Source organism: Cetorhinus maximus, unplaced genomic scaffold (assembly GCF_964194155.1).
Source record: "Cetorhinus maximus unplaced genomic scaffold, sCetMax3.hap1.1 HAP1_SCAFFOLD_385, whole genome shotgun sequence".
NCBI lineage: Eukaryota > Metazoa > Chordata > Chondrichthyes > Lamniformes > Cetorhinidae > Cetorhinus > Cetorhinus maximus.
Window position 1 is genome coordinate 4,522 of NW_027596331.1, and position 72,089 is coordinate 76,610.

The following is a 72,089-nucleotide window of genomic DNA, read 5'->3' on the forward strand; positions in this document are numbered from 1 at the left end:
CAGAAATGATTTCATGGTTAACCATGGAAACGTAATGAACAACAGATAACGAATAGATGAATTAATATATAGACGGACGGACGGACGGACGGACGGACTGGTGCTTTCAGACCTTCCCGATTTTCTGGATCATTCCAATTCCTTGGCTGTTGACAGCTGACGAACTGAATGTCACCAAGTGCAACCTGGAGATATCCCTGCGGCACTGATGATCCTTTTCTGGTGGTGCTGAATCTTCATCTCAAAGTTAGAAAGCGGTTTCATGACTGTGATGAGAATCGGGGATTATAACATGTGCAACATGCGGCCTTTTCATGTACAACACTCAGCATATCCTCAAACAAATTACTTCAATCGCAGCAGAAACATAGCAGATGGTTGAATACATACATTGTTTCACATTTCCCTGGTAATTTCTTGCTGCTCTGTGATTCTGGTGCAGTCACAACATTCTGAACACCACGTGAAAAACGTGCATGAACTATGACTTTCTTTACGGCAAAATATTGATTGAAAACCGACTGTCACAATGAAATATATCCGATGGTTATTACAGATTGTTGTCGCAAATTCAAAAGCCCTTAACCCCTTTAACCACACTCCCTAGAAGCTTTCCATTCAGTACATTCGTGCAGAGAATCAATTCTTCACGAGTTGGATGGGTGAGGTCATTACTCCGTTGAGATGTGCTCAGGATCGCCGCGATGGAGATTCTGGTTAGATCGGACATGGTGCATGAACTGGACAGAACTGAGTTGGTGAAGTGGCTGAAGTGATTTCAATCACAGTTTTGAACATGAATACAGGGTCAGTGCTCTCTGGGACAATATGAATCCAAGCTCATGTTTTTCATACGGTTGCAGTTGTATTGTGAGACGTTTTAGGATCGGAGGGAAATGGTGTTGTGATATGAAACCTCCAACGAGGAATCAATGTGGGAAAGTTCAGTAATTACCTTTCCACACAAATTTCTGCTCTGAATTTATACCTTGAAACCCTGTGCGAATGTTCAAAACTGCGGCAAAATTAATTATTAATATTGTTATTAATAGTCATTAATATTGTATTGGGAAATGTTTTTGGGTAAACAGCACAGAGTTCCTTAATACACAATTGATCCTCCCGCATTGCAGAAGATGATCTCTACCTTTAACGAGGATAACTACCTGCTCTGTGCACATTGTCATTCATGTTCAATGTCCCACTATCAGGAGTAACTGTCGTTGTGCCAACTAACAGAAACAGTGACACTCGAATGGAGAGATAGTTCCAGATCCATGTGTTATGGCGTAGCAGATGATATGTGGCCAGGCCAACCAAATCCACAAAGGAAACGTGGTCACGCCATCACAAAGGTTTTCAATTTGTAATTATTATGAGAAGATGAGTGAACTGGCTTCAGAGGTGAAGAGTCCACTAAGGCTTTTAGAGATTTTAAAAATTAAATTAAAATACATATATAATACTGCTATTACACAATACTGTAGCAAATCCTAAAATTCTGAATTTACCTGACTCTCAGTTACACACCCCCTTTAAGGCAGCAGTCCAAAATCATAGAATCACAGAATCACACAGTGCAGAAGAGGCCCTTCGGCCCATCGAGTCTGCACCCACAAGTGAGAAACACCTGACCTACCTACCTAATCCCATTTACCAGCACTTGGCCCATAGCCTTGAATGTTATGACGTGCCAAGTGCTCATCCAGGTACTTTTTAAAGGATGTGAGGTAACCCGCCTCCACCACCCTCCCAGGCAGAGTGATTTTAGATTTCAAAGAAAACCAGCAAGTTAACCCAGTACTCACTTGGCAGTGGAATTGCAAATGGTTTGCTCCAACTTCAGTTACTGGACCGAGCCGGCTTATGCACAAAAAGTTGGAGGCTTCTCGAAGGCTGTTTCACACACTCCTGTTAGATCTTACATGGTCCTCGCCTCACATAGCCTTTCATTCTCCTTTATGTAATTTTATCTGTCTTTATTACGTAAATTCTATTGTTCCATATGACTTTGGAGTGGTACCTTTCCCATAATAAAGAAAAATTCATGTTCCAATATTATCAGTAACCTTTGGGAAAAATAAACACACTCCTTAGCCTTGCTTAGCTGGCTACTTGTGAACTTAAAATCCATACAACCCTTTCATTTATCTAAAAAGGCAAACTCCCTTCCCTCCTTGCATGCTAAGCCAGCGCCCATATTTATTCATTCGCATTTCAAACATATTTCTACACCTAGCTTCTTTTGATAATTCCAAGCTTGCAGTCGATCTGACTCCAAATGCATTTAAATTACACAGGCAGAACCAACTATACTCACTCCCATAAACCTACTTTACGATAAACCAGAAAAATATTATTAAATTATTCTACTTTCGTAACAATAGGTGTTCCCAGGCTGTCATATTGCAAACCAATTTATATTTCTTGGTATTTTTGCCATTGATCGTGTTTAATAAACATCAGCTGTGCCTCAATCTATGAATGGTTTGATCTATTGATAGTTCCAAACCTTCAACTTTCCCATGCAATCGATGGCTTGCAACTGAATGATGTTTCTCACTGTATCAATAATCCTCAACCCTTTCGCCACTCCTTATCGATTGGTGTTTCACAATCTATTAATGGTCTCCAATTCTGTAACGATTCAATACCCAATGAATGTTCTTTTGTTTAAGGAAATCAGCTAGTTGGCCACAAATCATTTGAATTACTGTGAAGTTCTGGTTAACCTACAAACTGGTTGGATCTTAGAGTACAACTCACACAGTGAAGGAGCTATTATGTTGTCAGGTTCAAGATCACACCTACAGTCAGTGCCTGTACTACCAGCGGAACTCTACGATAGGGTTTGTGGTACCGTTGGGGCCAGCTTCAGTCTGATTTAATTATGTACCTATGTATAAAGTTGAGCCATTGGATGCCTGGATTTATATTTATTTATGTCATATTCATTCACAAGGGACTTTGGTTGTCAGCTGTGGCTCAGTTGGCAGCACTTTCCCCTCTGACATTAAACTGGGGGTTATCTGCCCTCTCAGGTCGATGTGAAAGAGCCCATGGTACTATTCCATCTGGAAGTGCAAGGGAGTTTTCCCCGGTGCCTTAGCATTTATCAGTCAATAAACATTTTAAAATACGCAAAGGCGCAGATAACCTGGTCATTATCATATTGCGGTTTGTGGGAGCTTGCTGTGCTCAAACAGGCTGCGGTGTTTCCTACATTACAACCGTGAATACATTTTTGGTTGTAAAACACTCGGAGACTTCCGGTGATCGTGAAAAGCGCTGTAATATATATATATATTCTTTTTTTTTCCTTTTCCTTTTTATGAAGTATAGGGGCAAATTGAAAAGTGTTGGATTGACCCAATTATTCATAGACTTCTAGAATGAACCCGTGCTCCCGGCTGGGAAGGAGGTCTTTCAGTTCCTCAGGATTGTACCAGCATTTTTTAAAAAAACCATCAAATTTACCTCATGCACTCTCACCAGCCCCACCACACATCCTGCAGCCCCGCCACCTCCCCACCCCCCACCCACACCACCACCCATGCTGTTTCCCCATAGTCCAGCAATTTATGCCCATTGGAGATTATGTCTTCGTTGATAATGGATCAGACTCTGTCCAGTTGTCCCACTTATATTGCTCTGGAGCATGGGGCCTTTTATATTATGTAAAGCTGCTTTTTTAACTATTATTTCACTACATCATACCCGAGGATTTGGAAGACATTGAGGCGGAAATGATGAATGTAACGTGACAAGAGAAACAGTGTAAAACTTGCTGTAGAGCAGCAAATGTTTCAGTCCTTTCCAAGCAAGGGAAATAATAAATCGGGATTTTAAAACTGAGTAAATTTAGGTCAGATATAGGTAGTATCACTCGCACAACTTATCACACTCTCAACGTTTATGTCAGGAGCTTCTATTTAATGCTGAGCGAAGCACTTAAAACTGAACCGCAGAGACTGGTGGGTATATGCTCACCATCCTTGGAATAATTTAGTCCTTTTGCCAACAGAATTCTAGGAACAGAGGTATTCCTTGGTGAGGGAATGCTCAATGTCTTCTCAATCAATGTTAACGACATTAAACGAACAGCAAATACATTTTCAATAAAATAAAACCTGGAACATAATAGGTAACAATGGTTATTTATCTTTGTGGACTTCACTTGTAAGTAAATCTGATGCGTTCGCTCACACACACACATTTCAGCTTAAGATCCCATCTTTCCGACCTCGGAGGCTCTGTAGCACCTGAAGAATCGGAGTAAATCACCGCCACCACATTTCAGGTGGTTCCATGAAGAAAAAATCCCTGAGATAAAAACAAAAAACTGCGGATGCTGGAAATCCAAAACAAAAACAGAATTACCTGGAAAAACTCAGCAGGTCTGGCAGCATCGGCAGAGAAGAAAAGAGTTGACGTTTCGAGTCCTCATGACCCTTCAACAGAACTGAGTAATTTTAGGAGAGGGGTGAAATATAAGCTGGTTTAAGGTGGGGGGTGTGGGGGGAGAGAAGTTGGGGGGGGTGGGGTGGTTGTAGGGACAAGCAAGCAGAGGAGGATAGTTTAGAACTTCAAAAAGACGTCGAGAGGTTGGTCGAAAGGGCGGACAAGTGACAGATGAAATTTTGGTAGGAAGAACGCAGAGAGACAATATAAAAGAAAGGATATGATTCCAAAGGGGCTGCTGGAGCCGAGTGACCTGGGTGTTAATGTATATAAATTATTGAAGTTGGCAGGACAAGTTGAAAGAGCGCGATTAATAAAGCATGCAACATCCTGAGCTTTATTAACAGAGGAAAAGCGTATAAAAGCAAAGAGGTTATGTTAAACGTGTGTGGCACACTGGTTAGGCCTCAACTGGAGAATTGCATCCAATTGCGGGCACTACATTTTTGAAAGAATTTGAAGGCATGAGAGAGGGCACATGAAAGATTCATGGAAATTGTTCCAGGGATGACGAACTCCAGTTATGTAAAAGAATGGAGCAGTTGGCTTTAATCTCGTTTGAGGAGGGAAAGTTTAGATGAGATTTGATAGAGGTATTAAAAATCATGAAGGGCCTGTGCAGAGTAGATAGGGAGAAATTGTTCCCATTGGTGAAAGGATTGAGAACCAGACGGCTCAGGTTTAAAATAATCTGGAGAAGAAGCAATAGAGACAAGAGGAAAAACATTTCACGCAGTGAGTGGTTAGGATCTGGAATGCACTGTCTGACAGTGTGGTGGATTGAGGGACAATTGATGCTTTCAAAATGAAACCGGATCCTTATCTGAAAAGAAAATAAAGATGCTGGACTACGGGGAAAGCTGTGGCGCAAGGTCAATTACTCCTTCAGAGGGTTAGCACGGACAGTAGTGGCCGAATGGCATCCTCCTGCGCTGTAAGAATTCTATCATTCTATCATTAATGTCGGAAGCAGCAACGAAAATCGACATTTTCACAACATCTGCAATAGTAGAGTCCGTCCAGTAGATGGCAGTGAAACAGTGAATACTGACATAAAATGAAACAAGCACTGTCTCAATCATTTCTGCACTGAACCCTTTCCAAGTTCATATTAAACTTGACCTTTGACTATATATATTACATTCAGTGACGTCTCTGATCATATTACAACAGGTTGTGTCTCAGTTGTTTCTATAATAGGTCAATCTCAGTCAATATACAGGACAAAGACCATGTTACACTATACATTCTCTCAGTTATCACTGCACTAAACCATGTCTTGGCTAATATGACAATAGTCCATGTCTCAGTTGTTACTGCACTGGTACTTGTCTCTACTTATACGAAACCAGAACATGTTCCTGTTTACATGACAGGAGGCTCTGTCTCAGTTATTGCACTACTGGACTCTGCCATATTTATACTAAACTAAGGGTTGTGTTGGCGAACGCTGCACCAGTCTATGTTTCTGTTTATATCACACGATGCCATGTCACTGTTATTATTGTATAATACCGTGCCTCTCTCTTATTGCTGCACTTGCCCACATCTCTGTTTATATTAATCCAGGTCCTGTGTTGGTAGTTATTGCACTAGGCTCTGTCTCAGTTTATATTCGACAAGGTCCTATATCAGCTGAAACTGCAGCAGACCCCGTGTCAGTTTCCTTTCACTAGATCCTGCCTCAGTTATTACTGAACTAGACCATGTCGGTGTTCATATTACACAAGACACTGTCTCAATTATTACTGCACTCGGCACAGCCTCACTGTTTACTCCACTACATCATGCCTCTGTTTATATTACCCTAGATCACCTTTTTGCTTATATTCTGTTAGATCCTATCTCAGTTTACATAACACTCGACCTGTCTCAGTTTATATTACATTAGACTCCGTCTCAGATAATATTACACTGGAGCCCGTCTCGGTTTATATTACACTAGAGCACGTCTGTGTTTACATTACAATAGACCCTGTCTCAGTTTATATTACACTAGACCCTGTCTCAGTTTATATTACACTAGATCCTGTCTCAGTTTATATTACACTAGACCCTGTCTCAGTTTATATTACACTAGGCATTGCCTCTGTTTATATTAAAATAGGTCCTGTCATTGTTATTTCTGTGTAGGCCATGTCTCTATTTATACTACACAAGGCCAAGTCTGCTATTACTGCACTAAATCCTGGCTCAATAATTGCTGATACTAGGCCCAGCCTTCGTTTGTATTACTGTGTATGCTGTATCAATAATTGGTGCACTCGGCCCTGCCTCAGCATTACTGCACCAGACCCTGACTTTGTTTCTACTGAAATAGATTATGTCTATGATAATATTACACCAGTTCCTGCCTCAGTTATTTCAGTGCTCGGCCTCGCCTCAGCTGCTCCTGAATTCGGCCGTGGCTTTGTTTGTATTACATGCGGTAAGTCTCAGTTATTACTGCTCTGGGCCCAGCGCCTGTATATACAACGCTAAACCCTGTCTTAGTTGCTGCTGCACTAATCCAGACATCTCCTTTTATTACACTCGCCCTGTCCCTGTTTTTATTCCACTAGATCATGTTTTTGTTTATCTTACACTTTAGGCAATCTGAGATATTATTGCACAAGACCCTTTCTACGGCGTTATTAATCCATGTGCCGAATCAATCATTATTGTTCGAGCCCCGAGAGAGGATTAATATCAATTGACCCAATACTTAGTGCGCTAACCCTGCCTAGTTATTTCTACGCTGGGCCATGTCTCTGTGATTACTGCAACTGTGAGTTGGAGAGATAATATTATACACAAAGATGTTGAGGTGGGATTTGTTCCCTGGCGTTGCCCTAAAACGGGCGGTATTGGAGGACCCGTTCTTTGAAGCACCTGATAGTTATTTTCATTTAGTTTTAGTCAAAGAAGTTATAGATCAGATCTGGTCAGTTATGTGTGCCGTATAGAAAAAAAAAACATGCTTCTTGCTTATACCGCCGTTTCTCAAAGATAAATGATGATCTTTACCTGAGCGTTTCAATATTTAATTTTCTTTTACTCAAACTGTCACTGCGGATTATTTAGTGCTGTAAACATTTATTGATAGCATGTTTCGTTGTGTACTTTTGCTTAGAAAGTGATGTCATACTGACACTTCCGTCACTAAGACCAGCATGTTTATCACCAAACTCATTGAATGTCCCTTCTTTCTCTATCTGAGGCAGCGTCTTACTCACTGAACCTCTTCTCTCTCTCTCTCTCAATCTTTCTTTCTCTCTCTCTCACGCTCTCTCTCCACCCACCATCTAACTCCCGCCCCCACACCCCCGCTCTCTCTCTCTCTCTGAGACAGTCCCTTATTCATTTTGAATCTCTTGTTGTCTAATAACACTCTTTGGAGATTTTTTTCCGCAAGTTCTCTTCATTCCTCCCAGTGACAACTTTCAGTCCATTCCAGCCTTCAGTGATTGTGTTCAAATCCAAAACTATGCATTTATTTAAATTGTAGATTGTTTAATACTGTAAGTATTTATTGATAACCAGTCTGTTGTGAGCATTTGTTTATAAAGTGATGTCAGACTGACGATTTCGTTTCTAAGGTGCTTTATCTGTCTCCGGTGATCAGTTGGAAAGCGGAGTAAATCACATCCAGAATAACCTGCAGTTTATTAACAAATGATCACCTCAATATCTCACAGAAGCTCCTGATAATCTCGAATGTGTGATGATTTGTGCAAGTGATGGCAAATATCAAACTTTTTCTACACCTGACATGAGACTAATACACCTGTAATTCTCCGATTTATTATTCCTGTTGATGGGAAGGATTGAAACTCCTGCTGCTCTCCAGAGACTTTCACTATTTCTATTTCCACTTTTTTAACTGTTATCTTCACAAATTCCACCACAACCGCTCGAATCATGTTTGGAGGGATTGGTGTAACTGCAGGTTGTATATTCAATGTAATCTTAACGAAAATAAACTAGGGCCTAGTCGAGTATAAACGGAGACCGAACTTGGTGTAACATAAGCAGAGATATGGGTTACTGCATTAATAACAGAGACAGTATCTGGTTTAATATAAAAGGAGATATCAGCTAATGAAGTAATAACAGAGACAAGGCCTGGTGTTATATAACCAGGGATATGGGCCCGTGCAGTAATATCAGAGACAGGACTTGGTGTAATATAAACATATGTATCGGCTAGTGCAAGTAATAACAGGCACAATACCTAGTGTAGTACAGACAGAGGCATGTGCTAGTGCGGTGATAACACAAATTGGCCCAAGGAGTCAAATAAACAGAGAAATTGGCGAGTTCAGGAATAAGAGAGAGGGAGGACTTGGTATAACATTGAATGAACCGATATTTGTATGATCATAATAACAAAAACACTTTGTATAAAATAACAACTGAAAGAGGTCATGGCGAAACACTAGAAGAAACAGGGTCAACGTTAACAATATCAGAATCAGGTTACTATTGAAAACTGATCGGCACAAGGTTTTCAGAAATAAAGAGAGAGGTTTGCATTAGAATTTGAATGATATGTAGGCTCTTCGTGCAACCATTACAGAGACAGCGTTTTTTACAATGAGATTGAATATAGGGAACAGATTAAAAACGGTAAAGCTCTGTGTAATTAGTGCAATGTTTGATGATCACAGAGGATAGCAGGTTGCAGTGCATCACTGAATACATCACTGGGTCCAATGTGATAACGACACGGTCAGCACCTGATCCACCCAAATCGAAGTTGGGTCTGATATAATAGTGTGTGTGAGGCAGCGCCAATTGATACAGTAGCAAGTCTTTTGCATAATGCCCAATAACAGAGTCAAGCACCACTGAAATATATGAATGGGATGGAGTTGGTGCAATAACAATGACACAGTCTAGTGTAATGGCTAATAAAACATAACATTCTGGAATGACTCTGCAGGTCAGGCAGAATCTGTGGCGATAAACAGAGTGAACGTTTCATGGTGATGACCCTTCAGCAGAACCGGGGTAATCGATTAGAAACTTTAACTCTGCTTCTCTCCACAGCCACTGCACTCCCGAGTGGTACAGTTGGTGGTCCTCCTGCTTTTGAGCTGTAAGATCCGTGTTCAAATTCCTCTCCCGGCTCCGTTCACCACGGGAAGAGTGTTCGTATGACAGAACGCCGGTTTTTAATTAGCCTCCAAAATCCTCCCGCCTCTCCACACTTTCCCCAAGGCTGCAAAAAATATGACGATCCGGAAAACATAAAGGCTCGACACCTGCTGTCTGACCTGTTGAGGATTTCCAGCACATTCGGTATTTATTTCAGATTTCTAGCATCTGTCATATGTTGCCGTTGTACTAATGCAATGGGAACTGGGGATACATCATGTCAGCATTGACGAATTAGCGTCACTTTTACCCCTGGGTCAAACGGTTGTGGGTTGAAGCCTCAATCCAGAGAGTTGACCATTTAATAACGCCCAGTGCTCACGGTGAGAGTTTATATGTCAGCCTTTCTGTTCTCTTATCCATTATTTTCTTACACTCAGGAGGAGGAATTAAAGACAGAGAAACTCTGGACAGTTTCTCCATCCAGCAAAGGACGTGTTCCTGGGACATTGTTGCTGCTTTCACCTTCCCGCCCTCTCCAAAAATACAAACAACATCTCCCTCCTTGGATTTGCAAAGGGAATTCTGACTGCCGGGCCCGGGCCAGACTGGGGCCTGGTCCAATAATATTCACAGAGGCCGGCTCCGGTGTGTCAATAACAGAGGCTGCTGGTAATCTTACATAAAGAGAGGCAGGGGTTCTAATAAACATCTGACTGTTATAGGATGTGAAAGTGCGAGGAAGCAATGATGTTTAGGGCCTTAGCGCAGGCTTCTGTGTTATAGTGAGTGACCCAGGGATTTGTGTGGTAAAAACGGAGCGGAAACATCATGACAGAGGCCCGTGTGACTGACTCCACCTGACTGAGAGCTGTTATACCCAAGGGGAAGACAATCATGGCGGACTCCAGAGATTACTGATATCTGCAGGGTCAATGCTGCATCTCTCAGAGGAACAGAAAATAATCTGCTCCCTCTCATTCTTACCGACAGTTCTCCATTTACACAGACACGCAAGGGCCGGACCCGGCAGCTTGTCGAAACCAATGTTTAAATCTTCAGCTTGAGGCACATGATGACTGAAAGGATTGAACACAAAAACCTCACCAGAGGAACAATTCAGAGCCGTAAATGTTAAAGATAATCGTGCTTTCTCCTAAACGAGCTCTATTCAGTGTTATTATTTTGTTCAAAGTAGTCGTTTGTAAACAGTAGTGAACTTCTGAATGATTCCTGACAATTATCGACACACACACACTCAAGTACTGTCAAAAGACAGGATTAGCAGAAGACGAAAGCTGTGTAATTATTGCATTTTATTTGGGCTCAATGAGGGACAGAGGTGGTTATAGGAAAGGTGCTGGGACAATGAGATGACAACATAGATGAGCCGTTCTATCTATCTATCTATCTATCTATCTATCTATCTATCTATCTATCTATCTATCTATCTATCTATCTATCTATCTATCTATCTATCTATCTATCTATCTATCTATCTATCTATCTATCTATCTATCTATCTATCTATCTATCTATCTATCTATCTATCTATCTATCTATCTATCTATCTATCTATCTATCTATCTATCTATCTATCTATCTATCTATCTATCTATCTATCTATCTATCTATCTATCTATCTATCTATCTATCTATCTATCTATCTATCTATCTATCTATCTATCTATCTATCTATCTATCTATCTATCTATCTATCTATCATCGAAAATCTCCGTGCACTGTATCACTGTGTATCTGGTATCCCCACTTTGTTCAGGTTTTTGTACAGCTCTCTCCGCGCTCTGTATCACTATGTGTCTGTAATCCCTCCATGTTCAGGTTTTTGTACAGCTCTCTCCGCGCTCTGTACCACTATGTGTCTGTAATCCCACCATGTTCAGTTTTTTGTACAGCTCTCTCCGCGCTCTGTATCACTGTGTGTCTGTAATCCCACCATGTTCAAGTTTCTGTACAGCTCTCTCCGTGATCTAACCCTGAACATTCACAGCTTCAAGTAGTGGTGTCACCGACAGCAGAGGTGTGTAGAGGTGGGCACCAAGACACCAGGGAACTGGAATCTGGAGAATAGAAAAATGAACATTATTTGTTTGCTTAGCCATTGTTTACCTGGGAGAATTTGTCAATGACATGAAAAGTTCGTTTTTCTTAACTTGAAGCCTGTTACAACCGTATTCACAGTCATTCAAATGTGATTAAGTGCAGAGATGATAATTTTCTTTTGAATCGAGAATTTTTCCAATCTGCACTGCACAATCAAAATGGTTGGTGCGAACAGACTCAGTGGGAACTTTCAAACGGATGATGTATCTCTACTGCAACAGGAAAAATGTACAGCCTCATGAGGAAATACATGCGTTTTGGTAAAAATTCGATTGCGCTTTGAAAGGGATAGCACCTCTACGATGGGCCGAATATCATCCTACTTCTCGGCATGGTTCTATGATGTATGTTACATTTGTGCTTCTATTTTCCTTGGTGAGCGACACCCCGAGTGAACATTTATTTTCAGTGAGGTAATCAGTTTCCAAAATTGACTGTCCGGGACAATAAGTATCAGCATCACTGCGCCCAGCATGATCGAAATGAAAGCGATTGTGATTAATCAGCATTGACTGAAACTTCTCTCTTCACAGTTCTAATGGCCGACCCCTTATGTTGAAACTGTGGCTCCCAGTTATAGACTTTCCAACCTGAGGAAGCTCCCACCTAGAATCTTCCCTCTCAAGCCCCTTAAGGATATCATGAGATCGCCCCTCATTCCTGTAAACTCCAGGGAACACAGGCCCAGCCTACTCAATCCCTTCTCATAAGGCAATCCCTTTACCTCAGGAATCAGCCTGATGAACATTTGTTGCAAAGCATGTCGAACCTTCCCTAAGTAAGAGGCCAGACTTTACACAGCATTCCAAACTGGAGTCCTTCTCTCCATAAACACCACCCACCACCCTGGGCTCGGATTGTACTTTGAACGGCCCAGAGATAATCCAATCGTTCTTTCCCATTCGATGAATTATTTCTTGCTGGTTCTAAATGAACATTCTCTCAGTTTAGAATTGTTTCCTTATGTCCCTGTTCTCTTTTATAAGATTAATGCATCATCCTCACTCTCTCACTGCACTTTGAGTTTTTAATTCACAGTAATCAGAGATACAGATAAATTACAGCAATCCCATCTCTCAAACATCGACATTCAATGTAGAGAAGTGTCTGCAGATCCAAACTTTCACATTTCGATCTGAGGATGGAGAAGGAGGAAAGTGATTGGGTATATGAAGACAATTGAAGCAAATGGCGGGTAAAATGACCCGACTGTCGAATAATTTCCTGTTCCCAAATCGAAGCCTGCAAAGGAAAAGATCCCTTAAAAATCGTTTTTTTTTAGCTTCGATGTGATTGACACGATGTTGATCACAATAATAATCTGACGGTGAACATTATCTGGCACAGTCTGCAACACGCGGGCTTTAGAGTCACTTTCCGGCTGTGACAGTCACCACCATCCCGGAACCATCTACAAAATTAGCAGACCACTCTCACAGGTACAAGAACCATTGACAACTCAACCTGCCGGGAAATCATGATCAGGCAGTAGACACCTCACAATTATACAGCGGGTTTAAATGAATCATAAATATTCAATGTTTCAAAGTCTCTATCGGTTCAAACTGTTCTTTGTGAGGCCCTGAGCTCTGAGTAAACGGTCCCGGGAATGCGATATTCGCTCCATATAAACTGAGAAAAATATCAAATAAAGAAAACTGAATGGTGGAAATTACAATGAAATATAACCAGATTACAAGGATATTAACATCAACCCGACAATTCATTATCCGGGCCCGGAGAATTAATGTTTAAAAAGATATTTGCCCTGCTCTCTCCCACTGTGACTGCCTATGTTACAAGTTAGTATAAAATACCCGCGGGTACTTGGTGAGATGTGGGGACATTAGTTAAACAGCGGGGACTGCGGTTCCCGGTTCCAGCTGTTAGAACAGGATCCCATCTGGTGTTAGGGGTTTGTAACTGGGATCAGTCATTACCAATCCCCATTCAGAAATTGGAAAATAAATTACTGAGTTAGAGACGTTTGCAATAAGGGTACAACTGTAATCATGGGTGACTTCAGTCTACGTTTTGATTGGACAACCAAACTAGCAATAATACTGTGGAGGAGGATTTCCTGGAGTCTGGACGCGATGGTTTTTTAGGCCAATACACTGAGGAGCCAACTGGAGAGCAGGTTATCCGAGACTGGGTATTGTGCAATGAGAAAGGATTAATTAACAATCTTGTTGTGCAGCGTCCCTGGTGGAAGAGCTACAATAACTTGATAGAATTGTTCATTAAGATGGAGAGTGAAGGAGGTGAATCCGAAACTAGTGTCCTGAATCTAAATAAAGGGAACTGCAAGGTTATGAGGGGAGAGTTGGCAATGATGGATTGGAGAACCTTACGAAAAGGGCTGACAGTGGATCGGCAATGGTTAATATTTAAGGAACGTATGCATGAATTACAACAATTATTCATTCCTGTCTGGAGCAAAAATAATATAGGAAAGATGGTTCAACCATGGGTTGCAAAAGAAATTAGGGATAGCATTAGATCCAACGAGTAGACATAAAAAATTTCCAGAAAAAGCTGCAATCTTGAGGGTTGGAAGCAATTTAGAATTCAGCAAAACTGGAAATAAGATTGATCAAGAAGTGGAAAATGGAGTATGAGAGTAAACTTGCATGGGACATAAAAACTGATTGTAAAAGCTTCCATAAATATGCGAAGAGAAAAAGTTTAGTAAACAAACAGTCAGAAACGGGGGAAACTATAACTGGGAACAAAGAAATGGCATAAGAATTAAAGACATATTCTGGTTCTGCCTTCACAAAAGGAGACACAAATAATTTCCCAGAAATGTTAGGGAACCAAGGGCCCAGTGAGAGCGAGCAATTGAAGGAAATCAGTATTAGTGAAAAAAATTGTGCTGGAGAAATTAATGGGGTTAAAGTCTGAAAAATTCGCAGGGTCTGATAATCCACATCCCAGAGTTCTAAAGGAAGTGGCTCTGGAAATATTGGATGCACTGGTGGTCACCTTCCGAAATTCTATAGACTCTGGAACAGTTCCTACATATTTGAGGGTGGCAAATTTAACCCCATTATTTTAAAAAAGGAGGGAGAGAAAAAACAGATAATTACAGACCAGTTAGCCTCATATCAGTAGTGGGGAAAATGCTAGAGTCTGTTATAAAAGACGTGGTAACTGAACACTTGGAAAGCCTCAACGGGATTAGGCAAAGTCAGCATGGGTTTATGAAAGGGAAATCATGCTGAACTAACCTACTCGAGTTTTTTGAGGATGTAACTAGTAGAATAGATAAGGGAGAACCAGTGGATGTGGTGTATTTGGATTTCTAGAAGGCTTTGATAAGGTCCCACATAAGAGGCTAGTGGGCAAAAGGGATACTGGCTTGGATTGAGAATTGGTTGACAGACCAGAAACAGGCAGTGGGAATAATGAGTCTTTTTCCAGGTGGCAGGCCGTGACTAGTGGTTTACCGCAGGGATCAGTGCTTGAGCCCCAGCTATTCATATATAGATAATTTGGATGAGGAAACCAAATGCAATATTTCCAAGTTTGCTGAAGACACAAAAGTGGGCGGGGTTGTGAGATGTGAGGAGCATGCAAGGGGGATTCAGGGCAATTTAGACGAGTTGTGTGTGTGTGTGGGCAAACAAATGGCAAATGTAGTATAACATGGATAAACATAAAATTATACGCTTCGGTGTGTAAAACAGAAAGGCAGAGTATTATTTAAATGGTGATAAATTGGGAAATATAGATGTACGAAGGAGTTTGGGTGTCGTTGTACAACATCCATTGAAACTAACCAGGCAGGTGCAGCAATTAGGAAGGCAAATGGTATATTGGCCTTCATTTCAAGGGGATTTGAGTTCAGAAGTAGGAATGTTTTACTGCAGTTGCACAGGGCCTTGGTGAGAACACACCTGGAGCATTGCATGCAGTTTTGGTCTCTCTACCCAAGAAAGCAGATATTTGCCGTAGAGGGAGTGCAGCGAATGTTCAGTAGGCTGATACTGGGGATGGCAGGACTGTCGTATGAGGAGAGATTGGTTCGACAGGGCCTGTATTCACTAGAGTTTAGAAGAATGAGAGGGGATCTGATTGAAACACATATAATTCTAACAGCGCTAGACAGACTAGATGCAGGGTGGATGTTTCCCCTGGTTGGGGAGACTAGAACCTGGGGCCACAGTTTCAGGATACGAGGAAGGCCATTTAGGACCGAAATGAGGAAAATTCCTTCACTCAGAGGGTGGTCAACCTGTGGAATTCTCGACCAAAGAAGGCCGTGGAGGCCGGGTCACTGAGTATATTCAAGAAAAAATCAACACATTTTTGGATATTAGTGGCATCAAGTGGTATGGACAGAAAGCGGGAATATGGTGTTTAGATCGAGGATCAACCATGATAATATTGAATGGCGGAGCAAGATCGAAGGGCCGAACGACCTACTCCTGCTCCAATTTCTACGTTTCTATGTTCCTCTGTTTCACCGACACCAACCCCTGGGAAGCCTTCACCATCCGCACACACTTGGTAGTTTTAAAACTCAAGATGTTCATGGCTATAACCCAATCTCATTCAAAACCAGACTGTGGGGTACACGGTGAGAGGCGGAACTGTGGGGGTTTAACGGCAGATTAATTCCGCTTTTTCACTTGTTTCTGTGATAATCTGCAGTGAGAGTTTTTTGTATCGCGGGAAGCCGAGGCCTGTTGCTGTGTAAAGTAGTACTGAGATTTACATTAATAAGTGGCAGTGTCTTCAACTCTCACATCCCGCATTTCCAACGAAAATGTATTTTCTGTTTTATTCATTGACACAAACAATATCCCACCGTCGGAGACCCGCTCCCACTCTGCCCGGGTCTGGGTTTGTCTGATGAAAAACCCCGTTTGGAAAATATCCCAATAACCAGCATGGAAAACACAGGTGATGGTGAGAGACTGGCACTCCTTCCTGGTCACCGCTGCCGGGGTTTGTGTCACTGACTGACTGAAAACTCCTGGAAATTAAACAGAGAGAGTTTAATGGACCATCAGAGCCGAATCAGAGAACCGGGTTAAACCCCCAGACAGTGTCTGTAATTTGGATGGACTCGGGCAGCTTAATATGAAATCCACACAATGTCGGTTTGTGTGATCGGTACTCACGGGGTAAACAGACACACAGTGTGAAAACAAGTAGGATTCTCATCGTTCTGCTGCCAGGAGCTGAGGGTTTATACGACGGGGAGTTGGAGACTGCAGCCCTGGGCTGCACTGGGAGGCCGGACCTCAGAGCTGGACTGAAAGATTTCAGGCACGAAAATCGGTAAATTAGGTCACGCCTGCCGTTTAAATAAACCGAGGGTTCAAAGGGGGCGGAGCTGTTGCACTCAGTCTGTTGCTGCTTCGGAACTCACGACACCCGAATCCGGCCTCGTAACCCCACTGGATGTCGCGCGACACACAGTTTAGGATGCCCTGCTTAATGTGGGCTAGTGTTCACTTGCAGAGGGCAGTGTCCGCGAGATCAATGGTGGGCCGCACGGATCCACGGTCTCTGGTTGTGTGTTGTGTGAATAACCCTCAGGCAGAATGAAGGAAGCTGACAGCTATCTCTCGCTTCATTGGAGCTGGATGTTAAATCCCCTTCCACATTTCTCTGTTGAACAGGGCTGTGTGAGATGGGCGTGGTTCTGTCAGTAGCTGCTGCTGCCCTTCTTCTCCCTGTAGTAAGGAGCTCGGAGGTGGTTCCATGTGTATTTACTGGGTGGTCTCATTACAATACTGCTGGGAATTCGTTAACACTCTGAAGGGGTTGACGGGATCTGGGTTAAATGCCTGATCTGAAGGAGAGAGCCTGAGGGACTGTTTCTCTCAGTCCAGCAGCTGAGGATCAGCGTGCAATATGATACAGCCCATTGACAATATCCAGGCAGATATATACAACATACGCGAAAAACTAACCTCTCTCCCTCATTTTGCATTTAAAATGATGTTTCAATTCAGTGAGGACTGATTTCCAGTTCTGTAATATTCAGAATTATCATTAACAGTGACAGACTCTGCGAGTAAAGACTCCAGGACATGACAGAGTTGATGGGAAAGGGACTGTGCAATATTGCAGGCAGACCTCGAAATGTCAATAACGGAAAAAACGGGGAATTCCCGATAGCGTCTGGCCGCACAAAAGTGGATGACTGTGCGGCATACAAGCAAGGCCGACGGGAAGTTACACAGAACTAGTCGACTGCATTTCACAGAAACATATTCGATATTCTTATTGACATTCCAGCACAACAGGGTATCCGCAATGTCATAATATTCACCTAAATACATGACTCTCATCATAGTGCCCGTTGTTTATCATTTTGTGCTAATATCCACCAGGCTCGTTATAAATTGGCTATTGTTTTATCTCTGGGCAAAAGAACTGCCTATCTCACATTTTAAATAACCGTTTTCCTGCCGACCGATTTACAGATCAGCATGGAACTTACAAGAGAAGTCACAGCTTTCGGCGCCATTTGCGCAGAAACTAAATCGTGAGATTAAATTTGCAATGAAATTTGAGCCTCTGTTCGTGTTTTACCAGGTCCGGATTATAATTTGACTAATCCCGCCCTTGATTGGGGCACTAGGCTCTGCCCCTGTTAGTGTTTTGCCAGGTCCTGATTATTATTTTACTGCCTTTTGTCGTTGATAGATAGACTTCCGTGTGACTCTGATAGTATTTGGCCAGACCTGTTTATTATTTCATTAGTCCCTGTCTCCTTGATTAGCACATTACCTTCTGCGTGTGGTTATGTTTCTACAGACCCTCACTATTATTTCATTAGTCTCTGGATCCTTGATTATTACAGTAGGCTCTGTCCCATTTATTGTTTCACCAGGCCCTGATTATGACTGTTCTAGTCCATGACTTCTTGATTAATAAAACGGCCATCTATCCAAGTAATCATTGCACAAGATTCTAACTCTGGCTGTATAACAATTGACCCTGTCTCAATTATTATCGCGCTCGATCTTGTCTCTGTTTATATGACAGGAGACCCTTTCTATGTCTATGTCTATGCATTTGTTTCCATTACACTAGGCCCTTTTTAAGTTAGTACTACTCTAGACAATGTCATTGTTCATCGTTGTTACAGCTTATATTACAACATATCATATCCCTGTTTACACTACACTCAATCCTGCGTCTGCCAACATTAAGCTAGACCATGTCCTTATTTAGATTGCACCAGTTATTACCAGTTATTAAGTTATTACTGCATTGAGCGACGCATATACATCACATTGACCCTGTTTCATTTACTGTTGCATTCTTCTGAGCCATGTCCAGTAATGACTTGACGAGACCACGCCATTCATTCTATTATGCAAGACCCCCTCTTGGTTCTCATTGCAGGAGGTCTTGTCTAGATTCCTATAAGACATCAAGTGTAATGTTCCAAAAACAAAAAGAGCTGGAAAAACTCAGCAGGTCTGACAGCATCTGCGGAGAGGAACACAGTTAACGTTTCGAGTCCGTATGATTCTTCATCAGAACTAAAGAAACATAGAAATGTGGTGAAATATAAGCTGGTTGAAGGGTTGGGTCAGGTACAGCTGGATAGAGGGCCAGTGATAGTTGGAGGCAAAGAAGAGATTGCCAAAGATGTCATAGACAAAAGGACAAAGGGGTGTTTACGGTGGTGATATTATCTAAGGGATGTGCTAATGGGGATATTAAGGGTAAAAAGCAGGACAAGTTAGTGGCAGATGGCCCTAGTGGGGGTGGGATGGAGGGAAGGGATCGAAATGGGCTATAATGTGGAGATAAAACTATAGATCGAAATAAATTTAAAAATAGGTGGGAAAAGAAAAATGTTTTTTAAAAATTATAAATTATTGGAAAAAGTGGGATCGGAAAGGGAGTTGGGTTGGAGGAGAGAGTTCATGATCTGAAGTTGTTGAGCTAAATATTATGTCCGGAATGCAGTAGATTGCCTAGTTGGAAAATGAGGTGCTCTTCCTCCAGTTTGCGTTGAGCTTCACTGGAACATTGTAGCAGGCCAAGGACGGACATATGGGCTTGAGAGCAGGGTGGAGTGTAGAAAGTATAATGTTCCATTCGGGCATGCGTGAGTTTACATTGCACTAGGCTCTTTCTTAATTGTTACCGAAAGGAAATCATGTCTCTTTTTTATATTACATTACACCTGTCACTGTTCACCTTCCAATCGGCTCTATCTCAGTTATTATCACACTGGAACATGCATCTTTCTACTTTACATTAACCGTGTCTGCATTGCCTGCGCACTTGATTCTATATTTCGAATCTATTTTTCAGTTATTAATTCACCTGACAATGCCTCTGTTTATATTGCACCAAACCATTTGTCAATTGCATCTGTATCAGAAACTCTGTAGTTTGAGCCTCTTATATTTGTGGTTTATCAGGAAAAACGAACAGTTCTGCAGTTTCCATATGGCCCAGAAGTTCCGTGTGATGGTCTCCACTTTAGATGTCATCCCTTGATAGCTAACAGTGGTTTCAAATAGCTCAGCTGTAAAACTATTAAAACAGTTAGGTAACATTAAAGCATTAAACACTAAACCATTTATCAATAAAGAAAAACATGGACTAATCTGACACCTAAAAACACGAAATAATTGGGCACGTGATAGAGATGGGAAGAGGAGATTTTCTGTTGGGGATAGGACCTCAGCTCAGTGTCTACCATCAGGGGCTCTGCTTTGTGGCGGCATAAAGGCACCGTTTTTGGAGAGGGGGAAACCACAGAATTTGCAGCCAACAGTTCGCCTGTAAGTGTAATGGGATCATCCACCTTCCCAATGCTACAAATGCAAGAAACAGGGCGTTAATCTGTTTGTTCACAGAACCGTATCAAAGGTGTATGTTGGAACTTAATTATCCCTCTGGAGACTCTCACTTGGAATAAAGGAGGAACGCTTTGAAAGTGATGCAGTGCTAAATTCTACAGCTCCCTGGATTTTTTTTAGTCTGCGAAAGAGGATGCACGGACCAGCGAATGGCCTCTTCTTTGCCACTTGCTATCCCATTCTCGCTATTATTGGTGCCCCAGGTAAGTAATTGATCAAAATTAAGTTATTTATTTTCTTGTATGTATCCATATATTTTACACCTTCCCTTTCAGGATCGGGCTGACTTTTTGACTGAGTGTAAGAGAATCAAACCAGGTGGCCATATATATATATATAGGTGCATTATATGATATTATACAGTGTTATGGTAAATTAATGTCAATTACTTGCACTTCCATGCTGAATCATTACAAGATTTTATTCAAAATAGTTTGCCGCACATTTATAGAGATAGTTTATTAGATTACCAAAATATGTATTGAAAGTTATGACATTGCCTGAACAATATTTTGTTATATTATTGAACATTAGGTTTTATTCTAATATAGTGAAATGCAACCTAGTGTTTTACTGTTATGTGGAATAATAGCGTATCATGGTGTGGGTCAAATGCATTTTCGTGTCCTGCTCTTATTGTCAGAAAACAAATAATATAATGCAATCATGATGTTATCTGAATCGTAATGTAAAAATACATTTAGTTTTTACATGAATGTGCAGTGCGACTTCTGGAGGGGTGTCATAGTCACAACATAGCGAGTTCCTGCTGGGCAATCCCCATTGTTAATGTAGGTATGGAATTGATTATGGGAAAGTTTAAGAGAAATAAGTGGAGATTGAAGATATTTATTCTATTATATGTTTGGCTTGTGCTGGTAGGTTTCCTACACTTTGGATAATTATATTTCTTAAACATTAGCTTGATATTGGTGCGCCTGGCAAGGCCAAAATGCATTGTCCATCTCTAGTTTGCACTTAGGAAGGTGGAGTTGCCCTTGTTTCTTCAGCCATTGCAGTACTTATGGTGGGGATGCTTCACAAGAACTTGAACAAATTTGATACCGAATGACGTAAGTAGATTTTTGACCCAAAGTTTGAACAAAGAGTTAGGTTATGAGGAACATCCTAAAGAAGGAAGGAGAGACAGAAAAGTTGAGAGCGGGAATTTCAGAGATGAGGGCTTCAGTGGCTAAAGGCATTTTCGAGGCTAAAGGAATGATAATTTCAGGGATACACACAAGAGGGCGGAATTGGAGGTACGCTGAGGCCTCAGATAGTTGTAGAATGTTACAGCGCAGGCCGTGGCGATACTATGGAGGGGGGGGGGGTGGGGGGGTTGGAAATTCGAAGGGCGAGGTTATTGAAACCCAGACGTTGCCGAATGGGGCCCGATGTAGATCAGCGAGCGTAGGGTTGATGGACCGACGGGATTTGGTATGAATGTGGGTATCGGCAGCTGTCTCAGATGAACTTAAATTGGATAAATAGCCCCGGGGTCTGACTCAGTGACCAGAGAGCTGAGATTGTGGTGGGAACAGATTGCCATGCCTTCTGGATTGACACACGTCTAATCCAGCATTGGATGTTTTACAATTACCAATGGCTTTGGAAGATTTGTGGTCTAGAGATGGCAAAGGGACGGATTAGGAGGGGATCAGTAACTGATTGGATAAGGCAGTAGATGGTGTTTGCAGTTCACTCGGTAATATCTCACTCTTTTTATCCCTCACGTTCATCTATCAGCTAACGTGGTGGTGATCATAATCCTATCCCGAGGACAGTGTGGACTCTCCCGGTGCATCACCTGCTACCTGGTGGCGATAGCGGTGAGCGATTTCCTGGTCATTATCACCGCCGCAATCCTCAACCGGATCGGCCGGATCTACTTTCGAGACAGTGTCCTGTCCACCACCCCAGCAAGCGCAGTGAGCATCATGCTGGTCTTTGCCACCCGGGATGGCTCAGTTTGGCTAACGGTCGCCTTCACCATCGACCGTTTTGTGGCCATCTGCTGCCAGGGCCTGAAGACCAGGTATTGCACCGGGAAAACTGCGGTGCTTGTTATAGGACTGGTCAGTACCCTGAGCTGCGTCAAGAACGCCCCTTTGTACTTCGTCTGCCAGCCCTTGTACATCCTGGACGGGGTACCCTGGTTTTGCGACCGCAAATCCACCTATTTCACTTTGCCCGCCTGGCAGGCCTATGACTGGCTGGACCGCATCTTAACCCCATTTCTCCCTTTCTTCCTCATTCTGCTGCTCAATGCCCTGACCGTAAGGCACATCTTAGCGGCCATCAGAGCCCGCAGGAGGCTCCGGGGCACCAAGAGTCACAGAGACCCCGAGATGGTCAATCGCAAGCGATCCATTATCCTGCTCTTTTCCATTGCACTCAGCTTCCTCCTCCTGTGGGCCACCTATGACGGACATTTCCTCTACGTGCGGATTACAGGTAAGGGCTACTTCAAGAGCCTAAATTTCAATGACCCGCAGTACATCCTCCAGGAGACAGCCAACATGCTCCAGTTAGTCAGTTCCTGCAACAACGTCTTCATCTACGCGGTGGCCCAGAAGAAGTTCCGAGAGGAACTGAGAAAGGTTTTGATGTGGCCCGTCACCACGTTCACTGGCTGGTTTAAACGGTAAACAAACGCTAAAACGTCCTCGCGTTGCTTCACTTCCATCAGAGTAGTTCAATGTGTAGCACACTCTCTCTCCAGAATCAGAAAGTGCTGCGTTCTAGCTCCTGGATCTGTGAGATTTCAGGCCCATACTCCAGTGCCGATAGTCCCCCTGTGTCCCTGAAGAAATACCGAACTAACACAATTGCTGCATTTCTAGATGAGATGTTAAACCACTGTGAGTATCTGCTCTCTCAGATCGAATGTAGCAACCCACGGTCGGAATTTCAGAAATGAGCAGGAAGAGCTTTCCCCAGCTTCTTACAATAACTGTCCCTCATTTAAACCAGTTAAAAGCAGCTAACTGAGTATTTTTCAATTACATTTGTGGAATATTGCTCTCTGCACATTTGCGGAAGTATTTCCTTCATTAGAATGGGAAAATACTTAGTTGGCAGTAAAGCACTTTGGGAAAATCCTGTAGTCGTTCAAGGCTCTCTATAAACGGATGTTCTTTCTTTCATTTTTCCATTTTTTTCTTTCTTTCTTTCTTTCTTCCTTCCTTCCTTTCTTTCTTTCCTTCATTCCTTTCTTTTTTCTTTTCTTTCTTTCTTTATCTCGTTCTTTCGTTCGCCTGCTTCACTGCGACCCTCTCCCCATCAACGTTAATCTTTCTACTTAAACGAAAGTATTTGATGAAATGGGATTTTTTCCCACATTATATTCCATTTGCCAGATCTTTGCCCACTCACTTAACCTATCTATATCTGTTTGATGCCTCCATATGTCCTCTTTGCAACTTACTTTCTTACTGACATCTGAGTCATCAGCAAATTTGGCAACCATCCCTTCAATCGCTTCATCCAAGTCATTTATATAAATTATAAACAGTTGAGGTCCCAGCAATGATCCCCGTGGCACACCAATCGTTACATCCTGCTAACCTGAAAACAATCCATTTATGCTTATTCTTTGATTGCTGTTAGCCAGCCAACCTTCTATCCATGCCAAAATGTTACCCGAGATACCGTGAGCTTTCGTTTTCTGCAATAACCTTTGATGCGGCACTTTATCAAATACCTTTTGCAAATCTAAGTACAGCACATCCACCGGTTCCTCTTGATCCACACTACACGTTACTTCCTCAAATAACTCCAATAAATTGGTTAAGCACGATTTCACTTTCACAAAACCATGTTGAATCTGCCTGATAAACTTTAGCTTATCCAAGAGCTCTGCTATAACTTCTTTAATAAAAGCTTCTAACATTTTCCCTACGACAAATGTTAAGTTAATTTCCCTGTGGTTCCCCGCTTTCTGTCTCCCTCCCTTTTTGAATAATGGAGTTACATTTGCTATCTTGCAATCGAATGGACCTTCTCTGAATTTAGCGAGTTTGGAAAACTTCAACCAATGCATGAATTATCTCGCTAGGCGCTTCTTTTAAGACGCCAGAATGAAGTCCATCAGGACCCGGGCTCCTCTCAGACCGCAGCTCCAACAATTTACTCGGTGCCACTTCTCTTGTGACTGTAATGTTCTTGACTTCCTTCGCCACTTCCATTTCCTGGTTTATAGCTGCTTCTGTGATGTTACTTTTATCCTCTGTAGTGAACACTGATGCAAAACACCTGTTTAATTCATCTGCCTTCTCCGTGATTTCCATTATCAATTCCCCAGATTCACTTTCTATGCGACCAAAGCTCAATTTGTTAACTCTTCTCTCTTTTAAGTATTTATAAAACAAGTTTTATACACTTTTTATAACAATTTTAAACGCTGTTTTTATATTTCTGGCTAGCTTTCCCTCATACTCTAATTTTCTAGTAATATTTTAGTCATTCCTTGCTGTTCATTGCATTTTGTCCAATCTTCTGGTCTCCCACCTATCTTGGCACAATTCTATGTTTTTTCTTTGAGTTTGATGCTATATTTAACCTTTCTAGTTAACCATGGATGGTGTGTCCGTCTCCTGGGATTTTTCCTACTCGTTTGAATGTATCTATTCTGTGCATTCTGAAATGACCACTTAAATATTAGCCATTGCATCTCTATTGACCTATCGCATAACCTAATTTGCCAATTCACTTTATCTAGCTCAGTTTTCATGACTACATAATTGACCTTATTTAAGTTTAAAAACTTCGTCTCAGGTCCTCTCCTCTCTCCCTCAAACCGCATGTACAATTCAATTATATTATGGTGGCTGCTACAGGGACTTGTATTACGTAAACACGTTCAAACTCAAATACAATAATAATTGAAAACGGATTTGGTGTGACGTCAACAAAATCATTGCCTTGTTCAGTATGAAATAAGTAAAGATCTAGTGTGGTATTGCGAGGAACATGCATTTACAAATATTCAGAATGATGTGTTATGTGCTTTGCATGCACATGTGCTCCACAAACGAAATACGCAAACATGCATAATACAACGTAGTACATAGTTTACTTACATATACACACGCTCACGGAATTGGTAGGGCATAACTCCACCATGAATTAGTAAACTTTCACACAACACTTTTTGCCCCTAAATGTGCAACGTACGGTGCTGACAATTAGTACCGTCCTTCAATCCCGCTTCCCCCTCGGAGTTACAAGGTTCATCCCAACTTTTCAACGAAATATTACGTCCTCGGGGTCTCAGAAAGCGTTAAGTCTGAACTTGTTTTCAAGCATAGTCGATATTGTAATGCAGGAATATTATTTGCACAGAGGGAGGCGGCAATGTGAAATTACTTGCCAGAAAGATTTGTCAATCTGTGTTTAATGGGAATAAAGGAATGGCGGGATTCAGGCACTTTCAGCAAAATTTCAATTTGTGGCCAATAATAACAATGTCATTAAGTCATAAAATTATCAGCATATCCCGGTATCTCGTTATGAAACATTGAGGAACCAATTTGGATGAAATAAAAATGCCCTTCCTTTTCTTCGGGCTACCCGGTGGCATTGGACCATGAAATACAATGATTCCCAGAGCTCACTGTTTAATGTTCCTTTGCCACAACACCTACAATTTATGTACAAGCCCTTGCGCTCAACGTACCATTGCATGGAGTGACGTGTCACGGAACATAGATATTTCCTGTAATCCCCATCTGTGAGCTGTGTCACCGGTAAACTTATTCTGCAAGTTTTGGCCAAAGCTGAAGTGCTGGAGCGCCATCCAGTGGAACTTTGTATAAACGCAAAGCCTCTTAATTTCTACCCGAATATTGCTGCATGATTTTGCTGAATTGTTATTACGTCAGATTATTATGAATGTTGTTAATTTGATTTTATTTTTACTTTAACTGCTCTCTTTAGTGTTTTCCATTTGCTACAGTTGCTTTTTTGCATCAACTGTGAGATTATTTCCATTCTCGAGTGTGCTCAATACATTAATGCATGTTCATCGGCATTCACATTAATAATTCCACCATTGTTGAGGTTGGATGGAAATTTCATAAAAATGGAACCTTCCCACTCCCCTAATCATTAAAGGCGGCACAGATCCAAATTGGATAGGTCCATGAGTCAAGGGTGATGTTTATTTCGCTATTTGTTTGTGTGTGTGCGTGTGTACGTTAGCGTGTGTGTATCTGAGTGTGTGTCTGTTTGTTTGTGTGTGTGTTTGTGTGCGGGTGTGTGTGTGTATGAATACTGCTCGCCAGCCAAGCGTATCAATCAGGGGCATCACTGGTTACTAAGCGAGAAATGCTTCCTCTACACTACCCAATCAAACACAGTCAGGACAGGTACGGCACATTTATGACACAAAAGAAATCTCCTTCTACACTTGTACTCCTATTCAGAGTCAATGCAGCACGGGTTGCATACAGAATGAAAGCTCCAAACAATTCCAGGCAGATAGAACAGGGATGAACTGCAGGGTGAATCTCCATCTACATTGTATAATTAAAGGCTCCTCGTACAGCTGCAGCAGAATGAATGCAGAGAAATTCTGGTTCGCTGAGCGCCGACTTTGCTAGAAATTGTGAAAGGAATGAACTTGTAACTTTTAAGTAAACATAAATAATATTTTATTCTATCAGATTACACTGATGGTGTAATTTACACATCTAAATTAGATTTCTAAAGATTTAAACTTGTGTGTCTCTCATTTATGAACCCAGTGACTTATTGCCTCCTCAGTCCCCATGCCTAGTAAGTTCTCACATAGACTCCTGATCTCTTTGTTTCACGGTGTCGCACTGCATTGTAACAGACCGCAGCCTGACGGCTGAAGTGTGTTAACAGTGAGAGTGGTGGAGCCTTTCTCGTGGTCCATAGGTACTTTGAACCTTCCCTCAACTCTTCCATCTATGCATGCGAAGTCAAGATACTCGAGAACTTGATTGGAGAACTGCCAATTCCAGAATACGAGTTCTGGTCCGAAAGTACTCCGATATATCGATATCTGAAATGTCTCCGAGTGACAAGGAGCAGCTGCCATAACAAGAATAAAATTATCTTAATGATATATGGGAGCAGAATTAAATAAAGTGCTTGCAAATGTCAGCAATATAAACTGATCTCTCTATCTATTCATCTATCAGTCTATCCGCCTGCCTTTCTGTGTGTCTGACTTCTTCTTTATCTGTTTATTCTCTCCTCTCTATCTATCCAGATATCTGAGAGCCAGATTTAGTTTTCCATCCATCTCTGTTTTGTATGTTGAACAACCAAACATACAGAATTTTACTGAACATGTTTCTATACTCTGTATCTGTAATACCAGCTATAGGATGTTGTAACTTTCTCCAGATGGAAGTTTAAACATGGGAAAGTAACATTTCTGAATATCACCCAGCATTTCCAAGGGTCCTGAGTTGGGGAAAGGCTAACGGTGCAGCGGACACACGGCAGTGAACAAGACACTGTACGGCCGAATCCGCCGTTGGCTCAATGCGTCCCTATCGCACAGTGCTTAACTCTGACGCCCTGGGCCGCGGTCCCATCTGTAGACTATTGGAATTCTTCACTCTGTCAAAGGACAGTGTGCAGAGTCCTTTAGTCACATTCCCCTGGTAAATGGAGGCGGTAAATGTCGAAGCCCCTGTCAATGTTTATACCAGGCTACGGAATAGCCAAAATCAACCGAACGCCAACAGCCCGCTTCAACCTGTTCTCCTTCACAAGACACGACCTGCTCAAGGTGGGAACTCTGACCCTCACACTGAAAGGATGTGAACCAAAGAAAAATCACTCACAAACCACATGGTATTATAACATTAGGAGAAAAAAAGCGTCTGATTAGATAAATAAACTGACACGATATCAATACCAACAGGGCTCCAATTGGAAACAGGTCTTTGCGGGGGTTTGTGTTCATGACGATGAAGATGGACATAAAGCAAATCAATCAGGGTCTGATTTCCAGGCTGAGACTTGCTGCCGACCTCAGGACTTTCAACGGTGGGAAGGGAGAGCGGAGAGGTTTACATTCTCCTCGTGCAGTTGGAGACTGATGGGCGACATTCTCAGCGATTGGACTGTTATAGGATGTCGTTACCTGACGTAACTCACGGTGCCACTGAGCGATTAGCGGTTTCCCAAACCAGAAACCACTTGAACTGTCATTGCTCACGAATTTCTTTGCTTCTGGTGTATCAACGGGTTAAATTGTTTCATCAGGTTTGTTCTCTGTTGACTTTAAAACTATAAAGAACCATTCGCCATCTTAGTATCGGAGTGTTTTACAGCCCAAAGAGAGGCAATTAGGCCCAATATGTGCTGACTCTCTTAAAGAGTTATCCATTTATTCTTAATTACCTGTCTGGGGTCTGCATATTTGTCTTTTTAAATTTCCTTTTACTGTTCAAATATTTATCCGCTTGTCTTTCAAAATTACTGATAGATTCTGTCTCCATCAAGGTTTTTCATGGGCCATCATATCCTCTAACAGTGCCCTGCTCAAAATACATAAATATTCTACCCTTTCTCTCTCCTTTACAATAACGATATTGACGCCATCCAGTTGCCCACTGAGCGTCCAGTCGGTTTCACTCTGTTTCTTTTTAACCTTTGAAAACCTTCCTTGATTGGGCACTGTCTGTTAGACTGCTTCTTAATATTCCCTCCCCTGATAAAAAGTTGCTCATGTATTTGGATTAACGTCTCTCACACCGCTACCCCCCACCAGCACCCAACCCACCAACCCCCACCCCCACCCACCACCCCCCGCCAAACCCCCGCCCCCGCTTCACCTTTCTCAGACTGTCCTACACTCTGACTAGGAGGTTAACAGAAAATGAAAGAAGAGCCCTAAAACTGGTCCCAAGTGTTTCAAACAAAGACAAAAATTGCTGGAAACTCTCTGGTCAGATAGAATCTGTGGAGAGGACGATAAGTGTTTGAACTGTGTTCTCAACAATGACGTGTACTTTTACCCTTGTCTCTAAGTGCTATACAATCCACATGTCTGTTTATAATTTTGGATTATTTAGTTATTTAAGGCAATCAGCAGCTTGTTCCCCACTTTCAGTACCTGAGTCCTGAATTCTTTCTCACCTTATCTCGTTTAAATTAATATTTACTTCTTTGTTCCTTCCCCCTACTTAACATTTCTTTTTCTATGAAACAAACAGACACGGAATTTTTTAGTGGTACTTCGGACCATTTGCTCTTTTATTTTATTCATTGGATGTGGAGGTCGCTGGTTGGGCCAGCAGTTATTGCCCATCCCTAATTGCCCCTTGTTCAGGGGGCATTTAAGAGTCAACCACATTGCTGTGAGCCTGGAATCACATTAAGGATAGCGTGCCCTAAACGAACCAGATGGGTTTTTAATTTCTGATTTTTATTGAATTCAAATTGCACCAACTGCCACGGCGGGATAGGAACCCGGGTCCCAAAGCGTTATCCTGGCTTCCTGGATTACTAGTACAGCGACAACAACACCACCCCTCCCCATCAAGTCCAATTTGAGCAGGGAATGCAGTAGAGAAGTGAACATCACCTATGGAATGGTTAGCATTAAGCTAATAAGGACACAAGTCAGAGGAAGTCCTGAATGAAACGTAGAAAGCTGTAAACACTTTTCAGTCAACCAAATAACCTAATAAAATTGGGGATAGTTTTTTTAAAAAGCAGCCCCTTAAAGGGAAGCTGCAAAAAGAAAGACAAAATTTAAAGGAAACTTGCAAACATTAAGCCTAAATGTGATTAAGAGGTTCAATTCAACACCCCAGTCACTACGGTGCCCACCGAGCATGGAAGGCGTCGGCAGTGCCGGCAGGAACCACGTGCTCCCTCTCCAGGGACACCCAGCGCAAATACAGCGAAGGAAAACAGGCAAACAGTCGGGTCGGACGACCCCCTCGGTCGCCATCTGCCTGGACTGTGAATGGCCAACTTGGCCAGGCGCAGGGGCAGGTTCACGAGGAGGTCCTCCTCCCTCCTGTCCCCTCTCCAGCTGGGAGCCCATAGATCAGGAGCGTGGGACTGATGCACAGATAAAGCAGAAGTAAAGGTTTTCAAGTAACTAAAAATTGGGTGCATAATACAACAGCTCAAATATGCGTCCATGGACTCCAAAAGGCCGCAAAAAGCAGAGGCATCTTGGGAGTCCGTGAACTGACACATCCTACGGTTGTATGGGACTGCTGCGTACAGCACCCTCCACCCCAGGTCCCCGATGAAAAATGGGAGGATATCCCCGTAGAGGGCCCCGCACTGGGGGCCTTCACCACTGGCCGGTAACAGGCAGTGGGCGAGGGCAAGGAACTAAATGGTGTGCAGCAAATTCCGATGCAGGAAACCCCGTCATCCCGTGCTAAAGGTCACGGGGGTCATTTCTGCAAGGATAGTCAGCTTGTGGAGCATAGGCTTCCGAAGGAGATTTCGAGGCTTGGGGCCAATGTGGAATTCAGTCCGAACAGGGGTACGCTGAGACGGAGGAGAACAGCTCACCTGCGCCGCCTGAAGACCCAGGAAAACGTCATGGCAGAGCATGGCCGTGCAAAGTTTTTGGGTGGCATTGGCCGCGAGCCGGACGTCCACCGATGCACGCTGCATCAAATACTTGGGAATCAATCAGCTCACTCCTCCACCACCCAACACGTCCCCGATCCTGGTCACCCTAGCATCCACAGCCCTCCTCTCCGTCAGCCACTGAAAAGGGCGGAAGTGCGGTTTCCTGAGCAGCGGACCTCTGACGATAGCCGCTACTCCTGACGGCGGAGAGCTCCGTCGCAAGGCAACCATGTGCCAGGTATTGATCAGGTTCTGGTAAAAGGTGGGCGACGCCTGCATGGACCCACGAAGGCCCCTCCGGTCTACAAACAGGAGTTGAACGTCAGAATTCAGGTCGTGCACCTGCCGGAGGAAATACATCGCCACGGCACACCGTTTGGGAAGGGGCTTGACGTAAAGGTATCACTGCAGGGCGCCTGACTGCCCTCCCTAAGCGGGAGACTCAGAAACTCAGCAGGGACCCAGTGCAGCAATTTGTCCCAGAAGGAGTCGACGAGCATTCTCTGCAGCTTTGTGACAAAATCCGGGAGAGGGTTCAAAGTGACCAGCCGGCACCACAACATGGCGGAAATCAGCTGGTTTATGACTAGAACTCGACCCCGGTAAGACAGCACTCGGAGCAGTCCTGTCCAGCGCCACAGGCGAGTAGTGACTTTGGCCTGCAGCCCCTGCCGGTTCGCCAGCAGAATTCCTTAGCGGGGCAGAGGTGGACCCCAGGTAGAGGAGGCTGGCCCTGCTCCAGGTGAAAGGCCTGAGCTCCTCGGGTAGGGGATCCATCTGCCACTGACCGACCAGGAGTCCGGAACTCTTGCCCCAGTTCATCCTGGCAGAGGACACTGCAGAATAGACCTCCTGGCACTCGCCCATCCTCCACAGGTCAGCAGGGTTAGTAAACATGAGGAACACGTCAATGCAAGTCGAGAGGACCGACCCGAAACCCGGCCCATGCAGGATCAATCCCGGCAACCTCCTCCACAAGAGGCGCAAGGAAGGCACCAGCAGACAGAGTACAATTGGCCAGACAAGGGGCAGCCCTGACGCACTACTCTCCCAAAGCGAAGTGGCACCTTCAGGGAACCGTTAACCTTAACTAGACACTCTGCGGCAGCGCACAGAAGTCGGATCCGTGCGACAAAATGCATCCCGAACACGAATGCTCGCAGAGTCCCGTATAAATAATCATGATCCACACTGTCGAACATCTCCTGGTCAAGAGACAGAAAGGCACTCGACAGACCAGTCCTCTGGGAAAAGCGGATGATGTCCAGGACCAGAAAGCTGGTCCAAGTGTTTGTGCTGTGTTCTCAACAATGACATGAGCAGCTTTATCCTTGTCTCTAAGTGCTCTGCAATCCACATGACTGTTTATAACCTCGGATTTTTTAATTTATTTAAGGCAATCAGCAGTTTGTTCCTCACCTTCAGCATCTGAATCCTGAATTCGTTCTCCCCCTTTCCCGTTTAAGTTAATATTTACTTCTTTGTTACTTCCACATTTCGTCTACGTTGCATTTTGCTTTGCATGAGGCAAATAGGCACGGAAAAGTTTGGTGGCACTTTAGACCATTAACTCGTATTTTTATTCATTCATGGGATGTAGGCGCCGCTGGCTAGGCAAGTATGTATTGCCCATCCTTAATTGCCCCTTTTCAAAGGGCATTTAAGGTTCAATCACATTGCTGTGGGTCTGCAGTCACATGTAGGCCAGACCGGGGAAGGACGGCAGATTTCCTTCCCTAAAAGACATTTCTTCTTCTGACGATTACTAATTGTCCTTTTCGTCCTCTTCCTGTCGGAATATACCCAACAGGGCAGACGCGCCACCTACTGATGCATTCGGGTATATTTGATTTTTCGAATCTGTCAAACTGAGTTTCACTTCCTGAAATGTTCTATTTTTCAATTTATTTTACTTGTGCAGTGGCTATTTGCTTCGTGGAGCAATGAGCTGAACACGGTTACAAATATTGTAGATGTTGCATTTTGTTTATTTGAATTGCGGTGATCGTAAATGATAAAAAAAAATGATGTTTAATTGACAACCAAAAAACATGCATTCTCGGAATTTGGGCGTCAATGTTAATTCTGGTCCTTATTGTCCATCTGTAAGTGAATCTTGCAACATCTGTCCTCCCGTGTTGACACTTTAATAATGTTGCCCATCAGTTGCGTCCAACTGAAATCATGTCGTATGTGGGCAGAGAATTCAGTCGAGGGCTGAACAACACCAATGGGATCCTTCTCATCGATCCAACAAGGGCACAAGTCAGAGGGAGCCCTGAAGGAAACGTAGAAAGTTGCAGTCAGACCATACTCCATGAGCACCTTCTTTAGTTCTCGCTGCCAAGTAAGAATTAGGTCATTGAAGCTTGGCGGGAATGCAGGGGTGATTCCTGGTTCTTCAGTTTGAAGTGTTTGAGTTGAGAGGAAAAACGAAAACAGTGTTTTCGGACTGTTACCAACTGATTGTTGGTCGCACAGAAAGTGAACGCCGGTTGAACAGGTCTTCGCTCTAAATTACAGAGTCCAAATCCAGGGAATTTCCTGAGTAATAACTGGGGGGAATTGTAGGGGTGTTGGGAAGTCTGGAAGAAAAAATTAAGATGGAACAAACGGCTTCGTCATCCGTCAGTACCTTTTGACTTTGAAATTGGCCTGCGGCATCGAAAACAGGAAAATGACGAATGAGTCTCTGGTGATGATGTGAGGTAAATTGCGCTTGCACGGTTTCTGCAATTTGACTAATGTAAAACAAAACGACAACTCTTGTGGTGTGATCTACTGTGGCTATCTGTCTGTGTACCCTTGTGTGCAAATGTGTGTTTATCTGTCTGCACCTGTTCCGATTTCCAATGTTGTAGGTGAGGCTTGTGCTCTCCAGCAGAGGGCGCCCTCTGATCTCTGGAACTCAGGGACTTGTGATCACAAAGTGAAGCTGCGAGGGAGCTTCGACATTGATTGGGCTTGGGGCAGGGGAATGTGCATGCTTCAGAGCATTTGCCTTGTGACGTCAGCCTATGAACATGTGTAACGTCAGCTTTTTGTCTCCGTGACGTCATTCGGAGGTCAGCCGGTCTGGTTTGAAAGTTAGTTGTGCTTCCTCCGTGATGACAGGACTAAAGTAATTGTTAAAGCTTTAAAGCTTCTTTAAATATGCAAAAATAAAGAAAGGATTAGTGAGGACAAATGTAGGTCTTTTACAGTCCGAAGCGGGAGAATTTAGAAGAGAAAACAAGGAAATGGCAGAGCAATTAAAGTTTTTCTACGGGGTGGACATGGAGCTGTGTATCTGAGGGTCTCAGAGCACAGTCATACACTGCGACCTCTGACAGCTCCACCTAGAAACTACCAGCGGAACCGTGCCCTCTGTTCTCAGCTCTTTTATAAGTCCCTTCTTCGTGAAATCGGCTCATAAGGCGACATATTGGGCAATAAGCAACAGGTTGACTGGAGTCCGACCGGGAAGCTGCCAGCACAAGAAAAGGTAATGGGCAATATCTGCTGTTTTAAAATGACAATCCAGCATCACTTTTCTTCTCCTTCTCCTTCCCCCATTGTCCTGTCCGAATACTGTTTACACACAGAACACCCGCTGGAACTGTTGGCTGGAAGAAATCTAGAACATTTAGAAACATTCGTCCCTTAACCGAACCTGATAGTTATTTTTTAATTCGGATTCCACATGTGCATGAACATCACAGTGAGCGCTAAAACCGGATAGAAATAAACAGGGAACCACATCCATGTTAGCGGGTCCCAACGTGAGGACCGACCACTTCTCTACTGTGGCAAAAACCTTAACCAGCACAGGAGCAAAATGAACTATTTCACCCTAAGACACACATAGGAATGGAGCTGTGTCAGCCCCATGCCATATCCTCTTCGGACAATATCACACCATCAGTGATTAGCGGGAACTGGTCTGCCGGCATTCCCGCCGCCGGCACAGACTCACATTTATTCCTGGCTTCTTTCCAGTAGGCGGCAGTAGTATCAGTGAAGTTGAAAAGCTCTCCGAAGTGTCGCTGTTAAAGACGTGGAGAATTATATGAGTTTCAAAATTGTTAACAGGGGGCGTGACAGTGAGTTTTAGTCGATTTACGATTAAAGTCAATTTGCGCAGAGTCCGTTATTTTGGAATATGAGTAAAGTCTTAATTCTCGGACTTCTGCTTCCCTACGGAAGGGTTACTTGTGGCGCTGCCACTTGAATTGAAAAAAAACTTTGTGGTTGGAGCTCCGACAAAGTCCGGATCACTCAATTGATGTGTAATAGAAATTTAAATCTCCATCCCCACATTGGATGGTAGTGTTGTTTGTTTTAATTATGCTTTAGTTTTTTTTTTAAACATTGAAGAAAGTAATGGAATGCACAGTTACAAAGGGAACACACAATCAAGTTCTTCCACGCTCTGCCTGAGAGAATTAAGGAGAAATGAAAGCATTAGTCCTCTGATGTTCACTTTCTTCATAATCATATCTTCATTTGAAGCTGAATAATGACGGGGATGGACACTGGGGGTTGTTTGAATCAGCGGCGTAAACCAGAGTTCGACTCACACAGACGCACACAGGCACCACCCCCACACATACGGTCACAGACACAGACACGCACGCAGACACACAAACACACACAGAGACACACACACGCACAAAGATAGACGAACACACACAGGCACACAAACATAAACATCCACACACAAACGCACACGCACACAGACGCGCATACACACAAACGCTGACACATACATACGCACACAGACACACGAACACACAGACGCACGCAAACACAAACAGACACACACAAACAGACGCAAATACGCTCACACACACACTGACACACACACAAACGCAGACACTCGCAAACACACATTGATCAATGTAGCTGAGGGAAATCGATTGGGTTCCTTTATGGAATTATTGCAAATTGCTATTGCGGTTGGGATTTAGGATCTTGCCAGATAAATGAACAAAGACGGGCGGAAACGCAACCCTTATTCTTAATGATCATGTGAACTGTAAAAAGGCGGCATGGAACATTTGTACCTTGGAGTTACATGATTCCTCCACGAGATGGCGATGTTCACCTTGCTGGTTTCAGTGTGGCAGGAGCTGCAGACGGAGAACGTCATTCGGTTACTTTTTTGAATAAAACTGATTAAAGAAACGGATTCGGAAGTAAAAGCGTCATTTACAAATGGAAGTCGTGTTTACTTTATAGTGATATTGTCAATTATTGAAGTATTATCCGTGAGATATTGGAAGTATTTTCCAAGAGCCGTTCACCCAGTATCTACTCTCAACTATCATAGAAATGTACAGCAGGGCCGGAGGCCATTGGCTGATTGTTTACGCGGCAGCCGGTAATTAGCCATCCAGCCTAAACTTACTTCTCAAGGTTTGATCAGTCGCCTTATAGGTTAAGACACTTGAAGGTGCATATCCTTTGTGTTATATATTATGAAAGCCTCTGCCTCTCACACCCTTTCCGGCTGTAAGTTACAGAAGCCCACCTCCCTCTGGGTGAGAAAAAATCTCCTCGTTTTCCCTTATATAACTCCCACTTGTTAACTGAAATCTACTCCCCCTTAGTTCCTGACCACTCAACCAAAGAGCTTAGATAATCGGATCCACTCTTTTCAAAGCCTTCATTATTTGATAAGCTTCCTTTGGGTCTCCCCTCAGCCTCCTCTTTTCCGACGAAAAGAAGGCAAGACTGTCCAATATTTCTTCATAACTAATACCCATCAGTCTAGAAAAGACCCTTATAAATGTCATCCGTATCCTCTCTAGTGCAATCACATTAATACTTTTACAAAATATCCCATTCTGTTCAAACCTGTTCGTCAATCCTCATTCCAGTCAGATGAATGAGGTATCGCATTGTTGTGTTCAAATCCCTTCGGGCCCATTGTATGTCTGTATCTCCTGAAAATAGGCTGTGAATAGTCCTAATGAGAAGTGAGCAGGTTATTCAACGGGAGCAGCGAGCACTGATGCTGAAGCAACATTAACAATTTCCTTTCACTGTCCCAGATCCCCAGATTGCAGCAATTTAGATCATTCAGATTCTCTTGTAGCTATAAACACAATGGCATCGAGTTACTGCCCAAGCGTCCTGCGATCTGTTTCTTCCAGGGACTTGCATTCATCATTTAAAGACTGGGAGTTCGCACTGGGGGAATGAAGGCGCTGAGCTGGCTGCATTCAATATGAGAAGTGAGAAAGAACAAAAGTACAACATGTGACTCAGGGACGAGCAGATTCGCCCTCCCAAATGGTCCTCACGAATTTTTTGAACTGGCCGAGAAAGTCTCCCAACGCATTGTTGGGCGACAGAATCAATCTAATTCTTGAGTTGTTTGCACCGAGTCTCTTTCTCATTCGCGCCAAAATAATTCACAACTAAATGTGGATCGATAATCTCCACCGGATAATAGCAATTGTTTGCATATCTATTTATATGCCGGTGCGTTTGTGCATTTTTGTGTGTTTGTCTGTGTATGAGTGTGAAAATGTTTATATATTCGTGTCTAAGTGTATCGCGAGGCTTGGTGAGTTATGCTGCAAAGACTTGGATATACAAGAATTTTCAGCAAAACCGTGCAATTATTTCATGATCATATCACTGCAATAGTCTTGAGTGGGAGAGTTAAAACAGACATGTTGGAAATCCGAACTCGGCTCAAGCAAAGCTGTGTGATAGCGCCCTCACTATTTACAATCTGCCTGACAGTGTCTATTCACCTAAACAAAGATCAGCGGCCCTCTGCTGGCAGTGTTAAACACCGCTTCTGTGGAAAACTGTAACTTAGTCACCTCCACACCAAAATTAAATTGACCATCACATTATCAACAATTTGAATAGGACTGCGGTGTCATTGTGCACTGTCTGATGAGCTTACAAACCACTCCTGATTTCTTCAATTCTGCAAACAGGAGATTCAGCCTGCCCTTGAAATTTTCCAAAACAAAACTCAAATTTCAACTCACATCTGGCCAGTCAAGTATTCTACCTGCCATAAATGTTGAAGGAGAGAATGCGGAATAAGCGGCTGCCAGCTCTCTCAAAAGGCTACCACTGACGAGGAGATCCATCACCAGCTTTGCCTTCTGAAAACTACGACAGTGAGTGTTCACAAAAAAGACCTCCACAAGTCAACAGTAGTCCGAATGTACAGAGCAGTTGCCATCAACAGGCTCCCATACCGCGGTGAGAACTGGGCTGGTTATCAATGAAACCTAACAGCTCGAGAGGATTTCCATCAGCAATGACTCGCCACGCCATTTGGTTTCATGGTAGGACCATTGAACAAACAGTTGTGACCTTCTTGAAGTCAGCTCCATAAGCATTCAGGAAAAACTTGTGCAAAATCAGTTACAGTGGTCTGGACACTGTGTCAGGATGGCCCAAAAGCGTCTCCCCCACCAGGTTCCTTTCTCTCAACTTTCCAATGGCCAACGGCCCAGAGGAGGGCAAAGAAAGCATCTCAAGGGCACCCTGAAGATCTCCTTGAAGTGCGGGGTAGATCTCGCACTGTACACCCATGGATGAGCAAACATCCTTGCCCGAGGGCCACATCTGGGTATGGAAATCATTTGTGGACCAAAAATGCTGCTGAACAATTAAAACAAGTATTGATTTTGGTACAAATAAACACTATACATTTGCTTTTAGAATTGTTAAACCATCACAGAATTTATAGAGTTATTCAAAATCACAAGAGTCTGGATAGGGTATATTGGGAGAAACTCCTTCCATTTGTGGAAGGTTCGATAACCAAAGGAGACAGCTCTGAGGTAATTGGCAGCAGAATCAATGGCGACACGAGGAAAAACTTTTCCACGTAGCGAATGGTTAGGATCTGGAATGCAGGTTGATTGGGACTTTCAAAAGGGAACTGGGTCGTTATCTGTAAAAGGCAAAAAAAAAAGACACAGCTTACGAGGAAAAGACTGGGAATAGGATTGGACGAATTTATCCTCCAGAGAGCCAGCAAAAGCACGAAGGGCCCAAACCGACTTCTTCTATGCTCTTCCGACTCTATGAATCTATATCGATGCATTGCAATAATTTAACCAAACATACCCACTTCTCACACTCTCTTGACTTAATTTGAACAGCATAGTTTGTCACCCCTCATTACTAAGACATCAACATATGGTGTCAGACTTGTTCTGGAAATGCACAATAATTAATTGTGATGCTGGTCAGTTAGCTGGGATCTGTAGTGCGATTTGCTGCATTTCAGCAAAGAAAAGGCTTGCGCGCGCACATCCGTGGAGCCTAACAAAACAGGGATTTCCCCTGCCACCTTGAAGATAATTGGGAGCTCAGGTTCTCTCAAGGAAGAAGAAAACCTGTCAAGTTATTCTGGATTGTGCTTTTCCATGAAAGTTTTATCTTTATGCTGGAAAAGCTTCAGGTTGTCAGCCTTCTCTGTCACATTCTTATGCCCTCCAGAAAGTTTGCAGTGTTATGACAATAATGTGATCATGGGAAATTTATCTCTTACTTTGTCCTTATGACAGGATGTTAAGGAAATTGGCCTACAGCCACAGAAGTTTAAAAGAATCAAAGAACGAAGTCAGAAATTAAGGTAGAGAAGCCTAGTCAGTCAGCTATCTGCATGACAGCCAACACAGCTTCTGATGTTCTGATCTAATCAAGTATTTTATCTGCATTCCATCTGAAAGGCGCATCTCCGGAATTGAGGTAATCCCTCAGTTCTGCACTTCAGAATCAGCCTGATTGACTGGGTCTTGAAGCCAGAACCGCCTGACTGAGAGGCAACAGCGCCACCAAGTGAATCACCGTTGTCGCGGGAAAAGTTGAACATAAGTTTGGGTTACTTGGATCATTCATGGTTAATTTTTTACCATTTAGGAAACAGCGGCGTTTAAACAGGAAACAAAGGAGGAGTCAAGTTTCTGAAGGGGAAGATGGTGAACCCCAGCCTGACATTGGGTTCCAGCCAGTTTAAAAAGTGAACGGTTCAGCTTGAAGTTAACAATCAGGAAGCGGTGTCGGGGAGTCTTTACAAGGCTGGGGAAACTTTTACCTAAAAAGCAAATGATGGCGCGGTTCCTGTACCTCTGTTCGTTCCTAGTTAGGTTTACTTGTGAGTGCTGAGGACTTATTGATCGTAGAGTCATTAAGATTTTAAATATTCTGGTTTAATTTGTTGCATTTTAAAATGTCTGTTTTCACCTAGATTTGCTCCTTTATAATTTTCTCGTAGGTATCCGGGCCAGCATTGTGCTAACCCAACCGGATTCTGTCTCCAAAAACATTGGTGACTCTGTCCAACTGTCTTGTGCGGTGAGTGGGTACGATATCAACCAACATCATATGCACTGGATTAGAGAGGTCCCCGGAGAAGGGTTGGAATCCATACTTGCTTATAGGAAAGGGTACAACACCTATTACGCGCCTGGAGTTCAAAGTCTAATCACTTTTTCAACTGAATCTTCCACAACCTATGTTGAGTTGCATAATTTGAAAACCGAGGACACGGCCACCTATTACTGTGCGAGGCAGTCACGGTGAGAGAAACCAAGGCTGGACCCAGGAAAAAAACAGAGCGAGGGGGAATCTAGACGCTCCAGGCAGAACACCTAGTTCAGAAGCAATGTTCGTAATACAGTCTGACTCTGAACCTAGAGTTACTCCATAGCAAATGAATCGTAGCAAAACAATTGTGAGCTTTCTCATGTGTATTATTTATAGCAAAAATGTTTGCAGACCCAGGGGCTAACGTTTCAACAATGTGCTACTGTAGGATTTTAGAAGGACTGGCGATACATTCCTATCGGTTGGAATGAATCTATCCTGAACACCTTCTCATCGTTGACAGTAAAGGAACCCCTGGTTACGATCACAGAGAGAACCCAGAGGGGTTCTCCCGATATTTATCACTCAATTAACACCACTGAAAACTATTTTATCCCATTGTTGATTGTGAATTAATTCTTTCTTTCTTTCTTTCTTTCTTTCTTTCTTTCTTTCTTTCTTTCTTTCTTTCTTTCTTTCTTTCTTTCTTTCTTTCTTTCTTTCTTTCTTTCTTTCTTTCTTTCTTTCTTTCTTTCTTTCTTTCTTTCTTTCTTTCTTTCTTTCTTTCTTTCTTTCTTTCTTTCTTTCTTTCTTTCTTTCTTTCTTTCTTTCTTTCTTTCTTTCTTTCTTTCTTTCTTTCTTTCTTTCTTTCTTTCTTTCTTTCTTTCTTTCTTTCTTTCTTTCTTTCTTTCTCTCGTCCTCCCCTCCTTCCTTCCTTCCTTTTTCCTTCCTTTCTTTCTATCATTCATTTTTCATTCTCAGCAGCACTCCACCCCACAAAATTAATTCCGATAGAATGTAAAGAGCAGGGGATTCTTCAAGTGAAAAGAGCAGGGATACCAGAGTAATTGTTTAATAAATTAAATAAAATACAATATTGATCGCAGGGCAGGCGATGTGCTGCTGCTGCAGCATATGGGAGCTGCTGGACACCAAATTGATTCAAAGAGAGCACATCTGTATTAAGTGTTCGAGAGCTCCAGGAATTTCGAATCTGAGTTGAGGAGCTGGAATCCGAGCTGCAGAAACTGAGCCACATCAGGGAGGGGGACAGCTAACTGGACACTTTACTCCAGGAGTCGGTCACACCCCATGAGATTAGGTAATTCCAATTTGGTCTGTGATCAGGAACAGGAGTTTGTGACTGCAGGTGAGGGAGCTGCGTGGGCCCAGAGGGTAGCGTTCGAGGAACCTCGGCCCCTGCAATTGTTCAAGAGTCACGAGGCTGTGTGGACGAGAGCACGGGCTGCAGGGAGGATGGGGGAACTGGCCACGGCACCGTGATAGAGGGAAACATTAAAGTGGTGGGAAAAAAATGAGTGTAGTGGTAGGAAAAAGTTTAATTAGGGTGATAGATACTGTTCTCTGCATCCGTGAGCGTGAGTCCCGAAGGCTGTGTTGTCTGCCAGGTGCCAGGGTTAAGTACATCTCCTCAGGGCCCGAGAGGAACTTGGAATAGGAAACGGCCAAAGTGAAACTAGGCCCTTTAGAGAATGAGGCTCTGGAAATAATAATGGGGAGCCAGGAAATGGCAGAGGAGTTTAATAAATACTTTGCATCAGTCTTTACGATAAAAGGCACTAACAGCATTCCAAAAATATGAAATTATCAAGGGCAAAATGGCGGGGAGAGGGGAGGAAATAAATACAATCATTATCACCAGACAAAAGTGCTAATGAAACTAGTGGGCCGAAAGGCTGCTGCCACCTGAATCTGATGAGTTTCATCCCAGGATATTAAACGAAATAGCTGCAGAGATAGTGGACACACTGGTCTTCCAAAAATCCTTAGATCTCCCAAGAATCCTTAGATCCCGGAGAAGTCCCAGAGGATTGGAAAACTGTCAATGTAACGCCCTTGTTCAAAAAGGGAGGGAGACAATAAATATTTAACCACAGGCCAGTTACCTTAACATTCACCATTGGGAAAATGTTAAAGTCTATCATAAGTGATGCAATATCAGAGCATTTAAAGGTGCATAATATAATCAAGCAGAGTTAGAAAGGCTTCATGAAGGGGAAATCATGCCTGACAAATTTATTAGAATTCTTTGAGGAGGTAACAAGCAGGATAGATAAAGGGCAACCAGCAGGTGTAATATATTTGGATTTTCATAAGGTTACTTAATAAGGTAAGAGCCCATGGTGTTTTGGGTAGTATGTTAGCGTGGATAGAGGATTGAGTAACTAATAGAAGACAGAGATTTGGAATAAAAGGGGCATTATGATGATGGCAAACTGTAACTAGTGGAGTGCTACAGGGATCAGTGCTGCGGCCACAATTATTTACAATATATATTAATGGTTTGGATGAGGAAGCGAATGTACTATCGCCAAGTTTGTGGATGGCACAGAAATAGGTGGGAAGGCCGGTGGTGAGGATGACACAAAGAGTCTGCAAATGGATAGCGACAGGTTAAGTGAGTGGGCAAAGACTTGGCAGATGGAATATAACGTGGGAAAATGTGAGGTTATGCACTTGGACATGAAGAATAGAGGAGCTGAATAATATTTAAATGGAGAAAGACCGCAGAAAGCTGCAGCACAGAGGGATTTGGTTGCCCTCGTGCACAAATCACAAAAAGCTAGCATTCAAGTTCAGCAGGTAATAGGGAAGGCAAATGGAATGTTTGATTTCATTGCAAAGGGAAAGGAGTATAAAAACAGACAAGTCTTGCTTAAATTATACAAGGCACTAGTTAGACCACACCTGGAATATTATGAACAGTTTTGGTCCCCTTATCTGAGGAAAGATATATTGGCTTTCGAGGCAGTCCAAAGACGGTTCACTAGCTTGATCCCGGGGATGGAGGGATTTTCTTATGAGGAGAGGTTGAGTAGTTTGGGCCTGTAATCATTGGAGTTTAGAAGAATGAAAGGCGACCTTATTGAAACATGTAAGATCCTGAGGGGGCTTGACAGGGTAGGTGCTGAGAGGTTGTTCCCCATTGTGGGGAGTCCAGGACCAGAGCTCACAATCTCAGAGTAAGGAGTCGCCATTTGAGACAGAGATGAGGAGGAATTTCTTCTCTCAGAGGGTAGTGAATCTGTGGAATTATTTACCACAGAGGACTGTAGAGGCTGGGCCGTTAAATATATTCAAAGCTGAGATAGTGAGATCTTTAACCTGTCAAGAAATCAAGAGTTATGAGGAAAAAGCAGGACATTGGAGTTATCAGCCATAATCTCATTGACTGGTGGAGCAGACTCGATGAGCCGAATGGCCTACTTCTGCTCCTAAGTCTTATGGTACTATGGCCTTGCAAATATTCTTTCTCCATGAAGTTTATCCATGACATTTAACAGAAAGCATTTGATAACCTGCGAAGATCCTTTTCAAGCAGTGAATTGTAATCTGAAATGTTCTGCTTGATACGAAGTTGGCTGCATATTGATGAATAAATTCCAAATGGGAAGGGATGGGGGTGGAGCAATTTCGAAATGAACAGGAAAGTTGAAGTATCTCGATAGTTCTTTCAGAGATCTGGCAGAGCCGTGGTGATTGACTGGCCTCTTTCTGTGCTGTGTCATTATAAACATCACTTCTCGGGACCTCAGTCCACCTCAAAAGCCCTTTACGGTGAACAAAGTTTTATTTTTAAAGAATGGGCATTTGATTTGTACAGTGCAAAATCCCGAGTCTTATTCGGCTCACTGAAGGTCATCTATCTGCTCATTGTTTGGCGAGAGAGTGAGTAGTGGTGTGGGAGTTGGTGACCTTGGTCGAACAAAGAAATGATCTAGTGTAATATAAACAGCCAACATGAGATTGTCTCGTGTGATAGATACAAAGCCATTGTCTCGTGCAGTAATAAGTAGAACAGGCCTGAGTATGATACAAACAGAGGCATAGCTTAGTCCAGCTACACATGAGAAATTGCCTCGAGTGATATAAACTGATACAGTCAAGCAGCAGCAGAGCCTGTTATTAAATCAAAATCAGAAATTCCAGCGTTGTGATTTAAACAGAGGCAGTGTCTAGTCTAGTAATGGCTAAGACAGTCATGTGATATAAACAAACACATTCTCCAGTTTATTATGAATAAAAACAATGTCAGATATAATAAAAATTGATGCAACATCCAGTGAAATATAAAAGAAAGAGACATAGGGTGTCCCAGTGACAGGTTAACTGAAACATGAACGAGTGTCATGCAAACTGAGACAAGTCCTTGTGCAGTAATAACTGCGGTAGGGTGTAGGTTAATATAAAAACATATACACATGTGCAGTAACAACTAAGCTTGCCGGAATATAAACTGTGATTTGACCTAGCATAATATAAACAGTTATAGGGTTTAGTATAATACTAACAGAGACGTGGTCCAGTTCAGCATAAACAAAGGCAGGGTTTAGTGCAATTTAAGAGACATGGCCTTGCATATTATAAACAGAGATAAAGCCTAATGTAAAACAGACAAGAGGTGGGATATAGTTTAATAAAAACAGAGGCGGGGTCTAGTGTAATATAAACAAACAGGGTATAGTGTAATATAAACAGCGACGTGGTCTAGTCTAATATAAAGAGAGACATGGTCAAAAATAGCATAGCCAAATAAATGGTCGAGTTTAATATAAATAAAGACAGAGCCTAATGTAACAGAAAAAGTTGCATTATCGAATATAATAAAAAATGGACATGGTCCCGTGCAGCATATTCAGTGCTGTGGTCTATTGCAGTCATAACTGAAACGGAAGCTTGTGCAATACAAGTAGATACATAGTCTCATGCGAAATAAACAGAATTTTGTGCAGCATAATTAAGCAGATACGGTTTTTAATGCAATTTAACAGCGTGGTCATGATATTGTTTCGTAATGACTGAGACAGGGACTAGCATCATATTAACTGAGAGAGAGCGAGTGCAGTAACAAATGCAAAGAGGCTTAAGGTAATATAAAGAGTTGGTCGGGTAATCATAGAATCAGAAAATAGTGCAGCACATAATACAACACATGAAAGGCCTTTCAGCTCATCATGTTGTGCCAGAGCGTTGAAAGAGCTCCAAAATCGGTCCAGTTCTCCTGCAATTCTCTTTTAATCATGCAATTGTTTGCACATCATTGATTTATCCAACTGACTTTTAAACTATCCTATTGAGTCGGCTTGCACCTCCTTTTAAGACAGACCATTCCTGGTCATCGCTTTCTCTTGTGCCGATTTTGGTGCTCTTGCAAATTGCTTTAAATGTGTCTGTTCGGTTTTCCACCCTTCTGTCCCAAATGATTTCATGTATTTGAGCATTACTGTCATATTACCACTTAAACCCCAAAGCTGCAAGAAGATCAACATTTATTTGATCTCTCTGCAGAAGTCAATTATTTCATCTCTGGTATCAATCTAATGAATCTCTCCTGATCCATCTGAAAGGCCTTTCTCTCTTCCTTAAAATGTAATGCCGAATATTTAACAAAACGTTTGATGCCTAATGAGTATTCTGTGATGGCGAGCAGCACTCCCTTGCCTTTGTACGCGATGCCTCTATTTAAAAAATAAAGACAAGGATCACGAACACTCTTTTAGGTTCTTTCTTAACATTGTAACTTCAAAGACTTATCTAAGCACACTCCCAAACCCTTCACTTTCGGCCTTAATTTAGTATTTTCCTACTTCGGTTAAATTTACAGGACCTAATGAAATATAAACATGGACATGCCCTAATGCAGTAATAACTGAGATAGGGCCTCTTGTAATGTAAACAGAGTTCGACTCTTTAAATGCAGACCGGCAACGAGCTAATACACCAGGGCGTGTCTCAATTACCTACTCAGAAATATTGCTCATATTTCTCTTCATTCATTCTCTTCCATGTGCCAGTTTCATAACTTTATTTTATTTCAACCTGCTTTTTGTTTTCCTTTTACCTGTCTCATTATGCCTCTATTTAGGCTAATTTTCCGCATCAGTTCTGCTCGCTTCTCCCTATCTTCCTCTTTCCCATTACAACCCCAGATGCCCAACCAATCCCATTTTTCCTGCTGAAACCCAGCAGTCGCAATTCTGTGTCCTTATGTCCTTGAGCCTCAGTGAGTGTTAGTACCTTTAGTTTTATATCAGTCTACATCACTTTACCTCAATCACGCTGAGCGCATTCAGTCCCTCATTGTCCACTTGTGTTCCACAGAACAATGCTAATTCCGTTACCCCGACTTCACAGCAGCAGCGACCTCCCGAAAGAGGAAATAGTCAGCAGAACCCGTATTAAACATTTAGAACAGGCATAATGCTGATCTATGGAGCAGGCCTTACTCGGCTGAGCAACTCCATTGACCAAACATTTCACCATTGAGGCAATAGAAACATTGAACAGATGCACCTACAGGAACCCCCATTAGTCTTGCTGAGGTATTTCTTTCATTCAATTTCTCCAATGATTCTCTTCCAGAATTTGTTGTTTTATTTTATCAGAAACATTATGTTTATTTCTGTTATCTCTGTATATACATTCCTATTCATTCTGATCTGCGTAACTACTCTGTCTGCTCGATTGTCCTTATCTTTCCCATTGCCGTCACAATCCCCAGCCTACTCACTCCCATGTCCCCTGATGCCAGCAGTGCAGTTTGTTGCCTGTGTGTCATCAGTCAGCAGTCAATGTGACATCAGTCTGAAGTCCGCGTGACCGAAGCCCGCTTCCTCTGTGACGTCAGTCGGTGGTATCCTTGTGACGTCAGTCACCAGTCCGTTTGACGTCAGTCTGCAGTCCCTGTGTAGAGATAAGAAACACCAAGGCTCAGAAAACGTTGGTGGGGGTTCGCCTATAGGCCCCCAAACAGTAATGGGAACGTAAGGGAATGCATTAATCAGGAAATTAGAGACAAATGAAATAAGGGTGCAGCTGTAATCATGGGTGACTTTAATCTACATGTAGATTTGAAAAGCCAAACTAGTAATAATACTGTGGAGAAGCATTTCCTGGAGTGTGTACGTGATGGTTTTTCGATCAATACGTTGAGGAACCAACTAGAGAGCAGGCTATCCTAGATTGGGCATTGTGCAATGAGAAAGGATTAAGTAACAATCTTACTGTGTGTGGTCCCTGGGGGACGAGCGGCCATAAAATGATGGAATTGCTCAGTACAATGGAGAGTGAAGAAGTTGAATCCTAAACTAGGGTCCTGAATCTAAATAAAGGGAACTGTGAGAGTACAAGGTGCGAGTTGGCAATGATAGATTGGGGAACCTTACTGAAAGGGTTGACAGTGGATAGGGATTGGTTAATATTTAAGGAGCGTACGCATGAATTACAACAATTATTCATTCCTGTCTGGCGCAAAATTATAACAGTAGTTCAACCATGGCTTACAAGAGAAATGAAGGATCCAAAGAGGAGACATATAAATTTGCCATAAAAAGCAGAAAGCTTGAGGATTGGGAGCAGTTTAGAATTCAGCAAAAGTGGAGAAAAAGGTTGACCAAGAAGGGAAAAATGGAGCATGAGAGTAAACTTGCAGGGAACATAACAATTGACTGTAAAAGCTTTTACAAGAGAGGACACAAATAATTTCCCAGGAATGTTAGGGAACCAAGGGTCCAGTGAGAGGGAGGAATTGAAGAAAAGTAGTATTAGTAAAAAGGTCATGCGCGAGAAATGAATGGGGTTAAAGGCTGAACAATCCCCAGGGCCTGATAATCTGCATCCCAGAGAACTAAAGGCGGTGTTCTTTATGCATTGCTGGATGCATTGGTGGGCAACTTCCAAAATTCTATAGACTCTGGAGCAGTTCTTACAGATTGGAGGGTGGCAAATGTAACCCCACTATTTAAAAAAGGAGCGAGGGGAAAAATACGGAGAATTACAGGCTAATTAGCCGCACATCAGTAGTGGAGAAAATGCTAGAATCTATTATAAAATATGTGGTAACAGAACACATGGAAAGCACTAACGAATTAGACAAAGTCAGCATGTATTTATGAAAGGGAAATCGTGCTTAACTAATCTACTGGAGTTTTTGAGGACATAACTTGTAAGGGGGAACCAGTGGATATGGTGTATTTGTATTTCAAGAAGACTTTTTATAAGGTCCCACATAAGAAGCTAGTCGGCATAATTTAAGTACATGGGATTGGGGATAATATATTGGCCTGGATTGAGAATTAGTTGACAGACCAGAAACAGAGAGTGGGAATAAATTGGTCTTTTTCCGGGTGGCAAGAGGTGACCAGTGATGTGCCACACTACTGGTGTACCGCAGGGATCAGTTCTTGGGCCCCAGCTATTCACGATATATCTAGATAACTTGGATGAGGGAATCAAATGCAATATTTCTAAGTTTGCTAACGGCACAAAACTGGGCGGGCCTTTGAGTAGTGAGGAGGATGCAAGGAGGCTTCAGTGAGATTTAGAGAAGTTGAGTGTGTGTGGGCAAACACATTGCAGATGCAGTATAACGTGGATAAATGTGAAGTTATACACTTCGGTGTGAAAAACAGAAAGGCAGAGTGTTATTAAAATGGTGATATATCGGCAAATGTGGATGTTCAAAGGGTTCTGGGTGCTCTTGTGCACCAGTCAATGAAAGTAAGCAGGCAGGTGCAGCAAGCAATTAGGAAGGCAAATGGTATGTTGGCCTTTATTGCAAGAGGATTTGAGTTCAGAAGTGAGGATATCTTACTACAGTTATACAAGGCCTGGGTGAGACCACACCTGAAGTGTTGCGTGCAGTTTTGGTCTCCCTACCTAAGAAAGGATACACTTCACATCGAAGAGGTGCAGCGAAGATTCACTAGGCTGATACTGGGGAAGGCAGGACTGTTCTATGAGGAGAGATTTGTTCAACCTGGCCTGTTTTCAATGGAGGTTACAAGAATGAGAGGGGATCTGACTGAAACGTATAAAAATTCTAACATGGCTAGACAGACTGTATGCAGGGAAGGTGTTTCCCCTGGTTCAGGCGTCTAGAACTAGGGGCCACTGTCTCAGGATGCAGGGCAGGCCATTTAAGACAGAGATGAGGAAATATTTCTTCACCCAGAGTGTGTTCAACCTGTCGAATTCTCTACCAAAGAAGGCTGTGGAGGCCGGGCCACTGAGTATATTCAAGGAAGAATTTAATACATTTTTGGATATTAGGTTTGGAAAGAAAGCAGGAATATGGCTTTGAGATAGAGGATCAGCAATGATCATATTGAATGGCGGAGGAGGCTCGAAGTGCCAAATGGCCTACTCCTGCTCCTAGTTTCTATGTTTCTATGTGACGTCAGTCTGCTGTCTCTGTGTGTCCCTGAGCTTCAGGCAGCCTTAGTCTCATTAGCCTTGTGCTGTGTGGCGTGCTTTGAGTGACGCTTGAGTGCCAGCGGCCTCGCTCTCCCAGCTGATTTGAAATATTAAGCGAATAAACAACTGATCAGAAGACTGAAGCTGTGCTCGACCTATCTGCATGATAGTATTCTGCCGTTTGTTTTCACAACCGCTTCTCAAAACAGTTGGGTGACAGTTTGATCCGAGGTTAAATTGGCTTCCTCTAGATGTATGTTTCAGCGCCTGAAAGCGGGCTGCACATTGAGGCGACATCTGCCCGCGATTCTACCCAACCCCAAAGAGACAGGAGCTCCCAGCGGCAGTCCAGAAGTAGTTTTTGTACGGGGGTGAGATTGCTCCACATCACTGTGAGTCTCAGAGAGAGCAATAATACACCACACTGTCAGTACTCACGTCTTTGTAAAGAATAGGTTAGGTATCGAAAGAAGCTGCCGCTGCACTGCTGCAGCAAACATTATCAGGGAAGGCATAACACGGCTTGGATACAAAGTAAAGATCCTCGTACAGTGCCCCGTCAAGCATTCGCAGGGTACAGGCACGGATTGGATGCAGAGTAATATTCTCTCTCAAATATCCCATTTAAAATTCTCAGGCAGGTACAGTGCCAGTTACATACAGAGTAAAGTCCCATCCCAACAAACTCGCCTCGGACAGGTAAAACACTGATTATACGCAGAATAAAGTCCCATCAACCTGTCTGCATCAAACATTCCTCGGTAAGGCACAACACAGGCTAGAAACAGAACAAGGATCCTTTTACACTGTACCATTGAATATCCCCAGGGCTTGTGTAGCATACGTTAAATACGGAGTAATGTTCCCTCCAAAATCTCAGTGCAGATGTAGCATTGTTTACTGTGTTATATACTGAATGAAACACCATGCTGTCTATTTAAATTGCTGGAATAATATTTACGATTAACAGGCGTTGTTTTCTGGGACTTTACAGGTACTTGCTGAAACTTTTTGTTCTGAAATTGAGCTCAGGGTCAGGCAAATCTTATGAAGTAATTATCTGATATTCAAAATGAATCTCTTCATTTAAAAATGACAGTCTTTGATGGAAGTTTAAACTCATTAACGTTTGGTTAATTCTTTCGGGAGATGAAACTATTTATATTATATTGCTGACTCGAGTTCTTCAACCTTACTACTTCGATGCAAATTAACGGTGCTTGAACACAGCGTTTACCTCGATACACAAGACAGATGACAGGGTAACGTCCCATTAACAATGTTCTCTCATACGCTGTAAGGTCAACTTTAGCAAAAGGTTGGCTGGAGATCGTTAAGCTCCCCCTACTCTTCAATGCTTCCATTAAGCTGGCCCACCAAGGGACGGTGGGTCAGAAACAGCATTGGTTCTGAACAGATTAGAGATCCTTCTATGCCTTTTATGTTGTGCTTCTAAGTTGTTCCTTCTATATATCAGACACTAGGTTACTGATCTTGCTTGTGAGGCGCCTTCTTAAGCTTTATGTCAAGCTTTCACCTTTCTATGAAATACAAGCTTCTTGAATAAATTCGTCGAACTGCACTTTCTGAAATACACGAGAATGAGCTAAAAGGTTTATAACCAGCCGGGTGGATGCCTGACCCGCACACAGAGCAGACACACAGAAACAGATACCAGCGGTGCAACAATCGGGCTCTCAGCAGATAAATCTCTATTGTTTGTCAAATTAAACAAGGCAATTTATCTTAATTGAGTTAATGGTAAATTTCCGACAATATTAAGTTTGCAAGCACTTAAATTAAGCTGCTATTCATTTCAAAACCTCCCTTTGACGTCGAATAACGTTTCTTTCCCTATTCATTTTGCTGCAAACTGAGTAAGATCTAGTTTCTGTAAAAATAATTGTATCCGGTAATTCACAGTCAGCGGGATTGCTGTCTGGAAGAGGGGCTTTTGGAGGTGGAAGAAGTTAGCAAATTAGGAGACCTTTACATTGTAACCAGATTGCCCACTGGCTTATCATAATATAATTAAATATTTATATAATTAAACAATTTTAGGGTGAGACGGGGGTTTAGTGGCACTGGACTAGTAATCCAGAGGCCCATGGTAATACACGGGGGAAAAAGGGTTCAAATCCGACCACGGCAATGGTGGAATTTATTCAACTACTGAAAGCTAGCCTCATTCATGGTGACCATGAAACTACCATCGATTGTCGTAAAGAGCCATCTGGTTTATTAATGTCCGTTAGGGAAGGGAATCTGCCATCCTGATCTGGTCTGCTCTACATGTGACTCCAGGCCCACAGCAATGTGATTGACTCTTAACTGCCCTCTGAAATATGAGGGGACACAATTCAGTCCAGGACAATTTGGGATGGGCAGCAAATGCTGGCCTTGCCAGTGATACCCACATTGCATGAAATAATTTGAAAAATGTAACCTCTAAAACTATCAAGGGAAATAACAGAAAGTTAATGCATTAAAATCTGGAGTCACAGGTAATAAACTCGAACGCCTTCCAAAGGAAATGTTTTCTCAATTAATTCACGATTTAACTTAATGCACACGTGTTCACATTGAAGACACCTCCATCATGTTGTGTGCCACTACCACCGCGCTAATTGGGATAGATTTCAAACAGATAAAGCTACTCAAGACTGTGCAAACATGAGGCACTGGGCTTCAGAAGTAGCACAAATGTACACAATTTGTAACCTGATGGCCTGGTATATCTCCCACTCCACCATTACCTTCAAACCGGGGCATAAATCATCGTTCAATGAAGAGTGCAGGAGGGCAATCCAAGAGTAGCACCAGGCATGCCTAAAAATAAGGCGTCACCCTAGTGAAGCTACAGCACAGGACACCTTGTGTGCCAATGAGCGGAATCAGTATCCTATAGACAAAGCTAAGCAATCCCACAACCAATGGATCTGATCTAAGCCCTTAAATCCTGCCACTTCTATCCATCACTGGCGATAGACAATTCAACAAGGAATATGGGGAGGAGGCTCCACAAATATCCCCATCCTCAATGATGGAGCAGCCCAGCACATCAGTGCAAAATGCAAGGCTGAAGCAGTTACAACAACCTTACACCAGAAGTGCCGAGTGGGTAATCCATCTCGGACTGGTCCTGAGGTATCCAGCATCACAGATGCCAGTCTTCAGCCAATTCGATTCAAACCACGTGATATCAAGAACCGGCTGAAGGCACTGGATACTGCAAAGGCTATGGGGCCTGACAAGATTCATGTAATAGTACTGAAGGTTTGTGCTCCAGGACGAGCCACACCGCTAGCCAAGCCGTTCGAGCACAGCTACAAGAGTGACATCTATCCGGCAATGTGGAACATTTCCCAGTGTGTCTTATGCGGAAAAAGCAGGACAAAACCAACCAGGCCAATTACCGAACCATCAGTCTGCTTTCGATCATTAACAGACCGTTGGAAAGTGTCATTGACAGTGCTATCAAGCGTCAGTAACTCGGCAATAACCTGTTCACTGGCGCTCAGTTTGAGGTCCTTAGGGCCACTCAGCTCCTGGCCTTATTACAGCTTTAGTTCAAACAAGGACAAAATAGCAGAAAGGAAGATATGAAGTGAGAATGACTGCTCTTCACGATAATGCAGCATTTGACCGACTAGGTCATCAGGGAGCCCTAGCAAAAGTGGAGTCAATGGGAATCAGGAGAAAACTTTCCACATCCTGGAGTCATGCTTAGCACAAATGAAGATGGTTGCTTTTGAAGGTCAACCATCTCAGTCCCAGGACATCACTGCAGGAGTGCCTCAGGGTAGTGGACTAGGCCAAATTATCTTCAGCTGTATCATCAATGACCCACCCTCCATTATAAGGTGGGGATGTTTGCTGATGATTGCACAATGTTCAACACCATACGCGACTCCTCAGACACTGCAGCAGTACATGTCCAAATGCTGCAGCAAGACAAGAACAACATTCTGGTTTGAGCTTATAAGTGGCAAATAACATTCTCGCCACACAATTGCCAAGCAACGACCATATCCAACACGAGGTTATCCAACCATCTCCCCTTGACATTCAATGGCATTACCACCGCTGAATCCTCCACTATCAACATCTTTGTGTAGCCATTTACCCGAAACAGAACTGGACAATGCATAGCAGTGCTTTGGCAACAAAGGCAGTTCAGAGGCCGGGTATTCGGCAGCGAGATACTTAGTACCTGACTGTCCAAATCCTGACCACCATCTACAAGACACAAGTTAGGAGTGTGATGGCATGCTGTCCACTCTCCTGGATGAGTACAGCCCCTGAAACACTCAAGAAGCTCGACACCGTCTAGGAAAAAGCAGGCCGCTTGATTGCGACCCCCGTCCCCTATCCACTACCTTTAGCAGTCACTCCCTCCACCACTAACGCATGGTGGTAGCAGCGTGTACCATCTAAATTATGCACCGCAGCAACTCCCCAAGGCTCCTTCGACAACACCTTCCAAACAAGTGACCTCTGCCACCTAGAAGGACATGGGCAGCAAATGCATGTGAACACCATCACCTGCGAATTCCCCTGCAAACGGCACACCATCCGGACTTGGTACTACACCACTATTCCTTCACTGGCACCAGGTTAAAACCTTGGAACTCTCTTTCTCACAGCACTGCTTGTGTATCTAGACCACATGGACTGCAGCGGTTCAAGGAGATAGCTAATAACCAGATTCTTAAGGCCAATAAGAATAGGCAATAAACGGTGGTCTAGCTAGCGCCGCCCACATGAAAGAATGAAGAAAAACATTCATTAGAGTTGCTGGAGATGTTTTGAACTAAATTTGCGGGGGTGGGGGGCGGGTGGACATCAAAATATCGTAGGAGAAAAGGTTAATAAAATACACAAATTGAGGTAGAGTGTTGAATATTAATAGAGAACGAAATAGCATCATATCAGATAGAATGGACTAAAATGGTTGACGGGCAATCCAAAGATAGGTTTGAAATGTGGGTATGTGAGTGCAAAGAGTCTGGTGAATAAAATTGGTGAGTTGCAATCACAAATATCCGTTTGGACAATGATGTAGTAACAATGAGGGAAATCTGGCTCTGATATGGTAAGCACGAAGATAGGGGAAGGCGAAAAGGAGGTGGGGTCGCAGTGTTGACTGGGAAAGACATTTCAGTGTTGGAATGAGAGGATGTCCTGAGGCGACAAGAGAAGAATCAATTTGGTTCGAGGTGAGAAGTAGAAAAGTGGTGACCACGCTGTGAAGGGTATTCTATTGGCCAAATGGAGAGTACGAAAGAGAGAGATAGAGAGAGGGATGAATGGGAGAGAGTGGGCGGGGTGGGGGGTGGGCGGGGGGGCGGGGTGGGAGGTGGGGGGCGGGGGAAGGGAGAGAGAGAGGTGGGGATGAGAGAGAAACAAAAAAATGAGAGCGAATCTGTAGGGAAATCACAGAGATTGTAAATACTTGTAGTTATTTTGGGACTCTCTGATTACCCAAATGTCGATTGAAATAATGTTATAGGGAAGGATAAGGAGTGGGAGGAACTTCAGACATGTGTTCAGGGCGAATTCCTTATCCAGCCTGCTTCTGGCCCAACTAGGAAGGAGGAATTACTGGATTTGGTGCTGCGTAATGACATGGATCACATGGGCTAAATGTCTGTGGAAAACACTTGAATAGAAGTGATCATCGTGTCATATGGTTCTGACTAGTAATAGAGAACAGCAAGTAACAATCTAAAGTAAAACTTCTAACTTGGAAGAGGACTAAATTTAATGTAATGTGAGGGGATTTAGTTAAAATAGAACCAAAGCCTGAGGGGAAAAGCAGCAACGGAACAATGGATGATTTTAAGGACAAGATATTTTCGGTGCAACCTTGTTCCATTCCAATAAGAGCAAAATGTAGGAGAACCAAAGTCAGTGCTCCTTGGATGAAGGGGTAGATAGTAAATATGATTAAACAAAATAGAGGGTGCATAATGCATATCAGCAAAATTGTTCAAGTAAAAAGCAGTTCAAATGCAATCAATTGAGATTCTATGCCTTGGACATTGGAATGCGGAATGAAGTTTCAAAATATGTGGATGATACCAAGGCTCGAGGTGTCACAAACAGTGAGAGTGATCCGAACGGCTGCGACAGAAACTAGATGGGCTAGCATAGGGGTAAACAAGTTCTGATGGAATTTAACACAGAATTGAGAGGTGATGCATTTTCGCAGTAGAGCCTGGGAGGGGCAATATAGATTTAAAGGTACCGTTCTAAAGAGTGCACGATGGAAGGGGGACCTGAGGTCCATATGCATCGACCTTTGAATGTGGCAGGACATATTGAGAGATCATTTAGCAATGCATTTGGATCTTGGGCGTCATAAATAGAGGAATTGAGTACAAAAGCAGGAAAGTTATGCTGATCCTTAATAAATCACTGGTGAGGTAGAAAATTGAGCTTTGCATCCAGTTCTGGTAACCACACTTTAGGAACGATGTGACTGTCCATGAAAGGATGCAGAGGGGATTTACCAGAAAGTTTCTAGGCTTGAGGAAATTTAGCTACAATGTTATATTGGAGAAGGTGGGTTATCCTTCTTGGAGTAAAGGAGAGTAAGGGGAGATTTGATAAAATGTGCAAAAATATGAAAGTGTCACAGAGATAAGCAAAGAAAAGCGGTTTCCATTAATTAATAATTCAAGAGTTTTGGGACACGTGGTTTAAAGTTTTTGACAAAAAGGTACTGGCAGTGTGAGGAAGACACTTTTTTGAAGCGCATGGTATGACTCGTTGCCAAATATGGTGGCAAAGGTGGAGACTATCAATGATTTGAAAAAGGAAATTGGATTGACACGACAGGGAAAAAAAACTTACAGGGCTACGAGGGTACAGCATTGGAGTGTAACTAACTGGATTGTTCTACAGAGGTCCAGCATGCACTCGATGCCCCGAATGGCCTCCTGCGCCACAACGACTTGATTACTCCAGGGCACTATCATATCATTAAATGATCTCTGCAAATCTTCAGAATTTGCACTCATGGTAATCCTGGTTAGTTTACAACGAAATTGTAGAAGGTTGTTTATGTTTGATGCGATAAAAAGCTCGAATTATTGTCAGTTAATATTCGTGCAAGATAATATCCATTCGTTCATGTATCCTGTATTATAAAGACATTAGTTAATATCAATTTCAATCCTGTTCCTGCCTGGTAATTCGCGAGATTTTAGCGTTCGAGTCAGATTAACAGGATACTTTATCAATATTAAAATATTAAGTGTCCTATCAATATATGAATATATTTGGTTAATGTTATTTTATTTTAAACAAATCCAACTCCATTGATTTAAAATGAGCAGTCTTACAATCTGCTTGCACCCTTGTAAACATTACATGTTTTTGAACAAATGATATAGCATAAACTCCGTCTATTCTCAGGGCGTATTTCACACGTTAGGAATAAACGAATTTAAATCGTTCTTTAAATCACCTCCGAACTTTGTAAATGTTTGCTGTATTTTAATAAGATGAAAAAATGTAAAATTTGCATCTGTTTGTGTCGGATAACTTTTGTGCTTTAGAGGCTATCACACTCCACTCCATCAATCGGTTCAATTTAGAGCTTCCAATATAAACTTCATCAATATTAACAAATTGAGTGAGAAACAGAGTTAACGTTTCGAGTCAGAACTCTGAAGAAGAGCCATACGGTCTCGTAACGTTAACTCTGTTTCATTCTCCATGGATGCTGCCAAACGTGCTGAGTTGTTCCTGCATTTTCTGTTTTTAGTTCAGATTTCCAGCATACACAGTATTTTGCTTTTATATCAACATATTGTGTATCGTTCCAAAAGATACGCACATCCGGCAAATGCCTTTCTTTCTTCAATAAAATCGCATTGAAATGATCTGTGATTCTAATATTCTTCTCTCACTACATGCTCGCGGTAAATTCTCCACATTGTAAAACATAATAACATGACATAAAACCGACCTGCTCTCCGAGTGCATTTCAAATGATGGACTTAGCAATGGTCTATTTGAAATAGTTCTGTGTTTCGCAGTGAAGACTCGCGAATGTTCAACTCTATCACAATAATACGGTATCACATCATCTCAAAGAATATCAATATATTATGAAAAGGGCCAGAGACATAGACAGCCACAGAATACATTTGTTTACTGTTGTTAGATTCTGTCCGTATAACATCAACAATTTAGTCAGAGGTTCAACCCCGGGCCGGCACTTACTCTGGAACAGTTGCTTTATTCTAACAGCATATTGAGCACAATCACAAGTAACTTTGCATTCAAACTTAGAGAGCCCACTAATTATAATGGATGGCCAAAATAATTAATTAAAAAAAAACATAATTTAAGATAAAGACAGAAATATAATTATTTCTAATATTATAATATATTAATATATATATAATATATATTATAATATTATAATTATATTATAATATAATTATAATTATTAAGCTAGTGCATGTTTCTTACCTGCCGTAACTGTAACTTTGGTGCCTTGTCCCCAGTAGTCAAGGCTGTAAGTACCACTGTGTTACATTCCCTGCAATGGGCCACACAATAAATGGGTCCTGCATAAAATTGAGGAAAGAGGCCATTCTTTTAGAAAATAACATCGCACAACTAACAATAGATTTCTGAAGCATTACAAAGGTACAAATTGATTAATTTTCATGTTTATACATCAGTCTTTCCTCATTTATTGCTCAAATTGAATGTTTCTTCCAATCACCAACTGATTCCTGAATAATTATCTAGCATTTCTCTCTCTCTTAAACCCGGCGAGGGTTTCAGTTCTGGATTACAATATCAACACTGCTTCACCACATGTATAGCGAACTCATGCTCGCGGCCAGTGATCCAGACTGAGCCTATAAGTTCTGTCGGGTTTTTTGTATTGACAGTTAGTAATGTGATACTCCACCCCATAGTATCACAGTGACACACGCCCGCACAGATACTGCATTCCCTTTCTGATCAAATCCTGACTTTCAGACTCCATTTCGCGAGCGTTTGCTTTACTGTCAATGATGAGAAGGTGTTCAGGATAGATTCATTCCAACCGATAGGAATGTATCGCCAGTCCTTCTAAAATCCTTCAATAGCCCATTGTTGAAACGTTAGCCCCTGGGTCTGCAAACATTTTTGCTATAAATAATACACATGAGAAAGCTCACAATTGTTTTGCTACGATTCATTTGCTACGGGGTAACTCTAGGTTCAGAGTCAGACTGTATTACGAACATTGCTTCTGAATGAGTTGTTCTGCCTGGAGTGTCTAGATTTCCCCTCGCTCTGTTTTTTTCCTGGGTCCAGCCTTGGTTTCTCTCACCGTGACTGCCTCACACAGTAATAGATGGCCGTGTCCTCGGTTTTCAAATTATTCAACTCGACATAGGTTGTGGAAGATTCAGTTGAAAAAGTGATTCGACTTTGAACTCCAGGCGCGTAATAGGTGTTGTACCCTTTCGTATAAGCAAGTATGGATTCCAACCATTCCCCGGGGACCTCTCTAATCCAGTGCATATGATGTTGGTTGATATCGTAGCCACTCACCGCACAAGAGAGTTTTAGAGAGTCACCAATGTTTTTGGAGACGGAATCCGGTTGGGTTAGCACAATGCTGGCCCGGATACCTACGAGCAAATTATAAAGGTGAAAAGAGACATTTTAAAATGCGACAAATTAAACCAGAATATTTAGAATCTTAATGACTCTACGATAAATAAATCCTCAGCACTCACAAGTAAAGCTAATTAGGAACAAACAGAGGTACAGGAAGCGCACCATCATTTGCTTTTTCGGTAAAAGTTTCCCCAGCCTTGTAAAGACTCCCCGACACCGCTTCCTGATTGTTAACTTCAAGATGAACCGTTCACTTTTTAAACTGGCTAGAACCCAATGTCAGGCTGGGGTTCACCATCTTCCCCTTCAGAAACCTGACTCCTCCTTCGTTTCCTGTTTAAACGCCGCTGTTTCCTAAATGGTAAAAAAAATTAACCATGATTAATCCAAGTTACCCAAACTTATATTCTACTTGCCTCGCGACAATGGTGATTCACTTGGGGGCGCTGTTGCCTCCAAGTCAGGCGGTTCTGGCTTCAAGTCCCAGTCAATCAGACTGATTCTGCCGTGCAGAACTGAGGGATTACAACAGTTCCGGACATGCGCCTTTCAGATGGGATGCAGATAAAATAGTTGATTAGATCAGAACATCAGAAGCTGTGTTGGCTGTCATGCAGATAGCTGACTGACTAGGCTTCTCTACCTTAATTTCTGACTTCGTTCTTTGATTCGTTTAAACTTTTGTGGCTGTTGGCCAATTTCCTTAACATCCTGTCATAAGGACAAAGTAAGAGATACATTTCCCATAATCACATTATTGGCATGAGAATGCAAACTTTCTGGAGGGCAGAAGAATGTGACAGAGAGGGCTGAGAACCTAAAGCTTTTCCAGCATGAAGATAAAACTTTCATGGAAAACAACAATCCAGGATAACTTGACAGGTTTTCTGCTTCCTTGAGAGAACCTGAGCTCCCAATTATCTTCAAGGTGGCAGAGAAAATCCCTGTTTTGTTAGGCTCCACCGATGTGCGTGCACAAACCTTTTCTTTGCTGAAATGTAGCAAATCACACTACAGATCCCAGCTAACTGACCAGCATCGCTATTACTTATTGTGTATTTCCAGAACAAGTCTGACACCATACGTTGATGTCATAGTAATGAGGGGTGACAAACTATGCTGTTCACATTAAGTCAAGAGAGTGTGAGAAGTGGGTGCGTTTGGTTCAATTATTGTAATGCATCTTTATAGATTCATAGAGTCGGAAGAGCATAAAAGAAGACCGTTAGGCCCTTCGTGCTTTTGCTCGCCCTCTGGAGGATAAATTCATCCAATCCTATTCCCAGTCTTTTCCCCGTAACCTGTGTCTTTTTTTTTACCTTTTACAGATAACGACCCAGTTCCCTTTTGAAAGTCCCAGTCAACCTGCATTCCAGATCCTAACTATTTGCTACGTGGAAAAGTTTTTCCTCATGTCGCCATTGCTTCTTCTGCCAATTATCTTAGAGCTGTCTCCTTTGGTTATCGATCCTTCCACAAATGGGAGGAGTTTCTCCCAATATACCCTATTCAGACTCTTGTGATTTTGAATACTTCTATAAATTCTGTGATGGTTTAACAATTCTAATCGCAAATGTATAATGTTTATTTGTACCAAAATCAATATTTGTTTTAATTGTTCAGCAGCATTTGCGGTCCAGAAACGATTTCCATGTCCAGATGTGGCCCTCGGGCAAGGAAGGTTGCTCATCCCGGGGTGTACAGTGCGAGATCTACCCCGCACTTCAAGGAGATCTTCAGGGTGCCCTTGAGATGCTTTCTTTGCCCTCCTCTGGGCCGTTGGCCATTGGAAAGTTGAGAGAAAGGAACCTGGTGGGAGAGACGCTTTTAGGCCATCCTGACACAATATCCAGACCACTGTAAATGATTTTGCACAAGTTTTTCCTGAATGCTTATGGAGCTGACTTCAAGAAGGACACGACTGTTTGTTTAACGGTCCTACCATGAAACCAAATGGCATGGCGAGTCATTGCTGATGGAAATCCTCTCGAGCTGTTAGGTTTCATTGATAACCAGCCCAGGTCTCACTGCGGTATGGGAGCCTGTTGATGGCAACTGCTCTGTACATTCAGACCTCTGTTGACTTGCAGAGGTCTTTTTTGTGAACACTCACTGTCGTCGTTTTCAGAAGGCGAAGCTGGCGCAGTTGATCTGGTGTTGGATCTTCTCATCAGTGGTGGCCTTTTGATAGAGCTGGCTGCCGCTTATTCCAGATTCTCTCCTTCAACATTTATGGCATGTAGAATCCTTGACTGGCCAGATGTGAGTTGAAATTTGAGTTTTGTTTTGGAAAATTTCAAGGGCAGACCGAATCTCTTGTTTTCAGAATTGAAGAAATCAAGGATGGTTTGTATGCCCACTGCACAGTGCACAATGACACCGCAGTCGTCTTCAAACTGTTGATAACGTGATGGTCAATTTAATTTTGGTGCGGAGGTGACTGAGTTTTTCACAGAAGCGGTGCTTAACAGTGCCACCAGAGGGCCGTTGATCTTTGTTTGGGTGAATAGACACTGTTAGGCAGATTGTAAATAGTGAGGGCGCTATCGCACAGCTTTGCTTGAGCCGAGTCCGTATTTCCAAGGTGTCTGTTTTAACTTTCCCACTCAAGACTATTGCAGTGAAATGATCATGAAATAATTGCAGGGTTTTGCTGAAATTTTTGTATGTCCAAATCTTTGCAGCATAATTCACCAAGCCTCGTGATACACTCAGAGAGGCAGAAATAAGCATTTTCAAACTCATGCACAGACAAACACACAATATATACACAAACGTACCGACATATAAATAGATAAGCAAACAATTGGTGTTATCCTGTGGAGGTTATCGATGCACATTTAGTTGTCAATTATTTGGGCGCGAATGAGAAAGATACTCGATGCAAACTATTCTAGAATTTGATTCATTCTGTCACCCAACAATGCGTTGGGAGACTTTCTCAGCCAGTTAAAAAAAATTAGTAAGGACCATTTGGGAGGCTGAATCTGCTCGTCCCTGAGTCACATGTTGTGCTTTTGTTCTTTCTCACTTCTCATTCTGAACGCAGTCAGCTCAGCGCCGTCATTCCCCCAGTGCGAACTCCCAGTCTTTAATTGATGAATGCAAGTCCCTGGAAGAAACAGATCGCAGGACGCTTGGGCAGCAATTCGACGCCATTGTCGCTACAAGACAATCTAAATTCTCTAAACTGGTGCAACCTGGAGAACTGGACAGTGAAGGGCAATTGTTAATGTTGCTTCAGCATCAGTGCCGGCTGCTCCTATTGAATGGTGTTCTCACTTCCCATTAGAACTACTCACATCCTATACACAGGGGATACAGGCAGACAATGACCCCCAAGGAGTTTGAACACAACAATGCGATACTTCATTCATCTGACTGAAATTAGGATTGGCTAATAGGTTTGAACAGAATGGGATACTTTGTAAAAAGTATTAATGTGATTGCACGAGAGAGGATATGGGGGATATTTATAAGGGTCTTTCCTGGACTGAAGAGTAATAGTTATGAGGAAATATTGGACAGTCTTGTGTTCTTTTTGTTGGAAAAGAGGAGGTTGAGGGGACACCTAAAGGAAGCTTATCAAATAACGAGGGCTTTGAAAAGAGTGGATACGATGATCTAAGCTCTTTTGTTGAGTGGTCCACAACTAAGGAGGAATAGATTTAGGTTAAGAAGTGGGAGGTATAAAAGGGAAAACGAGGAGATTTTTTCTCGACCAGAGGGCGGTGGGCTTCTGTAACTCACAGGGGAAAGGATGCTAGAGGCAGAAGCTTTCATAATATTTAACAAAAAGTATATGCACCTTCGTGGCTTAACATATAAGGCGACAGATCAAACCCTGAGAAATAAGTTTAGGCTGGATGGCTAATTACCTTCTGCCGCGTAAACAATCGGCCAATGGCCTTCGCCCCTGCTGCACATTTCTGTGATAGTTGGAAGTAGATACTGGTGGAACCTCTCATGGAAAATATTTCCAACATCTCATTGATAATACTTTAATAATTGACAATATAAACTAAACACAACTTCCATTTGTAAATAATGCCTTTACTTCCGAATCCGTTTCTTTAATTAGTTTTATTCAAAAATGTAACTGAACGATATTCTCCGGTCTGCAGTTCCTCCCACACGGAAACCTACAAAGTGAAAACTTGCGTAGACTTCATGTAATTCCGAGGTGGTAATTCCATGCTGCCATTTTATAGTACACATGATCATTAAGGAGAAGCGCTGGCTTTCCGCCCGTCTTTGTTCATTTATTCGGCAAGATCCTAACTCCCACGCGCAACAGTAACTTGCATCAATTCCATAAAGGAACCCAGTCTATTTTCCTCCGCTTCATTGATCAATGTATGTTTGCGCGTGTGCGTATTTGTATGTGTCGGTGTGTGTGTGCGTATGCACGTCTGTGTGTGTGTGTGTGTGCGTGTGTGCGTTTGTGTGTGTGTGTTTGTGTTTGCGTGCGTCCGTGTGTTCGTGTGTCTGTGTGCATGTGTGGGCTGGTGGTGCCTGTGTGCACCTGCGTGAATGCATATGTATCTGCACCTGTATGTCTGTGAAGAATTTCGTGTTGCCAGTCCTAAAGTGAGCTGCTATACCTTCAATCCATCTCCCACTTCTACTTCAACAGTTCAATTTTAATAAACTGCCGGTTGTGTTTTAAATGCATTCACAAGCTCATACTCCTTTCAGAGTATTTGTAGTCGAACTCTGGTTTAGGCCGCTGATTCAAACAACCGCCAGTGTCCATTCCCGTTATCATTCAGCTTCAAAGGAAGACATGATTATGAAGAAAGTGAACATCAGAGGACTAATGCTTTACTTTCTCCTTAATTCTCTCTTCGGCATAGCGTGGATGAACTTGAACGTGTGTTCCCTTAGTAACTGTGCAATCTATTAATATACTTTCCTTCATGGACGGATGGACGGATGGACGGATGGACGGATGGACGGATGGACGGATGGACGGATGGACGGATGGACGGATGGATGGATGGATAGATAGATAGATAGATAGATCCTTTTTTATTCTGATATTTGCAAGCACTTTATTTAATCCTACTTGCATGTGTCATTATGTTAATGTCATTCTTGTTTTGGCAGCTGCTGTTGTCACTCGGAGACATTTCAGATATGGATGTATCGGAGAACTTGCGGAGCAGAACTCATATCCTGGTATTGGCAGCTCTCCAAATAAGCACCCGAGTATCTTGTTTTCACATACAGAGATGAAGGAGTTGAGGGAAGCTTTGAAGCACCTGTGGACCGCGAGAAACGCTCCACCACTCTCACTGTTAACACGGTTCAGCTGTCAGACTCTGTGTTGTGTTACAGTGCGGCTAGATACCGTGAAACGAAGAGATCAGGAGCATATGAGAACTTACTGGGCACGGAGACTGAGGAGGCAACAAGTCACGGGCTTCAGAAGTGAGAAGCACACAAGTAAAAATTTTTAGAAATGTGATTCAGATGTGCAAATTACACGATCAGTGTAATCTGAGAGAACAAAATATTATTTCCGTTCATTTAGAAGTTAAAAGTTCATTCCTTTCACAGCTTCTTTCATCGTCGGCGCTCATCGAACTAGAATCTCTCTGCATTCATTCGTGTTGCAGCTGCATGAGGAGTCTTTGTTGGTACAGTGTAGAGGGAGATTCACCCTACAGTTCAGCCCTGTTCTATCGGTGCATTTAACCCGTGCAGTATTGAATCTGGATAGGAGTGACAGTGAAGGAGATATGTTTTGCATCACAACTGCGCTGCACCTGTCCTGACAGTGTTTGGTAGGATGTGTAGAAGGAGCATTTCTCGGTTAGTAACCAATGATGTCCCTGATTGATACGGTTGGCAGCACACACACAGAAACACACACACACACACAAACAAACAAATAGACACACACTCAGATACACACACATGCATATGCACAAACACACAAACACACTCACTCACACACACGCAAACAAACAAACACACACACACACACAGAGATATAGGTGAATAATCATCACACTTGATTCATGGACCTATCCAGTTTTGATTTGTTCCGCCTTTGATGATTAGTGAGGTTGGAAGCCTCCATTTATACGAAATTTCAATCCAACCTCACGAATGGTGGAATTATTAATGTCAATATAAATGAGCATGTATTAATCAATTGGGCACACTCGAGAACTGAGAGCAATAATCTTACAGTTGATGCAAGAGAGCAACTGTAGCAAATAGAAAACACTAAAGTGGTCAGCTATAGTAAAAATCAAATTAAAATAATAACATTCATAATAATCTGACGTAATAATAATTCAGCAAAATTATGCACCAAATTTGGATAGAAATTAAGAGTCATCGTTTTTCGCAGGTATGGAGCTCAGCTTCAGCTTTGGCCAAGACTTGCAGAACCGTCAGTTTACCGGTCTCAAGTCTCACAGATGGAGATTACAGGAAATATCTTTCTTCCGTGACACTTCACTCCATACAATAGTACATTGAAGGCAAGAGCTTGTGCATAAATTGCAGGTGCGATATCAAAGGGGAGTTAGAAAGTGAGCTCTGGGAATCATTGTATTTCATGGTCTAATGGCACCAGGTAGCCCGAAGAAAAGGACGAGCAATTTCTTCATCCAAATTAGTTCCTCAATTATTCATAATCAGATGCTAAGATATGTTGATAACATTGTGACTTAATGACATTGTTATTATTGGACACAAATTGAAATTTTTGCAGAAATTGCCTGAATCTCGGCATTCCATTCCATTAAACTCAGATTGATAAATCTTTCTGCCGAATAATTGTACATTCCCGCACACCTATGTGTAAATAATATTTCCTGTGTTACTTATCGACTATGCTTGGAAACAAGTTCAGATGTAACGCCTTCTGAGATCCTGAGGACGTGATATTTGGTTGAAAAGTTGGGGTGGATCATGTAACAATCTCCGAGCGGGAAGCGGGATTGAAGGACGGTACTAATTGTCAGCACCGTACGTTGCATATCTTAGGCGCAAAATGTGTTGCGTGAAAGTTTATTAATTTATGCTGGTGTGTCCTACCAACTCTGTTTGTGTGTGTGTGTTTGTGTGAAAGTAATCCATATAAGCATGTGTAGCATTATGCAGTCTTGCATATTTCTTTTGTAGAATACATTTGTGTACAAAGCACAAAATACATCACTCTGAATGTTTGCAAATGCATGTTGTTGGTAATATCGGACCAGACCCTGCCTTATTTCATACTGTGCAAGGCAATGACATTGTTTGAGTCACACAAGATCCGTTTTTAATTATTGTCGTAAATGAGCGTGTCCCTGTTTATATAATGCAGGCCCCTGTCTCAGTTTTCTATGAAGTAAAAATGTCAATGTTTATATCAGATTAGTTCCTGTCTCTGCTGTCAGTTGATTGGATCTTGTCTCTATTACATTAGATCACATTAGCTTTCATGAGATTAGATCCTGTTTTATGATTAGGTGAAGAAACATTTTGGCTCGGTTCAAATTACACTAGACAATTGTTTCGCTTCTGTCACACTAGACCATCCTGTGTCGCTGTTTATATTACACCAGACCATGGCATTGTCATTCTGTGTTTCAGACCTCCCACACCCATCCATACACTCTCGCCAAACATATAAATATACGATCATGAGACTTAGAAGTAAGAGTAGGCAATTCAGCCCCTAGAGCCTGATCCACCATTCGAAACCTTCATGGCTAATCTGCTTGTGTTTTCAACTCCACTTTCTCGTCTGCCTCTTGACTCCCTTGTCTATCAAAAATCTGTCTAACTCATGGTATTAGCACAACTTAACGCACCCTTGAATAAATTCATTGCCCAGCCTCCACTGCTTTCTGGGAGAGTGAATTCCACACACTAACGACCCTCTGAGAGAAAAACAAATCTCCTCATCTCTGTCTAAAACGTAGGCCTCTTATTCCTAAACTGTGTCCCCCAGGAGAGACAAGTGGAATAATTCCCCAGGCATCACTCTGTCAACACCCCACCCCCCCCCCCCCCCCCCCCACCCACCACCACCCCCCGCCTTTCAGGCTCCATTAGGCTTCACTTATTTCACCTCTTATTCTTCGAAAATCTACTGGTTATTGATCCAAACTATTCAAGATTCCTTCAGAAGATAAACAGATGAACAGTTGGATGCTTTTCAGTGATAAGAATGAGATTAAGGATCTGCCGCTGCACAAATTTGCTTCAGCGTTTCACAGAAAGCATTTTATTCACCGAGAAAGACGGTTCGGGTGGCCTGAGGTCGCGAATATCGCTGTCTATAACTATAAGGCAAAGGAACAGACCTGTTGGTCACGGCCTGTATGCCGGATTTCTTAAAGAGAAACCCTTCAGTTATAGTTACTTGCTCTTAACGAAATGTCTGCTTAGTATTTATTCAATTAACTTTTCAAATTTACTACTCAGTTTGCGTCCAGCTCCCTTTCAGGCAGCACAATTCAGATCACAATTCATTGCTTAAAAAAACCTCCCCATTCAATCAAATACTTTGTTTTAAATGTTGAGTAACACACGCTCGTGGAGAATGAGTCTCAGTGAAATAGGAGAATGAATGGAAGAAAGGAGGAAAGAAAGGAGGAAAGAAAGAAAGAAAGGAAGAAAGAAAGAAAGAAAGAAAGTAAGATAAAAATAAATGAACTCAGGGCTTCGCAAAGTGCTTTGCTGCCAATTAAGCATTTTCCCATAACAATGCAGGAAACACTTCAGCAAATGGGCACAGAGAAATTAATGGGAAGAAATAATCAGCTGGCTGGTTTCCGTGATGTTAAACTTATTGTGGGAACCTGGGGAAAGCTTTTCCTTCTCATTTTTTGAAATTACGACCGTGGGGTATTGACATTCCATCTGAGAGGGCAGATACTCTTAGTGGTTTAGTTTCTCAACCAGGAAAGCAGCAACTGCGATAGCTCAGTATTCCTTGAGGGCCACAGGGGCACTGTCGGCACTGGAGTATGGGCCTGACATCTCTCAAGTAAGGGAGCTACTGCCCAGGACTTTCTCGTTCTGGAGAAAGAGAGGGAGAAAGAGTGAGTGATAGAAAGAGCGAGAGAGAGAGGGAGAGAGCGAGAGAGAACGAGAGGGAGAAAGAGGGAGAGAGAGAGCTGCTACACACTGAACCACTGTGATGGAAGTGAATCAACGCGGGGGCGTTTTGCACTGTTTAAAACAACCAGTGACCGCGGTGAAGGGACACATCAGCACCTTCTTCAGCTCCTCCCGGAACTTATTCTGGGCCACTGCGTAGATAAAAACGTTGTTGCAGGAACTGACTAACTGGAGCATGTTGGCGGTCTCCTGGAGGATGTACCGGGGGTCATTGAAATCCAGGCTGGTGAGATAGCCCTCGCCTGTGATCCGCACGTAGAGGAAATGTCCGATATAGGTGGCCCACAGGAGGAGGAAGCTGAGCGAGATGGCGAAAAGCAGGACAATGGACCTCTTGCGTTTGGTGATCTCCGCGTCTCCATGACTCTCGGTACCCCGGAGCCTCCTGCGGGCTCTGCTGGCCGCTAAGATATGCCTTACGGTCAGGGCATTGACCAGTAGAATGAGGAAGACAGGGAGAAAGGGGTTTAAAATGTGGTCCAGCCAGTCGTAAGCCTGCCAGACGAGCGAGGTGTAATAGATAGGCTTAATGCTGCAGAACCAGGGCACCCCGTCCAGGATGTACAAGGGCTGGTAGATGAAGTAGAAAGGGACGTTCCTGGCGCAGCTCAGGGCACTGACCAGTCCTATAACAAGTAACGCAATTTTCCCGGTGCAGTATCTGGCCTTCAGGCCCTGACAGCAGATGGCCACAAAACGGTCGATGGTGAAGGCCACAGTCAGCCAGACTGAGCCATCCCGGGTGGCAAAGACCAGCAGGTTGCTGAGTGCGCATGCGGGAGTGGTGGACAGGACACTGTCCTGAAAGTAGATGCGGCCGATCCGGTTGAGGATGACGGCAGTGATGATGACCAGGAAATCACTCACTGCTATCGCCACCAGGTAGTAGGTGATGCACCGGGAAAGTCCGCACCGTCCTCGGGATAATATTACGGTCCCCAGCAAGTTGGCTGTGAGAGATCAGATGAGAGAGTTGTTACTGAGCGGACTCCAAACAACAGCTACTACCTCATTCAACCAGTTACTGGATCCCTCCTGATCCACCCCTCTGCCTTCCCCAGACTCCAGCTGTTCCAAAGCCTTTGGTCAGTGTTCGGTATCCAATGCTGCACCAAACACTTATCAATGCAGACGGCATTTCAATCGGGCCCCACCACAAATAATGCTCTCCGGCCACTGAGCCAATCCCAAGGCCTAGCTATCCAACTTAAGATCATCCAAAACATGTGCTGCCGATGGCCATTGTCAAAGCAATACCCGTCCATCCATTAAGCTTATGCTCGCTGGCATAGGTTGGGTCTCAGGCGGCAACGTCTCGGCTTTAACAACCACCCCTCAGCTTTAACAACCACCCCTTTCCAATTTTGGAATCGTTCCGTTTCCTCGCCTCTCCCAATCCCTCTACAACTATAACTAACTGAGATCTCAGTGTACGTCCTGTTCTGCTCTCTTGTGTCTCCCTAAAATTAACTGTTCCATGAGTAGCGTTTATGCCTGTAGCTACTGAGCCCTCATCTCTTTAATCCCCTCCCTCAACGGCTCCTTCTCTCATTCCTTTGAATTTTGATAAAACATTGGGTTAAATATCTCTTCCTGGTTTTCGGTACTAAATGTATTTGTTCAGGCTCCTGTGAAGCATCCCCACCATACGCACTGCAGTGACTAAAGAAACAAGCGCAACTCCGCCTTTCAAGTGAGAAATAAAGATGAGCAATACACGTTGACCTTGTTGGTTTCACCCACATCCCGCTGATGGTTAAAACATATAATTCTTCAAAATGTGCAAACCGACCAGCACAACAATCGATTAACAATTTCGAATCTCCTCTAACCTCCATCAAACGTTTCCATAGTTAATTGCTAAGATTACATTAACAATCGGGACTGTCCAGTGAGAACTCACTGTACTAAAACTATCACATTATTTCACAGGGTCAAAAGTACATTGGTGTAATTACTAAATGTATTTTTATATTACAATTCATCTAATATTAGTTTTCTGATACTATGCACGAAAATGTATGTTGCTACACTATGATTTGCTATTATTCCGCTAGATTGTATTTGATTACCTTAAAATAAGATCCAGTGTTCAACAATATGACAGTTTAATGTTCATGCAAAGCCATACATTACAATTCATATTTCAGCAATCGAATAAACGGTATTCCTATAAATGTGCGGCATAATCAATAGTCCGATCTTGAAAGGGGGCAGAAAAACTTTCTGGAGATTTGCAAAATAAAAAAAACTTATCTAACACTTACCAGGGGCACCAATGACTGCGAGAATGGGATAGAAAATGGCAAAGAAGATGCCTTTCGCTGGCCCGTGCATCGTCTCTCAGAAACGAAAGGAATTCCCGACGCTGTATACTTTAGTTCTGTGAGGCGTTCAAACCGTCCCTCATTTATTCTGAATGAACGTCTCCAGAGGGACAATTAAGTTACAATATGTACCTTAGTTACAGTTCAGTAAACAAACAGATTAATCCACGGTTTCAAGCCTCCCATTCGTAACATTGGCAAGGTGGATGATGGGCCAACTGCTGGGTGCAAATTCTGCGGCGCCCCCTCTCTACAAACCATGTCTTCGCGCCTACATCAAGTGGAGCCGTTGATGGAACATATTGACTTGGGTCGTATCTCTAACCAAAACACATCTCTTCTTATGGCTGTCACTACGCTGGGCAGGGTTTGTGTCTAATAATTCACCCCTTCATCACTGCCTTATCCCTCTTGCTCAAACAGTAATACTCATGCCATGCAAGACAACTGTTGAAAGCCTTTCATATTGCAAACTCAGAACGAATCACTGAATCACAGAACCATACAATGCAGAAGAGGCCCTTCGGCCCATTGAGTCTGCACCGACACGTGAGAAATACCTGACCTACCTAGCTAATCCCAGTTACCAGCACTTGGCCCATAGCCTTGAATGTTATGACGTGCCAAGTGCTCATCCAGGTAGTTCTTAAGGATGTGAAGCAAACAGCCTCCACCACCCTCCCAGGCAGCGCATTCCAGACCGTCACAATCTCTGGGTAAAAAGATTTTTCCTCACATCCCACTTAAACCTCCTGCCCCTCACCTTGAACGTGTGTCCCCTCGTGACTGACCCTTCAACTAAAGGGAACAGCAGCTCCCTATCCACCCTGTCCATGCCCCTCATAATCTTGTACACCTCGATAAGGTCGCCCCTCGGTCTTCTCAGCTCCAACGAAAACAACTCAAGCCTATCCAACACTGTTGTTAACTTAAATGTTTCATCCTAGGCAACATCCTGGTGAATCTCCTCTGCATCCCCTCCAGTGCAATCACATCCTTCCAATAATGTTGCGACCAGAACTGCACACATTACTCTAGCTGTGGCCTCACCAAAGTTCTATACAACTCCCACATGACCTCCTTACTTTTGTAATCTATGGCTCGATGATAAAGGCAAGTT

The 72,089-nt window shown here is 42.8% G+C and overlaps 1 protein-coding gene across 1 annotated transcript; it reads left to right on the forward strand.

The window, feature by feature from the left end:
• The first annotated feature begins 20,649 nt into the window (after positions 1 to 20,649).
• Positions 20,650 to 23,164, forward strand: LOC144673556 (putative G-protein coupled receptor 139). The gene is made up of 2 exons (XM_078535319.1): positions 20,650 to 20,719; positions 22,263 to 23,164. Exons 1-2 carry the CDS (start codon positions 20,650 to 20,652, stop codon positions 23,162 to 23,164), a joined length of 972 nt encoding a protein of 323 aa, XP_078391445.1.
• Positions 23,165 to 72,089: the final 48,925 nt, after the last annotated feature.

Bases quoted from the DNA above. Each gene is read 5' to 3' on its own strand.
- LOC144673556 (XM_078535319.1), top strand. From the start codon at position 20,650: ATGCACGGACCAGCGAATGGCCTCTTCTTTGCCACTTGCTATCCCATT. The intron at 20,720-22,262 runs GTAAGTAATTGA...TTCATCTATCAG, and splicing joins CGCTATTATTGGTGCCCCAG to CTAACGTGGTGGTGATCATA.